General features: G+C 43.8%; 1 protein-coding gene across 2 annotated transcripts; it reads left to right on the top strand.

The window, feature by feature from the left end:
• Positions 1-27,859: 27,859 nt before the first annotated feature.
• Positions 27,860-36,844, top strand: ST8SIA3 (ST8 alpha-N-acetyl-neuraminide alpha-2,8-sialyltransferase 3). 2 transcript variants are annotated; one of them, XM_059409728.1, is made up of 4 exons: positions 27,867-29,087; positions 30,476-30,598; positions 33,020-33,577; positions 36,122-36,844. In XM_059409728.1, exons 1-4 carry the CDS (start codon positions 28,909-28,911, stop codon positions 36,402-36,404), a joined length of 1,143 nt encoding a protein of 380 aa, XP_059265711.1. In that variant the 5' UTR covers positions 27,867-28,908; the 3' UTR covers positions 36,405-36,844. The 2 variants fall into 2 exon arrangements, with proteins under 2 accessions (XP_059265712.1, XP_059265711.1); XM_059409729.1 differs by lacking the exon at positions 33,020-33,577 and having other exon boundaries at positions 27,860-29,087.
• Positions 36,845-60,948: the final 24,104 nt, after the last annotated feature.

Genomic DNA, 60,948 nt, shown 5'->3' on the forward strand with positions numbered 1-60,948 from the left:
CTAGGCAGCAGCCTGTCTTGGCCAGACGTCTTCTCCCAGCAGTTTGCCTGGCACCAGGAAACATGCCATTATTGATAAGCCCTCACTGGAAAGCAGTGTGGTAAAAGGGAAGAAGTCAAAATGATTACGCTGACCCCGATTCTACAAACTTTTGACTGTGGGACCTTAGGCAAGCAACTTAGCTACTCTCTGTTTTCTCCTCTGAAGGTGAGGATGATAGAAGTTGCTCTATGGGGCTCCTGGGTGGCTCAGTCAGTTAAGCACCTGCCCTGTGCTCAGGTCATGATCCTGGGGTCCTGAGATCAAGTCCCACATCAGGCGTCTTGCTCAGCAGGGAGCCTGCTTCTCCCTCTCCCTCTGCCTGCCGCTACACTTGCTTGTGCTCACTCTCTCTCTCTGTCAGATAAATAAATAAAATCTTTTTTAAAAAAAATTTTTCTGTCCCCCCTCATATTATGGGGGTCAAATGAAATTGTTTAAGGCAGTAGCTCTCACTCAGTAGCAGGAAGAGCCATGAAGAACGTGAGGAACTTAATCTGACATCTCCATTTAGATTTTTCAAAGACACCTCAAACCCAGTATGATTAATACCAAACTCATGCCCATCCAAAATCTGCTCCTTCCCTGTGGTTCTCTGCCTCATCAAATGGCAATACTATCCATACATATGGTTGCTCAGGCTAGAAACCCAGGAGTCATTAATTGCCATTCTCATCTAACTCATCACCCAAAACAACCAATTTTCTCTTAAAAATATCTATGGACTCCATCCCCTTCTTCCCACCTCCACCTGAATCTCAGCCAACACCAGCTATTGCCAGGATCACTATCTTGTAATTGGCTTATCTTTTCCCACTCTTGGCCCTCCATTGACTTTTTCTGATATTTCTCTCTCTCTCTCTCTCTCTCTCTCTCTCTCTCTCTCACACACACACACACACACACATACATGCATAAAAACACACGTTAAAGCTCCTAAAAAGCCCTCCAAATGCTTTTGTGATGAAGACTAAAGTTCTCAACACAGCTTGGCTCCTACTTTGACTCTCCAACTTCACTTCTTACCTTCTTACCTTCTCCCTACCCTCAGCACTGCTCAACTGGATGGGGCTCCTTTTAGTTCTTTGAAACAAATGTGCTACAGGACCTTTGCACATGCCTTTGCATATGCCTTCTCTTTTTCCTCCTTCACTCCCTTCCCCTGACTAACTCCTACTCTTCCTGCAGATTTCAGCCCTAGCACTGAGTCACCACATTCTTAGGGATCGGTGTCCTGACCTTTCCGACCAGACCAGTTCTCCCTGTTATCCCTCCCGTGACCCCACCACCTCTCTTCCACAGCATCCGTCGCACTGGTAGTTTTATATGTTCATGTGAAAGAAGACATTCCATCTGATTTCTTGCTGACAATTATATTCACAACACAAAGCACAGTGCCTGGCACACAGTAGGAATTTTATACACATTTGTTGAGTGAATAAATGAGTATGGCTCACAAAGGCATATTGGAAACCAGCTCTTAAAAACAGCAACAACAAAACCCTCAGGATCCTTTTAAGCTGTTCAGGAATGTTTGAACCTCTTCGGTGCTCAGAAGAGCTTTTGGCCTGATGGAACATCTTTATGCTAGACTGTCTGAGATGCCCTCCCATTCCTCTGAGCACTTAGGCAAGCACGCCTGGTACAAACAGAGGTTCTCAAGCAATCTGCCTTCCCAGCACTGAATCCTGTTTTCCTTGGGCACTTCTCAGCTGCTGACAAACTTGCCGAACACTCTTCCCTCTGCTTTAGAAGCTCCTTTTTCCTGGTGGTGGGTATTATGGAGGGCACGAATTGCATGAAGCACTGGGTGGGTGTGGTGCATAAACAATGAATTCTGGAACACTGAAAAGAAATAAAATTTTAAAATAAAAATTAAAAAAGAAAAAGGAAGTTCCTTTTTCTCTCCTGGGCTTTATGAAGCCAGGTTCAAGCCAGGAACAGCACTCCACGTAGGCTTGCCCTACAGAGGGACTCATTGTAGAAGGTTCTCTCCTGATAATGATCTGGCTGACGTCTACTCTTCCTTCTCTGAACTCCGTAAGCAGCAACACAGCAGGAACCAGGTTCTGACCCATGAAGCAGGAGGTGAGGAGCGGATCCTTACACCCTGGGAGGTGGGGCCCCTGAAGGAAACTGAGGTCTTCCCCCCTGTGTCCGACCCTAGAGAGGGGTTCTCAGATATAGCCACTGTGAGGGCTCTAATAGATAGATTGATTGATTAATTCTGACCAACTGAGATTTAACCCAACATGAAAGATGGAACGTGCTGTATTTTTTTTTCTTTCCTCTGAAGTCCTTGATGTTACTACCATACTGTGCTGTGTATTTTCTAAGGGTTTTTTTTTTTGTTTGTTTGTTTGTTTTGTTTTTGTATGAAAGGAAACGAGAGGACGAGACAGATTCGGGAACAAAGGGGAGGAAAGAGTGGACGAAGTCGGGAAGCAAGCGGTAGGATAGGAAGGGAGGGAGCAGCGAGAAGACACAAAGAGAAAGAGCCAATTGGGAGGAAAGAAGCTCCTTCAGGAGAATTTTTTCAGTAAATCCCAGCCCACGGAAGCTGTGCACATGGGCTCCCCCACTTTCTCCTCCTGAAGCCCGAAGGCAAAGCGAGATGCTGTGTCAGTTACAGGAAAAATCAATGAAGATACTGCTCAGGAGTCCTTTTCGCCATTCAGTGCGGATGGTATCCTTCACTTTCTACCACTGATTCATTTACTTCCAGCCTCTCTCGGGGCTGCTGACATATCGCTATCTCTGAAGAATAGGAAGCAAAATCACCTTTGTTTCTCACGGCAACTGTTCCTCTGTACGGTTTGTTACGGGAACCACCACGTGACCTCCCCAGGCCTATAGGGTTGAAGGGCAAGACCTCACCGGGCCAACCGTCCTTGGGTGCCTCCTACCACCAGCCCAGCATCTCCTTCAAGGAGCCCAGGCCCCATCAGGCCTCCAGCATGGAGGCTGAGAACTTCTCCTACCTTTACCCTCGGTTTCCTTCAGGGCATCTGTCCTCTAATGCATTAAAACCTGCTCTCGTGCCAGTACGCTCACAGCTCAATAGTAGTGCAGAAGGGGCCTTCCTAGAGAAGGGTTCTCCACAGCAGTAACAGGTAAGGGAAGTGCAGGTATGAAACTCAGGACGAGCAGGAGGCCGCCTGCGTGGCTGAAACCCCTCCTTTACAGAGTCCTTTATTTCAGCTAAGTAGTGCCCTTCCCCTGGGTGCCCATTCTGGACTTGCCACATTTCTAGGGCGTCCAACCTTCAGTCCCCATACTGGTTTCCTATTGCTGTTGTAACAAAGTATCAAAACCTTTTGGGTTAAAACAACATAAACTTATTTTCTCATAGTTCTGGAGGTCAGAAGTCCGAGCTAAGTCAGGGGGGCTGCATTCTTTCTCGAGGCTCAAGGAAAGGATTTGTTTCCTTGTTTTTCCTACTTTCTAGAGACTGCCTATGTTCCTTGACTCATGGCCATCTTCCTTCATTCTGAAAGACACCGTAAAGCCACTTCCAATCTCTGTCTCTCTCTCTTCTGACTGTGCTTCCCTTGTCACATCTCCTATTCTGTCTTTGACCCTCCAACTTCCTTCTTAGCAAAAACCCTTTGATTCCATTGGCCCCCCCAATAATCCAGGATAATCTTCAAAACTCGTGAAGTAATCCTACCTGCTAAGGTCTTTTTTACCATGTAAGGGAACAGATTCACAGGGTCTAAGGACTAGGACAAGGACATTGTCCCCTAGGACAAGGGGGTCGGCATTATTCTGCCTAACACATTTCCTCATGGTTAGAATGAGTGAATGATGCAACCATATTTCTCTCCATTCAGGTGGGATGAATGGAGAGACTCGAGAGCTGGGTAAGAGGGGGATGTTGGGTACTACCGAAGGGTAAGAGGGCAGAAGTGAGAGAGAGAAGTGACATAGTATTGCTTTCAGTGACTTAACACCCTGGTTTTATGTGACTAAACTCAAGGAAAAAAGCAGTCAACAGAACAAAGCCCAATCCTCCCAGATTACACAAAATTTGGTGTTTTGCTATAATGGAATATTACTCTGCCCCCAAAAGTAATGAGCTACTGGTATATACAACAATATGATTGAATCATAAAAATAAATTTTGAGTGAAAGAAACAGGCACAAAAACTGTATTCTGTACAACTGCATTTATAAGAAGTTCAAGAACAGGAAAACTAATATAGGATCGAAACAACCAGAACACTAATCCATGAGAAGTGGGACTTGACAGGAAGGAGGTATATGGGAACATTCCTGGTGATGGGAACGTTCAAAATCTTCGTTGGGGTTGTAGATACACCAGTGCATATATTTCCCAAATTGTATGCCTCAGGTCTAGGCATTTCTCTCTATATAAAATTTACCCCAATTAAGATTTTTTTTAAAAAGTTAAGAAGCATAAAATATAGATCAGAAGACTCACATATCCATGTAATCAGACTTGTCTGCAGAGAATGGAGAAACTGAGGTCAAGCAATAATCAGAGAGGAGCTGGCTAGGCATTGAGGTGAGATGATGAGCTCTCAGATGGAAAGTGTCCAGGTGCCAAGCAGAATAAACAGAGATAAATCCCCACTTATTCACAGCCTGGTGAAACTGCAGGATATTAAAGATAAAATCGTCAAAGCTATCAAAGAGAGAGAGAGAAAGAGAGATCACCTACAAAACTGTGTTCTTTAAACACACTCATTAAACTGACCTTTCTCAGGGTGCCTGGGTGGCTCAGTGGGTTAAAGCCTCTGCCTACGTACGGCTCAGGTCGTGATCCCGAAGTTCTCGGATGGAGCCCTGCCTCGGGCTCTCTGCTCAGCGGGGAGCCTGCTTCCCCCTCTCTCTCTGCCTGCCTCTCTGCCTGCTTATGATCTCTCTCTGTCAAATAAATAAATAAAATCTTAAAAAATAAATAAATAAACTGACCTTTCTCTTTTCCGCAGCAACAGTGGATGCCAGAAGACAACAGAACAACATCTCCAAAGTGTTAAAGGAAATGTAATAAAAACTATATACTCTGCTAAATGATCATTAACAAGTAAGCACGAAATAAATATATTTGAAATATACAAAAACTAACAGATTTTTTTTTAACTATCCCCATGCCCTCTTTGTATAAACTAACAGTTGTTCTTCTGCAAAAAAGAAAAGTTGAACTAGAGGTAAGGCTTGAGCCACACAAGGAGCGCAGAGATTGTGAAACATACTGGCAGCTTTCATTAACTAGTAACTACAGGAGGTCAAAAAGACGTTTCACTTTTATTTTGAAAGGTAAAATAATATAAAAGAAACATAATGAGTGTTCATCATAGGAAACTTGGAAAGTACAGAAAGTTATAAAGAAAATATAAAGACCACCTATAGTTCAGCACCCAGAGGTCGCACTGCTGTTTCCACTGCCCCTGGAATCACCCCTGAAGCTCTGTATATATTTTTTTGCAAGAAGATTTTTAATGACATACCTTTTTACTTTGGATGGCTTTCCACAATGGATACAACCAAAATAACATATATGTATATATTATGAGACACTATTTTGCTAGGATAAATCTCCAGCAAACATTGTTCTAGGAGAGTCTTTAAAAAAAAAAAAAAAAAGATTGTATTTATTTATATGGCGGAGAGAGAGACAGCAAGAGAGGGAACACAGCAGGGGGGGTGGGAGAGGGAGAAGCAGGCTTCCCGCTGAGCAGGGAACCTGATGTGGGGCTCGATCCCAGGACTCTGGGATTATGACCAGGGCCAAAGGCAGATGCTCAACAACTGAGCTACAACTGAAATGCCTCTGTTCTAGAAGATACTGAACAATGTGGCAAGGCCTGGTCTTGTTGCAGCAGAGAGACCTTTCAGTCCCCCTCAAACAAAAGACATACAAGTAGTATGTCTGGATTGAGTAGTAATCCTGGATTGAGAAGCCAAAATGTTACTTCAACACTGGTGCCAAGAATATACAATGGAAAAGGATAATCTTTTCAACAAATGGAGTTGAGAAAATTGGACATCCACATGCAAAAGAATGAAATTTGGTCTTTTTCTGAACACACAAAAATGAACTAAATAGGGATTAAATACTAGAACCTAAGAACTGAAACTATAGAACCCCCAGAAGAAAACACAGGGGAAAAGCTTCATGACATAGGTCTTGAAAATGAGTTCATGGGTGTGACATCAAAAGCACAGGGACCTAAAGCAAAAATAGACTAGTGGGAGCAACTCAAACCAAAGAACTTCTGCACAGTGACGGAAACACTCAACAAGAGTGAAAAGGCAACCTACAGAATGAGGCAAAATATTTGGAAAGGGGTTAATTTCCCAAATATATAAAGAATGGCAACTCTATAACAGTATGAATAACTCAACTAAAAAATGGGTACAGACTTGAATGGACATTTTTCCAAAGAACACATACAAATGGTCAACAGATATATGAACAAGTGTTCAACATCACTAATTTAATCATAACCACTCTGAGATATCATTTTATGTCTTTTAGGATGTGATTATTAAAAAAACAAAAAACAAACAAACAAAAAGAAAACCAAGAGTTGTTGAAGATGTAGAGAAAGTGGAACCCTCACAGGCTGTTGATGGGAATGCAAAATGGTGCAGCAGTGAAAAGCAGGATGGAGTTTCCTCAAAAAACTGAACATCAAATTACCAGATGATCCAGTAATCCCACTTCTAGGTGTACGTCCACAAGATCTGAAATCAGGATCTCAAAGAGATGTCTGGACTCTAGTGTTCATGGCAGCACTATTCACAACAGTCAAGAGGTGGAAACAACCTAAATGTCCCTCAGCAGGTGAACAGACCAGGATGAGGTGGTATATACCTACAGGGGAATATTATCCAGCCTTTACAGAGAAGGAATTCCTACAATATGCAACAACACGGATGAACCTTGAGGACATCATGCTAAGTGAAATAAACCAGTCACAGAATAGTCACGATTCCACTTATATAAGGCATCTAAAATAGTCAAAGCCATAGAAATAAAGAATCGAATGGTGGTTGTCAGAGGCTGCAGGGAGGGAGACATAGGGAGTACTAGTCAATGAGTATAAAATTGCAGTTATACAAGATGAGTAAGATCTAGACATCAGTGTATAATATTGTGCCTGGAGATAACAATACCACTTTTATACACTTAAAAATTTGTTTAGAGGGTAGACCCCAGGACCCTGGGTGGCTTAGTCAGTTAGACGTCTGACTTCAGCTTGGGTCTTGACCCCGGGGTCCTGGGATCGAGTCCCACATCGGGCTCCCTACTCAGCAGGCAGTCGGCTTGCCCCTCCGCCTGCTGCTCCCCATGCTTGTGCGCGCTCTCTCTGACAAATAAATAAATTCTTTATTTTTTTTTGAAGACTTTATTTATTTGGCAGAGAGAGAGAGAGAGAGAGCCCAGGAAAGAGGGAACACAAGCAGAGAGAGGGGATGGTGAAAGTAAATAAAATCTTAAAAAAAAAAAAAAAAAAAAAGAAGGTAACTCTCATATGAAGTGTTTTATCATAATAATATTTAAAACATTATTAATCTTTTAAAAAAAAAAGATGTTATTTTTAATCTACCTCTGTCATTACACAGCCAGTTGTCTCTCTGGGCTCCCAGATTCTCATAAGTAACACTCCAAAAATAACTCTCCCTTCCCCCAGAAAAGGCCCTGGCTCTAGCACAGTGGAAACTTCTGTCTAGTTCCAGCTCCTGGGCAAGTGAACTGAGAAGCAAGAGCCGCCTGCAGAGAGAGCTGGGGCGGAACCCGCACCCCAGGCTGGGATCAGATTTCCCGGGCTGTGCAGGTGGCTCCATCAGCTTCTTTCTCGCTCCCTCCCGGGGGCCCAAGGTGGCTCGTCTCCGCTGCCGTCTCCTCCACCTCCACCCTTCGCGCTGAACAGACCCACAGGCGAAGGTTCTGCCGCAACACTTCCCACAAGCAGATGACAGGGAGGGCCAGTCCTCCGGGATCCGGGAAGAGGCATAAAGTGATCCCCAGCAAAAATCTGTTTTCACTTTAAAAATGCATGTGCCTTTTGTATTTCATTCCATACTCTCTCTGTATTTATTTTACTGGAGAAATCTTTCCCCCGTCCTCCAAGTAAAACTGATACACAGCAAGGAGATGCACCACATTCCTCTACTGGGCTTTAAGTCCCTCCCAGCCCATGTGCAAACCCCCCCCCCCCCCCCCCCCATTGGGTACACTAGCTGGTGCGAGAAGCAGGGGGTCTCTCAGGGCTCTTCCTTCCACCCCTCACCCCCACCCCACACTGGTGCTCTTTCAGCCCCTGCTTCCAGCCCTCTGTTTGGAGGCCCCTTCCGGTTGTCACTGTCGGATTCATACTTGACCCTCAGGGTCAGAGGCCTCGGCAGATGCTTCAACCCAGACACTCCCTTTGGTTTACAGGAGGAGGCCCTACCGCAGTCCTTAGATCCACAGAACCCCATTTCCCAGCACCCTAAGGAGAGGGGGGTACTTCTGAGAGCACTTTCAAAAGTTCAGTGTCCTGGGCGACAGTATCAGCTCAGGCCACCTTAGCCAGACCCTCCCACCAACATCCATAGCTGGGTAAATCTAGTGCAGGAGAATACCTAAGGCAGCTGAAAAGAAGAAAAGTGGGCCTGGAGGTAGGGGAGAAGGTTGAGCAGAGCAAACAGAGGGCAGCCCGCAAACTGAAGTGCAGGCAACCAGCCCCAATGCCCGTGCAGGTCACCACTACAGGGACCAAGGTATTGGGTCCTGGTGGGTAAAGGTTGCCACCTCACACCTGATGTGTCACCCAAACAAGAGCAGACCCCTGCCCCCCCAGAGAGCAACAAACCCAGCTCTTTGGGCCCTTGGGATAGACCAACTATTGGCACATTTTGCAAAAACACTTGCTCAAATCATTGGTGCCTCAGAATAATGGTTTCCTTTCTCCTCTGCTCCTCTACTGGCAGCCTGGAATTTTCCGTGAGAAACAACTGATGGTGCCAGCCAGGAATTTCTAGAAATCAATGGTCTCCAATGCTTTTTTGATCACTCATGTCTATTAGTAAAAAACTTAAGATGTGTTCCCAATATATGGACATTTAAAAATTTATCAATTACATACAACTGTACCTGTAGGTTAGTACATTACACAGAAATAGGCATTTTTGAAGGATGAGTTGAAAATTAAAAGCAAACAGACCTAATGTTCCTTGCTCCACTCCATCCAGCCCATCATCAGGTACAACCTGCTTTGGAAGCCACGGCTGTGCCTCATTGTCTGTTACTCTTTTGTTTCTTAAACTGTGTTGAGGTGCCATGTCTCTGCCCAGCCATTCATCTCAGATGTGCCAACTTGCTAAAGAATGTAAATGTCTTCATCACCGCGATGAATGTGTCTGAGGGTGGGAAGAAGAGCGGGGAGGATTAACCCTGCCCTCAAACTCAAAGGATCGACCTACACATTCTGCAACAATTCAAACGCCCAAGTGACCGCTGTGTGCCTGGCACTGTGTTGCGTACTGAGCAGAACACAGGGAAACCCACGGATGAGTTGGTCATAGAGCCTGCTCTCTGGGGCACCCCATCTTTGCTATCGGGGGTGCACACATCACTCAGATTCAAGGCAGCTAGGCAGAAGGAGGAAATAATGGGCTGTGGGAATGTAAGAGGAGAGCTAAAAGGTAGGTGGCGGAGGGGTGCCTGGGTGGCTCAGTGATTTAAAGCCTCTGCCTTAGGTTCAGGTAATGATCCCAGGGTCCTGGTATCAAGTCCTGCATTGGGCTCACTGCTCAGAGGGGAGCCTGCTTCCTCCCTCTCTCTCTCTCTCTCTGCCTGCCTCTCTGCCTACTTGTGATCTCTGTCTATCAAATAAATAAATAAATTCTTTTTTTAAAAAATGTTTAAAAGGTAGGCAGTGGAAGCTGGTCCCTGAGGATGGGCAGGACATTGCCACAGAGGTTGGGAGGGCAGGAAGGAAGACTCCCCACAGAGGGCCTAAATGTCTCCAAAATTAAGGTAATAAAATATGCCAGAGGGGATGCCCTAATGAATATCCTGTGTCAAAGTCTACTGGATGCAGGAAAACACCGGAAGAACATGCTCTCACATGGAACCAGGTGTGGTTCCCTGGGCTCCAATGTTGGCTCTTCCACTAGCTAGCCATGGGACCCGAAGCGAGCCATTCCACCTCCCTGAGCCACAGCTCCTTCTCCTGTTAAGATTCAGATACTCCAGTTCTCAGGGTTGTTGCAAAGGGTAAATAACACAACTGTTTCCTTCAAGAGCACAGAATCAGAAAGCAAACTTTCTTGGTCCAAATTCTGCTCTCCCATGGGCCAGCTGCATGTTGCTCGCCAGCCCCTGTTATCTCAGTCTCTTTGAAAAAGAGCATAGGTACCTTCATCAGAGAGTCTCTTCTGGCGTGTGCAACAACGCTGGGGAACAGACAGACAGAAAGCCCAGCTCTAGAGGAGAATGTGTTACAGAATAAACCTAGAACATCTTGTCACGGGAGAAAACCAGGCAGCTATCCAAGGTCACAGTAAAAGATCTGAGGATCCAGCCCGAAGGGACGCCTACTTTGAGGGAAAGCGTCAAATAAGACTAACAATAACAATGGATTGAAATATATCACATTTATAAAAATCCTTATGTTCATACTGATATTTTTCAAATGATCCCATTCTGAAAGTGCCGGATGTATTATCCTGAAAACTGAACAAAATAAGATTAAAATCAAGCATTGAAGTCACCCTGAACAAGCTGTATCTCAAGATAATTCAATAGTTGATGGGGGGATATTTCATTCTGTACAAGTGGGTTCTATATTTTGGACCATAAAGTGGGTTCTATATTTTGGACCATAAAGGGGAAAGAAAGGATAGAATAGCATCATCTTGCAAACCCTCTAATGAATTAAAGGGTCTGGGTATGATCTTCAGTGCCTGCCCCCACCACTACAAGAGACAACCAGACATTCTGTGACTCGACACAGCAGCATCTCTGAAGAACCCTTGGCAAACAACAAAAGCCAAACCTGGATTTTAAGAAGCCTCTAGATCAACCTGTCTGCAGGAAATACAGGGGACAGGAGAATGTGCTAAATGCTCTCATGGAAATGCAATCAGCAAGATCCAAAACAAACAACCCAGTTTCTTCAACAAGAACCTCAAAGTCAGGGGGAAAAAAAAGAGGGAGGGAAAATCTAGGAAAGTAAATGCAGTATGAATCAAACGTGATCGACGGACCTTGCACATCCTGATACAAACAAACTCACGGCTGAAAAATCATTTATGTGTACAGAATGGGTACAGAGTTTCAGTTTGAGATGATGGAGAAGTTCTGGAAATGGACGGTCGTGATGGTTACACAACAGGATGCGAATGTCACTGACATATACATCTAAAAATTACTGAAATGGTCGATTTCATGTGTTATAATTTTTTAACCACAATAAAAAATCATTTGTAAAACTACCGAATATTGACTGGATATTAATTAAGGGATTGCTATGGTTATATATGGTTATATATATTTTAAGTGCCCTTCTTGTTTTTTTTTAATTTTTGTTTATTTATTTGACAGAGATCACAAGCAGAGAGAGGCAGGCAGAGAGAGGAGGGGGAAGCAGGCTCCCTGCTAGGCAGAGAGCCCGATGCGAGGCTCGATCCCAGGACCCTGAGATCATGACATGAATCAATGGCAGAGGCTTAACCCACTGAGCCACCCAGGTGACCTACCCTTCTTTATTTATTTATTTATTTATTTATTTATTTATTTGACAGAGACACACACACACACACACACACACACACACACACACACAAAGAGAGAGGACAAGCAGGGGGAGAGGCAGGCAGAGGGAGAGGGAGAAGCAGGCTCCCTACCTGCTTCTAGCCTGATGGATCATGACCTAAACCAGAGGCAGACGCTTAATCAACTGAGCCACCCAGGTACCCTTTAAGTGTCCCGTCTTTTAGAGATACATACTGAAGTATTTATGGATGAAATAGCATGATGGCTATTATTTACCTCAAATTAATCCAGTGGCTTGGAGGTCAGAAGGTGTGAATGATACAAAATTCACCAGAAGTTGGTAATTATTATAGCTGGATGATGAACGTAAGGAGTTGGTTGTATATTTGAAATGTTCCATCATATAAAGTTTTTTAAAATCCCTGCCCTCAGAGTTTACCATTTGACTATGGTAAAATAAACAAATAAGCAAAATAAATAACATGTCAGGTGATACTGAGCATTACAAAGAACAGAATAAGCCAGGAATATCAGAGGAAATAGACATTTGCAAATTTTCGTGCTAATACACGAATATCATGTATTAATGATAATCATGTAATAATACATGACTTTCTTTAGATATGGAATCTAATAAACAAAGCAAACTAACACAATAAAACAAAACTCACAGTGAACAGACTCTTGCCTGCCAGAGGAGAGGGAGTTTGTGGGGGTAGGTGGAGTGGGTGAAGGCATTCAAAAGGTACAAACTTACAATTATAAGATCTTTAAGTCATGGCTGAATGTGCGGCATGGGACATGTTTGAAAGGTGCCAGGAGAGTTTATCTTCAAAGTTCTTATCACAAGAAAAAAAAAATTCTGTAACCATGTATGGTAACATGTAATAACTAGACTTACTGTAGCGATTACTTCCCAGTGTATACAGATATCAAATCATTATGTTGTATACCTGAAAATAATATAATGTTATGTGACAATTATACTTCAATAATAAATAAATTCACTAATGAAATATGAAAAAAAATTCAGAAATTTTCAGCCATATTTAAAGCCAGGAGACTAGTTGAGTTTATCTACGGAATGAATACAGATTAAAAAAAAAGAAAAATAGTAGCCTGGGTTCTGAGTCTGGGATTCCTTCATGGGTGACAGTGTAGGGAAATGAGAATCCAGGAAAAAAAAAAAAAGATGAGAAGGGACCATCAGTGAGGGAAAAGGAAAACTCAGAGGAGCGTGACGTCCCCGCATCCAGAGGGAAATGATCACCTCTGTTAAATGATGCTGATAGTCTAGTAAGCTTAGGACTGAAAGACATATCAGCATTAGATTTAGCAACAGGAAAGTCATTAGTGATCCTGGCAGGAGTGTGATCTCTGGAGAGGCATAGCCAAAACTCGGTTAGCGCGGGTTCTAGGGAGAACTGGGGACATCAAGACTAGGCAACTTGGGGCGCCTGGGTGGCTCAGTGGATTAAGCCGCTGCCTTCGGCTCAGGTCATGGTCTCAGAGTCCTGGGATCGAGTCCCGCATCGGGCTCTCTGCTCAGCAGGGAGCCTGCTTCCTCCTCTCTCTCTGCCTGCCTCTCTGCCTAACTTGTGATCTCTCTCTCTGTCAAATAAATAAATAAATCTTTAAAAAAAAAAAAAAGAAGAAAGACTAGGCAACTTGTTCAAACACATGATCCCTTGTTGTTAACTGCACAGGATTGTCTGAAACATTTGTACCACACAGAGACACACACACAGACACACACACACACACGCACACAAATGGGGGTATTAGCTATCTTAACTATGTCAGTTGAGGGATGGGTTCATTATCTTCATCTTGGTAATCATTCCACAATGCGTAGGAACATCCTTTCCTCACATTTTACACTTTAAATATATACAATTATATTTGTCCACTGTTCCTCAATAAAGCTAAAAAAGAACAGGCCACTCTTTTGAGGGGTTTTGCTCTAAAAGGAAGCAGAAACCTGGGGAGGTAGCGGGAGGAGTGTGTGGAGTCAAGAGAAGAAATTGTTTTAGGGAGGGGAGAAATGAAAGTGTGTAGGTAGGCAGGGGGAGCGAAATGGCAGGCAGCAACCACTCGATGATGCAGGAGAAAAGGACGCCCTTGGGGAGGCGAGGGCAGACAGGGTCTAGTGCACAAGCACAAGGGCAGCAGTTCATCCATGGTAACGCAAGGGAGGGACAGTATCACGATGACACAGACTCTGCAGATGGTAAGACATGCAGCTGTGGCAGTTCTGTTCTGGCGGCTTCCATTTTCTCAGGGAAGTCATCATCTACGAGCAAGAATGGGGAAGGGGCTATAGAGAGAGGAGGTGGGGCGGCAGGTCTCCACGTGAGGGGAGTAGAAGACTGAAATACACATGAACGGTTAGGGTAATGCCTGCAACGCCATCATAAAGTTTTAAGAAAGCACTTAGAGGACACATTTAAAGGGCTTAGAATAGTGCCTGCCGTACAAACACGTAACACAGATACATTTTTTTTTATTAGGCCCCTCTTCCTAAATCCCCTCCATCTTCAAGAACTGGCACTACTTTGGATGTACACAGTTGACTGAAGACCCAAGTGTCTCCATATGACAGCTCTTGGGCTGAACCCCTGGAAAACAGCTCCTGATCTCAAAGCCACTGGAGCGGTCCCCGCCACAGACATCTCCCCGCCCGTGAGGAGTCAGCTTTGGAAGACAGCCTTCCCGGCAGCAGGCACAGCAACAGAACACTGTGTCCTGTTGGGAGGAGAGATCATTCGGACCAGGGAGCTCCTGGTCGGTAATTACGGTCCCAGCCTTGGCATTTCCCCAGGACGTGGTGGGGCTCCTGGGCTCCCAGGGGCTTCCGAGCGGTGAAATGGAAATCATACTTAGCTGCAGGGTGTGCAGGCTCGGGGGGCTCTGAGCTGGGATCCTCCATGGTGAGCTGCCAGCATGAGGGTGTGTTAACTTATGAAGGTGGAGATGAGTCACCCTTCCCCAGACAGGAGCGGGGGCTGGGGAGACACTGAGTGTGATGGTGGGAATTACTGAACGAGTCTAAAGGCTTGGGGTGAGATCTTGGCACTTGCACATGAACGATGTTACCTTGAACTGAATTATTCAGGTTCCTTTTCTATAAGGAGAAGTGGTGATGATGATGATGATGATAGCTTTACTCAGACTCCCACAGGGCACAGCTTCAGCAACTCTCAAGTGTATGCTCCAAAAGTTCAAGGGAGATGGGAAGAGGCAAGACACCTATGCCAGCTGTCCTCTGTTTGCACCTGCAGAGCCACTCCCCACTCTGATCCAGATCCTGCCCTGGGATGCAGACCTGGATCTGAACTGTACCAACTGGTCTCCCTGCCCTCCCGTGTTAGGTTCAGTTAACCCCAGACTCCAGCTGGAGACCAGCGACTGGAAGGAGTGTGAGGTCATGCATCTATTTGCCATGGCTTGGCTACATCCATCTACTAATGATCACAGCTCTTGGAGGCTGTCCTCTTCTTCACCTACCCTGCCCAAGTCCTGGTGGCCTCTTGTTTTCCTGCCCTTCAGGAGGGGAGGAAGAGCTCCTCACTGTCCTTAGCCCCATGATGCTTCACCACTCCTTACTATTCCCTAAGTCCTGCCTACATCTTTCTTAAGCTCTCTAATGCCCAGTTTGGTGGTATCTACTATTTTTTCACAAGATCTGCCCTGGGTTCTCTTTCCTACTAAGTAACAGACTCTTGTTTCATCTCTCAACTGAGTACAGAAATCATCAACAAACACTTGAGTAATATTTATTGAGCAGTTAATGTATACCAGGTTTCAGTTAGGTTACAAAAAAGCAAAAAAGCATCACTTTACTACAAAGGACCTAAAGTCTCACTTGAAAAGTCAAGGCATATGTACATCAAAAACCAAGAGAAGTGCCTTGCATGTGCTTAATGATTCTTTCTCTCCTTACTAGATGGAGAAAACTGCTTTTCAGTTGCTGAATCCCTGGGTCACTTGTCCAACCTGGCCCCCTATAGACCAGGTCCCCATAGCACCAGGAAGCATAGTAAGCAAACTATAGGATACAAGTTGTAAGATTTCCCCTCGTAGCACATACTGTATCAGAATTTCCAGTTTATTCACCATATCCCTACCAGGACAATGAGCTTTGTGAGGACAGAGCTCCTATTCATCTTGTCAACCATTCTCTTCTCACCTGGACCACTCTGGGGCTCCTAGCCATCCTCAACCTTTACCCATCCACCCTCCATTAACATTCTTTCCATGGTATTGGGAGCGGCTTCCAAAACTATAAATCTAACCCTACTGCTCTACCATTGAAGACCTTCCAAAGTCTTCCCACTGCAACCGTGATCAAGTCCAACTCCATCAGCTACAAGGGCCTATGGGGCTCAGGAGCCCACCTCCCTCATACCACATGCCTGTACTAACCTTTATGTACCTCTTACACACCAAGCTAAGTCCAACTTTTGGGCCTCTGACTTGCTGTTCTCTCTTCCCGGACCATCTGGCTATCTCCTTGCTCTCTATCTACTAGGCTTCAGTTCAAATGTCACATCCATAGCACCCAGAACCATGGAAAATAATTTTACTCACTTATTATCTGTCACTTGCACAGTATCATGAGAGTGGAACCTTGTCTTTGTCACTCACCACTAGATCCCCAGAGCATGCAACACTGCTTGGCCACACAGTAAGTTCTCATTAAATATTTAGTGAATGAAGGCATAGTATTCAGCTGAGCTCAAAATACTTTAGAGCAACATATTAGAAGAGAGAGGTTCTTTAAGCAATAATAAGGGAGAAATAAACAAACCTGATACCTTATGTTGTTTTAGCAAGTAACTGACAAGAGGTGGCCCATGAGAAAGAAGAGTTGAGTCCACATGCAAGGGAGGTATTGGACTAATCCCCTAGGAGCCCTTATAAGTCTGCAGACCTGTCCTTCATAGACTGAGAGGGGGTAGGGAGCCATGCAAAGCAGCCTCACTCTTTTATGCCTCCTTCCCCATTATCTTTTCTCTCCCCTCACATTTCCTTCATCTTCCTTCATGGGCACTGAAGTATTGCCTTCATCCAGCACTATCAGAAAAAATCTCTCTTAAGACCAAGGACCAGATTTTTTTTTTTTTTTAATGAAGATCAGAATTTAAACAATGTGCCATGGGCACTATGTCAGTTAGGTTGCCTTTGGCCAAATTAAACCCAAACTCAACTGGTTTAAGCAAGAAGGAAGATGTATTTGCTCACATAGCTAGAGGTCATGGCAAAAGGATGCTTTAAGGTCAGCAAGATCAATTCTTTGCAAAGTCCTCAGGACCTAGTTTCTTCTGTCTTTCTACTTCATCATCCCCAGTACTAGGTTTGTCCTCAACTATCTCCCCTCATGGTCACAGGATGGCTGCCACCATTCCAAACCTCACAGCAAACACAAAAATGTCCATGGGAAGAAGAGCAACCATTCTTCCTTAAGAATCATTTTAAAACTGAGGTAATAATCTTCCTCAGAAATCCTTCGAGACACTTCTCTTCATGTCTCATTGGCCAGAAGGAGCTCATGCTTCCCTCAAAGCAGAATGTAGCAAGAAAATGGAATGATCATTTCTGCTCAAGAGCAGAACTGATGAAGAACTGTTCTGGAGCAGAAGAGTTTGTAGAGTTTGCCAACAGTGCCAGTTATATGCACTAGTTGGGAGTCTCACTGTGTTCCAGGGTAGTTGCAAAGTTACCCAAATTTCAATATAATAATCATCGTGAAATTCAGTATATGAAAAGATTGCATAGCCCTAAATTACAAAGTAATAGGATAATATGTAACTGATGAAAGAAGAAAAATTCCCAATTCTAACTTTGTGGGGACTGGGAGATGAGCGGGAAAGGAAAAGGAAACCGGAAAGCTTTCTCAGAGGAGATGTCAATAATGAAGCCAACATACTTTCACATTTACTCTACACCTGGCACTGTGCTAAGTGCATTACATAAATCACTAAATTTTATCCCTTCAATAACCCTCTGACATAGTTATTACTCTTTCCTATTTTAAAAAAAGAAACTGAGGCACAGAGAAATTAAGTAGCTTTTTCCAGGTCACCAATTTAGTTTACTGATCCCTGGATTCAAGCCCAGGCAGCCTGATTACAGATCCATTCTTTTACTTAATCCCTAGGCCATTCCACATCCCTAATCCTGCAAAAAGTGTTTCAAAGGAGCAACTTTGAGTTTCCCCAGATGCTTTAACTAGAGGCAGAAAGTCTAGGCAGACAGAACAAGTACACCTGCTAGAAAGTCATTACCTGGTTCAGGCAGGAGGTAGTTAGGACCTGGTTAGATGGTACACAAAGAAAGAGGCACATTGAAAAGTGCATTATTTTTGAAGGAAGAAATACTAGTACTAACATCAATATAATTGTTTCTGGATAGCTGTTGCCAGAAGAGTCTCGTGTCAGCAACCTTAAGAAAAATTTAATTTCTATAAAGGATTCACAGGACCTGGAATTGAATTTAGAAAGCAATTTGGTGTCTAAGCAAGTTGACTCACGAAGTCCATCTGGGAGTTCCCCCATATCTGCCATTAACAGTTTCCATATTCTCCCTCTACATTCCAAGGGAACTGAGAGCCTTCCTCCCTGAACAGTTGGCCAAGGGATGGACGAATCCACTCCTGGTCCAGTCAGTGCCCAGAGCACAGCCTAGCACCGACTGTCCATCTGGATCCAAGGGCAGGGCAGTGTCAGCCAAATGGAGAGACCATGATGTAGGCCTTGATTAAGGAGAAAGAAGATTCAAAGCTGATTTCCAGGACTGAAATGATGAGGCTATTGGAAACAGGCATGTGGTTGGAAAACATTTTTCCAATTTTGCTGAAGGAAGGGAAAACATTTTTCCTATTTTGTAGAAGGAAGGGAGATGTGCTGTTTTGAACAGGTTGGGGTGAGAAGAAGGTAGCACATCTAAGAGATAGCATTAGAGGGGCAAGACTGGAATGCAAGTCAGGACTGTACACACAGGTATGAGATTCAGTCAAGCAGAACCATTCACCCAGTCATTGAGCATGGGTCTGTCCTGGGTTCTAGAATGGTCCTAGGTTCTCGAGCTGCACCAGCAATTGGAATAAAGCCTCTGTTCTTACGTGGCCTATGTTCTACCCAAGCCCTTGCAAATAAATGACTGATTGCACAACCTCCCACATTATTCACTGTACGCTGTGTGACCATGAAGAGAAAAGAGCAAAGTCAAAGTCATGTAAGTGGAGAAGACAAAACAAAGGTGGTGAAGCAGAAAATAAAAAAAAAAAAATAGTGGGACGACACCAGTAGAGAAGAGTAGGGAACCAAGAGAGTATCATTTCATTAAAACCAAAAAGGAGTGAATTTGAAGAAGATTTAATGTCCAATGGGCCCAGGCTGGTAGTGAAGAGAAAGCCACTGAACTTGACATGAAGATTGCCACTGCTCAGCTTCCAGCAATGGTTTTTGATCCCCACTGGGTATCAGAATCACCTGAAGAGCTTTAAAGACACACAGATGGCTAAGAGCAACCCCCAAGATCCTAATAGAGTTGGTCTGGGGTGGGGCCTGGGTTGTGGAATTATTCTTCAGTTGTTCAAATAACTTAAATAGTTGAGAAACGTTGCTTTAAAGAAAGGGATTTCAGCAGTAGAAGCTAGATTGCACAGAATAGAAAAGAGGGTATTTTTTTTTCAGTAGTGGAACTAGCAGTCTTAACATCAGACATGGATGTTTAGCCTCAGTCTCCTCCTGCCTGGCTGTGTGATTTAACCTCCGTGTGTCTTATCTGTGAAATCAGGATAGAAATACTTGCTGTGCCCAACTCACAGTTTCCTTGGGAGGTCAAGATGGGATAATAGATGTGAGAGTACTTTGAAAAAAGATTGAAGTGCTATAAAAATGTAAGATTTATATGGTTGTCAGTTTTTTTCCCCCAAAGATGGCCCTAAAGATAGTGATTATCAACTATAAAGACCCACGTGGAACCAGCATCCCTTTCCACTGAGCTCACAAAGAAAGCATCCTTTGATAAGTGCTCACAGCCACTGTCTAAAGGTCTAAGGCTGTTTGCAGCTCTCTCTTTTTCACAGTTGGCCCAGCACAGGACCTAGAATAGATGCCACTTACACAGTCTTGCAAATCCTACCTAATATTGCTAAATCACACAACCATCCAACATAAAACTCAAGAGTGAAACATGCTGCCATAAAAATTAAAAATTAAGGTTAATGTTATAAGGTTTCCATTTAGTTGTCAGTCCTACTCGTTACAGAGAATGGGGAAGGCAGAGGAGAGACTGAGAGGCGTCTGTGCTAGCGGTCAATGCTGCAGGATCAGAGCAGCCTAATTCCCCTGGCAGATGGGGAAAGATTACCCAAGATCTGAGCCAAAACTCCAAGGTGGTCAAAGCATTCACTGACCACCTTGGGGTCTACTTCAGGTAGGTCGTTGAATATACCTATCTCTGTAACATGTCATACCTGATCCCCAAGACGTGGGGAACCATCTCCCACTCTCTGACTGCCCTTGAGGTAGCACCTGGTACCAGGGGAGCAGTGGTACCTGTTTGTGACGACCAAGGTCCAACAGACCCCCAGATGACAGGCGGGAAGCGCAGTATGGTAACGTGCTCGATATTCCCTCTTGGTTGTTGTCTTCCTCCAGTAAAAATACAAGAACTACAGTTCTTTGTCAAGGAAACTAATAAGTAGCTTGAACTCAGAGCAAGAATAAAGACAGGCCACCTCCTGCCTAGGAACTGAGCCAGGTGTCAGATAACTTGTGTAGGCTTCGGAGATATCTTGGGGAAGATCGGTTACCTTGCTCTCGCCTCTGAGCCTGGTCTGGCTCCTTCTACTCCAGGTGCAATGAGGGAGAAGGTGCTAATTACATTCTCCATCTGCCTGCTACTCCTCTGATACTCTCCACCCAACCTTTTCCACCTGCAAGAACGCTGGCTTCAAAACTACCCTCCTCAAAACAGAAGTACAGACACCTGCAGCCAGAGAGTCCCTCATCTTACCCCACCTCCAGCAGGATTTAGACCTTTTGGCCAATAAAACTATACAACAACAGAACAAGACAGGATTTTGAAACAAAGAGATAAGAGGTTCTCCGTAAGTTTATATTAATCCTCTCATCCGTTGAGAAGTTACTTCCCTTGTGTTCAAACGTCCTTATATTTTATTTTTTTTAAAGATTATTTATTTATTTATTTGACAGAGAGAGATCACAAGTAGGCAGAGAGGCAGGCAGAGAGAGAGAGGAGGAAACAGGCTCCCTGCTGAGCAGAGAGCCCGATGCGGGACTCGATCCCAGGACCCTGAGATCATGACCTGAGCCGAAGGCAGCGGCTTAACCCACTGAGCCACCCAGGCGCCCTCAAACGTCCTTATAAAAAGCTAACCATGAGGAGAAAAGGGTCCAGAAACCACGGCGGGTACCATATCCTTGGCCCCTGTTTTAATAAGAAACATCCACTTCAAAGAAGAACGTTTCATGCCCCAGTGTACAAACCCGAAGCTTCTAGCATGGGAGGCAACAAGGTTTGCGGAAAAGAGCAATAACTGTGCAGTCATATGGCCCTATATTAAAATTCCATTTTTAAAAAAAGCTGCTGTGAAGTTGGCCAAGTTACTTAACCTCTCTGAGTCTCTTTTTCCCATATCTATGGAAGGGAATAAAAATGCTCTCCCATAGCATTATTGTGAACTTGACTTGATATAGAGCACGGACATCTGTCCTATACAGCATGCAGCTGTCTCTTCCCCCACGGTCCCTGCTGAGACTGGATTTTTCAATATTCAGAAGGTCCAGTGACCTCTTATCCCTGTGAATTCCCTGTAAACAGAACACAAGAAATCTCAGCCAAGGTGCATGCTTATAACTGGGAAGGGGCGTCCAGAACCCAGGGGAGGGGGATACTTAGTAATCCATCCATCGACAATCCCTACCATTTCCTCTGTGGAAGCAGTACCTATCGATAAATCAGCAAGTGGTAGTGTATTTTTAATAATTACATGGAAAGTTTACTGACTTTGGCTATAATAATATACAAACAAAAGTTTTTTTTTCTCCTTTCTCCTTTTTCCACTCAAAGATACGGTGTTGACAATTACCATTTTAGAAGCATAAGGGACAAAATCTGCCCCAAAACTCGAGATGAAAGCTAAAATTAGATTTATTTTTAGAACAACTCCTCTGACGGTCTGTAGGTAATGTTACTGCGGCAGCTCTAACCGTGGGTGATTTCCTACATCCACAGTCAATGCAATAAAAAGACATAATAGACATAAGAATAGCTTAAAAGTTAACTGTAAGATTATTGTTCAAGTAGCTTCTCCAAGTATATCTGAGCTTCTAGAAAAAAATGATCACTGCAAACATTTGAAAAGTGAAAATTCTATGCAAGGACCCAGGAGATTAACACAATTGAACATAATAGCTCCTTCCAAACCATTTCCTAGGGACTGGATCACAAAGAGCCTGAAGACGGCTTTCCAAATATATTTTATTTATTCAATGAAGAAAGGGCTATTTGAAGTTCTTGTATTCCTTTCACATAGAGACGCTCCACTGAGCCTTAAGAGAAGCATTCGTCTGTAGGCATAAATGAGTAATTCCTCAGCTTCTAGCAAACGTAATCATTGCAAACATCTGAAGTGTTAAAATTTTATGCAAAATGTCTCTTGTAAAGACACAGACAAAAACCTTGAAATAAATATCATTTTAAACTGGTCTCAGCAATTATGTTTTAAAAATTAATACTCCCATGCCTGTGAATGTGTAGAGCATCTCCGGGTGGTAGCAGTGGCTGTCTCTAAGGAGACAGGGTTGGAGGAGTCTCAGTGTTCCCGGTGCCTCTCTCCTGTGCTTTATAGTTTGTACTGTGTGCGTGCCTTATCATTGATCTAGCTTGATACAATTAAGTTCTTTAAACATGGTTTCTTCACTAGGTAAGACAACTCATCCATTCTCCTCCCGGTGTATGATCTTTCTCTACAACCTGTGCTGGAGACCAAATTTCTCCCGGGCAGAGAGGTTCCCTGCCTTCTTCCCACACTGAATATCAGCTGGGTTGAGTGTCGTGCTGACCCTAAAGAAGGCAATGAAAGGGAGATGCTGTCTCTTGGCTGACTGCAGCAGGATGGCTGGCCCTCTAGACCCAGGCACCAGCCCTGCCCAAGCTTCCTCTGGCTGCAGAGCAGACCACCGGGCTTCAGATGAATCCATCTGGTTTTTCCTTGGCTGCCCCTGGCCCTCCACTCCTACAAGTAAATAGCTTTTTCAATGCGGCTATGTACTCTCTTCATCAGTAATCCTGAGACACAGTGACCAAGAGAGGAAGTCAAAGCCCCTCTTCATCTGAGCCCTGGAACCCACCAGAGCCAAATCCTCTTCTGGAACACAATAGTTGTGTGGCCTCAGACACAACCTACTTAACCTCGCTGATCCTCAGTTCCTTCATTCTTGAAATGCTGGCCAACCCTCAGAGGGGGGGGAATAGAGGAAACAAGATCGGTTGTTAAAATGCGTAGCACAATACCCAACACATAGCAGATGCGCAATAAATGTCATAGGACATGATCTTCCTCCTCCTCTTTTTCCTCTTCCTCCTCCTCAGCTCTGTCTCAGGAACCACTGACAAGCATATGGAATAGCGGAAAGGGTAGGCTTTGGAGTCAAAAAGGCTTTACCTTGAACAAAATCATTAACATCAGTGTCTTCAGGTATGAAGTGAAAATAATTCTACCTTCCTCTCTAACAGACTGGGTAAAGATTGCAGATTATGTATAAAAGGCTCCTGGCATATAATGACTGCTCGCTACATCTTGGCTGTTTTCTTTTTATTCCAAGTGGGCCTATCTATTTGCTGGTCCCGAAATGCCTATCTCTCTTCTGCCTCCACATCTTTGTTCAGCCTGGTTGCCCCTGCCTGCCCTGCCCTCTGCTACCACTTCTGCCTCCAGAAACTTCCATGCATCTTTTTTAGTTTCAGTCCCATCTGAGGGCTTCTGTGAAGCTTTCTTTGTCTACAATGGCTTTCCCATCTCTGAGCTCATGAAGTATCTTCCATGGAAAAATAGGATGTAGAAATCCCCCAGAGTCCCAAAGTCTTTTCCTTCTGTGGCCACTGTTAGACCTATTAGAAACTAAGTCAGGCAATATGTGCTGGAAGAACTCCAGTCACGTGTGGCCAAAGAGTGGTCTCCCAGTGCACTGTCCCTGAGCTCCCCGGACTATGATCTCCATGTCATCGAGGAAGGTCACTGGCCCTTCCAAAAGTCGATTCCCTGGTGCCATACTCAGGAGTGAGGACCTCTGAACAGAAACTGGTCAGTTGGTTCATTGATAAATTAAGGTGCCCTGGTGCATCTTGCACATGAAGAGGACACGCCAGCTGATGTCCACCTGAGCAATTGCTGTTTCCATCTCCCCACAGGCCTGCCTCCAGCAGCTCCTCCATCCGCTCGGTGCAAATCAGATTGAGCCATTCCTCTCTTAAATGTTGGGCAGGTTGGGAGCAGAGCTGCCAAGGATACAGCCAGCTTCTTAGCAGCTTCCAAACTAGGACTACCAGGACCCTTCACAATCTGGTCCTCGCTCCCTTTCTAGGTGCTTTTTTTTTTTTTTTTTTGTCTGTCACCTCATTGTGTCTTGGCATTCCTCAAGTTCATTGTAATCTTCCCTGCCTCCTCCTCTCCCCTACTTAGAATGTCCTTTTTTAAAAAAAAAATTATTGATTTGACACACAGAGAGAGAAAGATCACAAGTAGCCAGAGAAGCAGGCAGAGAGAGAGAGAGAGGGAAGCAGGTTCCCCGCTGAGCAGAGAGCCTCACTCGGGGCTTGATCCCAGGACCATGGGATCATGACCTGAGCCGAAGGCAGAGGCCTAACCCACTGAGCTACCCAGGCACTCCCTAGAATGTGCTTTTTAACCTCTTTACCTAATGAATCCTACTCCTATTTTACAACCCAGTTCAGATGTTGCCCTCTGTGAAGAACTCTGCCAACCTGTCACAGTCTGTTGCCCGGTCCTCCCGGTCCTTCTATTGTTGACCTCCCGGCAGCACTGTCACTGTGCCTGCTGGCCAGGACTGCTGGGCACCTGCTTGTTGATGCTTGCGCCTCTCGCCCACAAGACCATAAGCATTAGGAGGGCGAGGATAATTTTGCTACCCTTTATCTGTCCAGCAAGGTGTCTGATAACCACACATTTTATTTAATAAACTGATGAAAGAAAATAGAAATAACTGAATGAAGCTCACTCTTTTTTTTTTTTAACAGTTTTATTTACATATTTTTAGAGAGAACACAAGCAGGAGGTGCAGAGGGAGAGGGAGAGAATCTCCCGCAGACTCTGTGCTGGGCACAGAGCCCAATGTGAGGCTCGATCTCGCGACCCTGAGATCAGGACTTCAGCTGAAACCAAGAGTCAGACGCTCAACCGACAGCACCACCCCGGTGTTCCTGCATGAAGCTCTCCCTAAGCAAAGACTTCCTTCCCAGCTTTGCCATCCAAAATGCCTGGAAGCTACTCTTGGTATGTTTTTGTGAGGAGCCGGACAGGTTTGCAAAAGGTAGGCAGTCACGGAGGTGAGAGAAGGAAGCACTTGTGCCCCAAAATAACAGCTCCCTGAGAAAAACCCAAGTCAGAGGGGTCTTTCCTCTCTGTATTTCTTGTTCACACTCTCCTATTCTCCCGTACAGGTTTCATTCTTTTTTTTTTTTAATTTAATTTTATTTTTTTAAAGATTTTTATTTATTAATTTGACAGAGAGAAATCACAAGTAGACGGAGAGGCATCCAGAGAGAGAGAGAGGGGGAAGCAGGCTCCCTGCTGAGCAGAGAGCCCGATGCGGGACTCGATCCCAGGACCCTGAGATCATGACCTGAGCCGAAGGCAGCGGCTTAACCCACTGAGCCACCCAGGCGCCCCACAGGTTTCATTCTTAATGAAATTTGTTAAGTGATATTCTGCAGAAATGTCCTAATTTTTTTTTTTTTAATTTACTAAGTAGCTATCAAGCCAGGCTTGGAAAAAAATCCTATACCCAGTACTGCAGTTGCTCTGGGAAGCACCATCCCCAGGATTCTTCCCTCTGGTAACTGCCATTTCCGCCTTTAGGCCTAGCACAGGATTCCTGTCCGCTGGGTTATTTTCTGGCTACTTTGGTTCCTTTACATCATACGACTTTCAGTGACCCATATGCAATATGGCAATCATCCTACTAGAACTTTCTTTAGAAGGTTCACAAAGGTATGCAAAACATAAGCAATCTATCAACTTTTAAATCCAGGCAGAATGAGTCTGGTTTTCTAAGTCCCAGGAAAGCCTACTACATTCTTTTAAAAAAGAGAACCAAGGAGCTTCTTGATCTCTGCCATTTTCTGTACGAAGATGGCTCACCAAGTACACCCCTTCCCATGCATTCTGTAGGGGGTCATTTATGGGGTCAGAGAAAGACACTGCCCAAGCTGTGCAGCTCATATTTACTAACAACTAAATACAGGCCCGGAGCTCTGCCAAGGCCTTCACATGCCCTGCATCATCTTTCCCAACTCCCGGAAGGTTTTTATTCTGATTCTGCCGCTAAGGAGCCTGGAACACAAAGAGGCTGATAACTTAGCCCAGGTCACAGAGCTGTGGGTGCCAGAGCCAGCTTTTGAAGTCAAGTTCATTGGCTCCAGAGTCCGAATGTGTAACCATTACTCTGAGCTTCATGCCATGTGCCCTGCTTTTGTGTTCAGGGAGAGTTTTTCCAGTACATGGGATTCCTAGACAGTTCTCAAAGAGAAGATCTTACTCCTTTTAGCATTTTGCACTGTATTCATATGACCTTCTCTTTAAAAGAAACTATAGTTATTATTCAAAAAATAGGAGTCAAGTATTCATCATATACAGATATGCAAGCCTTTTCTAACACTTTTTAAATAACAAAAGTCCCATGAGAGAAAGATGATTTGTGTCCTCTTGACCCACATTTTAATTTTTTTTTTTTTTTTAAAGAGAGCATGCAGGTGTAGTGGATGGGTGGTGGGGGCAGGGACAGAGAGAGAGGGAGAGAGGAAATCCCTAGCATGAGAGAATCCATGCCTAGCAAGGAGCCCAACGCAGGGCTCCATCTACGACCCCAAGATCACAACCTGAGCAAAATAAAAATTTGGATACTTCACCAACTGAGCCACCCAGGCATTCCGATTCACATTCTTAGAATTGAGTATAAAATGTCCTCGTGGGTACAAAATGAATGACTCCCTTCGTCATTCATTGGAAATAGACATTTGCATTCTGCATGCTGCTGTCCACCACCAGACAGATGTTTTTTACAAGGGACCTCATTCAGTTCTCAAACATTTATTAAGCATGTCCCCTACATGGGACAGTTGCTGGGCAGTACGTGCAAACAGTAAGGAAGAAGATATGGCCCTGGCCTTTTAGAAGTTTACAATCCAGCAGTTCACCCCTTTGAGGAATTTGAGGTCCACAGAAAGACCATAACCTCAGGTCTACCGAAGTCTGCAAGATAAGAAGTTCAGGAGAGAAATAAATCATAACCACCTTGGAAAGTATCAGTTTGCTTTATTGGAAAAGGTTCTCAGAGGCCAATGTCTCACCTCCAGCTTCTTTCATTAGTGCTTAAGGACCAGTATTGGGAGAACAAGGCCAAGAAAAGACTAGGGTAGAAAAAGCCACAAGATAATTGCAAACAACAGAACTCAAGAAACATGCAGGTTGCCACTAAGAATCCAGCAGCCTGCCTGAAAAGTTATTAATTTTTATTTCCAATGGGTGTTAAAACAGGCAACATATGAATATTCTGAAACAAGCTGAAGGTCAAGCAATACAAAGCATTAGGCAGTGAGCTTTCCGTCCACCCTCAGGGGCAGCCTGGTTCTCGGGCTCCTTCAAAAGAGAGTTCTGTGCATTTATAAAGTTTATAATGCCTTCAGCTTCTGGGCCACACAGGGCTAAGTAGGTGGCCCATCCCCAAGTCCGGGTCCCAGGAACAGGTCAGGAAACTGGCCAGTGTACAGTGAAATCAGGGAGAATTGCTCCAGGCCTGGTCCACTCAGGGCCACTGCCCAGCTGACAACTTGCTATGAGCTGGGACAAGGACAGGGAAGGAGAAGCCAGGCCCTCCACACTCACAGCTTACCTCCCAACTGTGCTAGGCACTACCCACCCTTAAGTGAGAAACAATGTATGTGGTGGGCATTCCAAGTGGAGGGGGGAGAGAGTCTGGAAAATTCTGGGGAGGTTTTAAGGGCTGACAAGGCAGGCTGGCCCAGGAGCTGTTAGAGCTTCTTGGCTGGGGTGCTGGCTTGCTGGGGCACGTGCTACCTTGTGGGGTCCAGGGCGGTGCCTCAGTGGTGGTGAGAGTAACTTTAAAGGTCTGTCTTCCTAAAACCACTCTCTCTGCCTTTAGGAGAAGCACGCAGCTGGTGTAGAATCTCCATGAGCAAGCCCAGTGGTTGATCACCCTATCCTGTAATGTATTTATAAAGTAATGAACGGTCCGTTGAGCCAAGTTTGGGCTTCTGTCTCCCCCCCGGGCACCTCCTCGCGCGAAGCCTCGCCCGGGGAGCCCGTGGACGTGGGCTGCAGCCTTCCAGCCTCGACTCCCCTCCCTCGGCTACCCCTCTTCCCTCCTCCATCTCTCGCCCTCCCCCCGCTTATTTGGGAGATTAGAGTTCATTAATTAAATCCTGTGCTTAGATCGAACTGTAACATTATTCCAATCACATTTATCTTACAGGCGGCGGAGGAGATGGCAGCCTCGCTGGAAACGCGCGGGGGAGCCTGAGCAGGCTGCCGGGGACGCACAGCGCGCTCGTTCCCCACGCCGCCGCGCAGACCCTCCATCTTCCTGCCCAGCCTCCTGGCCCTGCTCTGCCCTGTCTTGGGAGTCGGCTTCTCTCTAGGGCTCCTGCCCTTCCCCACCATCCCCCCTGGGCCTCCGCGGCTCCCCAGCCCGGTCCCCCTCCCCCGCCACACACGCTGACACGCGCGCGCGAACACACACACACACACACACACACACACACACACACACACTGACACGCCAGCGAGCTGCTGGCCGCTCAATGGAACGATTTCCCTGCTTCCCCTGATCTCAGCCCAGCCCGGAATGAGAAATTGCAAAATGGCCCGGGTCGCCAGTGTGCTGGGACTGGTCATGCTCAGCGTCGCCCTGCTGATTTTATCGCTCATCAGCTACGTGTCCCTGAAAAAGGAGAACATCTTCACCACTCCCAAGTACGCCAACCCAGGGGCGCCCCGAATGTACATGTTCCACGCGGGATTCCGGTGAGTGCGGGCCTCTATTTGAGCGCCCTCGGGTATCTGGCTTCTGGGGGTGGTGGGTAAGAAGGAGTGTTTGGGCTTCTCCCAGACACTTTGGGCACGATAATTGCGTGGTCCTTCCACTCCTCTCTCTGATTCTCCCTTCCCCCTCTCCTTTATTTTTTTTTTAACCCCAAGTCCCTAAAAGCCGTTGTCCTAATTGATGTGATTGCATTTCTCGTATTCTTCCTCGTCATCCCTTCCCCCATTTCAAAAATGGGGGAGGGCTTAAGGAGAATGATGGTGGAGGGAGAGGCGACGTGGGGGGCGGGTGGGAGGGGGCGCTGAACCCGGAGATGGACGTGCGTGAGGTGAGCGCCTACCCCGTGCAGCGTCCGCGGACTCCACCGCCGGACTCCGGGCGGTCCAGGGCCGATTTAATGGCGCAGGCGCTGGATTCCCCTTGCGCTGTCCTCACTCCTCTCCCCCACGCCCCACCCCATCAAATGATGCGCGGGTCTATTCTCCTGAAGCCCCTGGGGTATTTTACCTCGATCCTTTCCCACTGCTGCCACCACCGCTTCCCGCCCCGCCCCCCGCCCTTTCCGGGATTTCTGAATTTCCTCCGCCCTCTGCGGGAAGCGAGCCTCCTAAGGGCCGCCTACCCTCGCCCCTAGTCCAGTTCACCTCCGGGCGAGGGGCTGGACTGGGAAAGCGCACGGCTCAGCTTGGCGCAACTCATCGAGAACCGCTGCCTCTACCAGTGACCCTTAGGAGCTCTCCCAGGAGGACCTCCTGAGGGGCAGGTGTACTATCTGCAACCTGTGGTCCAAGCGGGCCAGAGGTGCGGAACCTAGAGAAGCCCCACCTTGGCTGAAGAGTGGAGCTGGCCAGCGGCCTCCAGGGGTCCCCAGCCAGGGGACAGGGAGTGAAGTCAGACTGGGCTTGGGAAGTAAGAGGTTAAGGCAGGAGCCCTCCCCAGTCTTCCCTTGAGTCTCCGGGTTCCTCTGCCCTTTCTCCAAAAATCAATTCGCCAGGACAGCCGGGGCGTCGCGGGTCGGACAGCGGAGGCGCGGCCGCTGTCCGCGGTGCTGACTCCCTAGTCCTCAGGGCGCATCATTCTCCAGCAGTGTGCCGGGCTCCCGCCCCTGCTCTCCGCGAGACGGCCATTTTATGGTCTCTCCCGGACCCGGAGGGATGGACAATGGAGGCGGATTTCCCTAGTTTTCTTTTCCCCCCTGGGTGTGTGTGGGAGCGGAGAGTGGACCAAATGAGAGAGCCTCAGGCGGGATGGAACCAGTGCGAGTACCAGGTGTCCCCCTCCAGCCCCCAGACGCCTGGGCTTTAATGGCTACGTTGCTTCCCCCAGCTAAGGCCAGCACGTTTGTCTGTGTACTCATGCTCCTCTCCAGGTCACAATTTGCGCTGAAGTTTCTAGATCCGTCATTTGTGCCCATTACGAATTCTCTGACCCACGAACTCCAAGAGAAACCTTCTAAGTGGACATTTAATCGGACAGCGTTTTTACATCAAAGGTAGGATAGGGGAAACGATCCGAAAGGTGTTTTTGAATTCTGGAGTTCAAAAAAACAAAACAAAATGATCCAAAACAACAAAAATCTATCCCCCACCCCGAGGTGTTATTTGCATTGTCTTCTTGGCCTGACTGCACAAAGGCAGGTTGGGAACCCTTTATTATGTATGTAGTGTCCCCTCAAAAAGAAAACATCAAGAAGACCAAATGAATGTAAGAGAAAAAGATATTTCCAATATCCCCCCTAACCTGGCCTTAATTGAACACAATAATTTATAGTTAACATGCACGGGTAATACTGCCAAAGCCATCTACTAAAAAAAGTGAATTAGTTAAAAATAAATTAAAAAGTTAATTGCCTCAAGACCATTCAACAATACATTTCAGTCTCCTTCCGAGGAAAAAAAATTAAAAATGAAATAAAATAGAATTGCTTCACCCTGAAATACACAGCAAATACTATAATCCATCCCTATCAATTACTAGTGAAAAATCTTGGCCCAAATATATGCAGGTATCGAAGTTCAGTTTTGTTTTGGTTTCCTTATTTGTTTTCATTAAACCTTTACAGGCTTTAACATATTGTAAAAGCTACCTAACATCATTTTTATAGGTTGTCTTGTAACAGCCTCATTTATACATGAGGGAGTTCACGTGTATGTATGTTGTGGGGTGTGTGGGGGGAAGGATGAGATTTATTCAAATTTATTATCCTGAGTGATTTCTGGTTTCCTCTTCGCAACCCCAGATAAGTCACTACGCCTTCCTTCTTGGTGGGATTATTATGCTGCTAAATGGAATGTGAGCCATCTAGTGTATTCATTAGGGGTGTGAATACTTATTTTACAGATACTCATTTTTCCACTCATTTATAGGGTTGTGTTTGTTCTTAGCATTTGTAGTTACCACACTTGTTTTTATTTTAAGCTAATGACAGAATTAAAACAAAGTCACTAAATATCTAAGGTGTCATGAAAATATGGTTTACTTGAAAAGCTGATATAGCCATGTGATTAGTATTAAAATTTTTGGAATTGTTTAATCAAAAATTACTCCATGGCAATGACCAATATGAAAACCAAAGAAGTGGCTTTCTTTTAAAATATGGGGGTTTAGTCCAATATTAATTTTACAGACAACCCTGAAAACTTTAATGATAGTACACATTTTACTTACCCTAAAACATCTTCCTAACTGAATAAAAATTTTCTTCCTACACTAGGCCATGTGACCCAAATGACCAGTCAGAATGATATTTCCTTCTCAAAACCTCCTTCCTTTCAAGCCAGTTATTAGAAAGTCTTTACTTTTCCCAGTATCCTTTTAGATTTACTTTACGTTTATAGTAGGCAAAGAATAGTTTGTAAAGACAACATAGGTAACTTTGGAAGTTCTAGATTAAAGCTTTCAGCTTATGTGGCTTTATACTTTGACAAACATGTAATTTTTTAAAATAAAATTCCAGGTTAAGTGATGATACACACCTTTAGTTTCAATCCTGCTGGTTTTTAGGGGGAAAAAAAACCCACTGGAAATTCACAATGTGATTTCTTAGAAGTAGTAGCAAAGTAACATGTTACTGGTCTCTCTTAAATATTTTAAATAGCTGAAACTTTAAGAGGAAATGCTTAATTTTACCTAAAGCTCAACATGAAAGCAACCTGAAACTGGTGCTAAGTATCACCCTTGCTTGTTTATCCTCTATGCATATCCTCTATGCATACACTTTCAGGGTTTATCATGGCCTTTTTTTCTAAGGATTAACTTACTCCAACTAAATTGTGTTTCTATATAATCAAGTAGGAAACTGTTCTTGTTTCATTATTCAAAGGACCTTAATGAGATTATCATCTCACTTCTATTAAATATTCAGCTACACTCACTGATACTACCACTTCCATATTGTAATAATAGATAGTACTATAGTGACTCATATCTATTTGGCTCTTATTTGGACACCAGCGATATCTGATATTCCTTGAACACTGCAGTCCAATAGCAAACAAGTAGTCCCTAGTTACAAACTCTAAGTCACTAATGTTTGTACGTTAATGTGAGCTCTTTGGAGCCTGTGTAAATTGTCTCCCTGTATTTTCTGACACAGTTCTGCCAAGGCCCCCCCAACCCCGATCAAATACACTTTTCATGTAGGACAGAAAACCGCAGAATGGCAGCTAAAACTGTGAGTTAGAACAGTTACAAGGATTGAAGGATTATAACCAGAACTTGCCTGAGAGATTAGCACGTCTGTCCATTCTGAAGCAGTCCTTCCCCTAACCACCACAATTACTATGAATGTATAATCTTTCTTGGATACAATGTACTTACAATTCTTGTCTGAATGAAATGGCAGCGTAAGACATAAGATGCAAAATCAATTCTTTTGAATGGGATGCATTTAATGAATTTCTTTTCATTTTAGGCAAGAAATTCTTCAGCATGTCGATGTAATAAAAAATTTCTCTTTGACCAAGAATAGTGTTCGGATTGGACAACTGATGCACTATGATTATTCCAGCCATAAATACGTTTTCTCTATTAGCAATAACTTCCGATCACTGCTTCCAGACGTGTCACCCATTGTGAATAAGCATTTTAATATTTGTGCTGTGGTTGGAAATAGTGGGATCCTGACAGGGAGCCGATGTGGACAAGAAATAGATAAGTCAGATTTTGTTTTCCGTTGCAATTTTGCCCCTACGGAGGCTTTCCAAAGAGATGTTGGAAGGAAAACCAACCTTACCACCTTCAACCCCAGCATTCTGGAAAAATATTACAACAATCTTTTGACCATTCAGGACCGTAACAACTTTTTCCTCAGTTTAAAAAAGCTCGATGGGGCCATTCTTTGGATCCCTGCGTTTTTCTTCCATACTTCAGCAACTGTTACCAGGACATTAGTTGACTTTTTTGTTGAACACAGAGGTCAGTTAAAGGTCCAATTGGCTTGGCCTGGAAATATAATGCAACATGTCAACAGGTGTGTATATTTTATTGCCTTTAAGTCTTACCCCACCAGATGGCAAATGAATATTGTAATCTCTTGGGGGTGGGAGGTATCCGGTTAGTTACCTGTGGTTAGCTTAGCACTTTAGGGCAAACTCTTACGTTTTTGTAAAGAAAGAATGAATCATTCTAGGTAAGAAGTGTAATCTTCTACCCCCAGCTGGTAACCGAGTGCCAAATGGGGGGATTGGTGTTTAATCAGCCTCCCCTCTCTATTCCCTGTCTCCCTCCCTTGGTGGCAAGCCTAACAGGTAGTCCTAGAAATCCCCCCAAATCAAGAATTTTCTTCAAATGGATGGCTAGGTCCCCATAATGTCGACGGCGAAATTAGGCAAACCAAGCAGTTTTCTAAAAAAAAGATGCAATTGACTTAAAATGCCTCTTTTTAATTGATATTTGGGAGTTTTGTCGATGTCCAAGATCAGAAAAACACCTAGGTAGATCACAAATTGTATAATCAGCCTTTATCAGTTGGGATTTCAGTGCCAAAACATGTGAAGGGTATTTTATGAGCTTGTTGGTACCCCTTATAATTTGATAGAGAGATTGACCAGAAAGACAATATTTTCATCTATTCTGATGAGTCTTAACTCTGGATGTACACTAGAATCACCTGGAGAACTTAAGAAAAAAAAAAAATACTGTTGCCTGGGCTCTAGTTCAAGGGATTCTGATGTACTTTATCTGGAGGTAGGAGGCGAAGGGTCTAGGTTCCCGCTTTTCTTAATAACTCCCCAGATGATTCTAATATATAGTCAGAATTGGGAGCCACTAATCCAGGGCATTTTATAAAGCAAAATTAATTGTAAGACTCATTTTCCTTTAAACCATCTGGGGAAACTACCTCAATCCTAATATCCCCTGTGTAAGTAGCCTCCATGTCCTAACATACTGTCCAGATCATCCTAAAAGTTAAAGTGGGTTCTGGGAGGACTGGCAACCAGGGAATTCAAAGAATTTTTGTCCCCATCCTGTAGTCCTCTAAGACCTCCCAAACGTAAGATCTGTTTAGTTGACCTCTCACAGAAGGACGAATCATCATCTAATAAAGTGGTATGTATCTAACAGGTAGGGTTAGGACCATAATGTGCAGCCCAAACTGGAATTTTGTCTTTGCAAGAAAGAAGGTGCTATTAATAATTACAGCAGGATAACAAACATAATTTGGGGCTGTCCTAACTTCCTGGAATGTATGGTCATCTTTTTGAGAGGTAATATAGCCCAACTCCTAAGTTTAAAGATGAGTTTACTGAGATACGAAGAAAAGGAGTTATTTACAACAGGTCACTGCCCCAAATGGGCAAAAACAGAATTTGAAGCCAGGCTTCCTGCTAACCTGTCCTCCTGTGGTCTTTTGACCTCCTCGTTTTGCTCCCCTCTTGCTGTAGTTAAGTTTGGCCATACCAAAAGTATCACCAGAAGTCATTCTTACTCCTTAGGTAAGAAGATTGAGACTAAACTTCTAAATTTCAACTGGAATGGGGAATGATCTGTGTGTGAAGCTTTTCAGTAGTAAAGAAGGAACTACATGTGCTTAGAAACTTCAGGAAATGGGCCTGGTGTGGCCTACTCTGCCCCCAGCTTTCCCAAAGTGCTGTGGAGTTAGCGGTAATGCTTCCCAGCCACTCAGGCTTGAACCAAACACATTGGTTCAATGAAAACTCGAAGGAAATACAGTCCATAGAAACCTGATTCATGAATAGTTTCATTTTGCTGCATAGTCAATGATATACAAACACACACACACACACAGACTCCCTGCGGTCTCAAATATGTGGTGGTATAGGCAGGAAGCTTCAAGCTACTGTCTAAATATGGAAGGAAAAAATAGCCATAATTTAGTTTTTTTTTTTTTAAATCCAGAAAGGGTTCAAATACTTTTCTTAGGCCCTGCCGTGCTAAAGGAGGGCTCAGGACCACCTAGCTAGACAACAACAGAACAGGGAACATGACTTTTTATAAGAAGGTACAGAAACATAAGTCCCCACACTCTTTCTAGACCAAAGAAGAAGGATTTAATCTCTAGATTTGGGGAAGAAAGGGACACAGGAGGTGCCCTTAGATTAAACAACCTCCTCCCCACTTCCAAGGGCCCTTTGTGTATGAGAAGCAGAGTCATTCTCAGTGCTGGCCTTCTGAGCTGTCACCACTGAGGCAGAGCCACGGCTCCTGAGGACAGCCGGGGGTAAGGGCTGGCATGGAGCAGGAACGGCCTACATGGTCACACAGAAGCTTGTGCTCAGGAGGCTCCAGGGCCTGGTTTAATGCTCAGCTACCGCCCCCTTGAAATTCTCAGTGGTTTGCCCTGGGTCTCACGAATTATGTAGCCAGTCCTGCCCCGAGTTGTTCTGTGGTCTAAAAGACAGACTCAAGGCTGGTACTATTTCTGGGGGAGGAGAAAAAGGCAAGGACTATTTGAGTTCCCTGTACAAATCCACCTCCCAGCCCAGTCACGGCGACCTTCTCGGAGTGGAACCAACACTGGCCTCTGAAACCACATGTACTTATTATTCCGCAGGTACTGGAAAAACAAACATTTGTCACCCAAACGGCTGAGCACAGGCATTCTCATGTACACCCTGGCATCAGCAATATGTGAAGAGATCCACTTGTATGGATTTTGGCCTTTTGGATTTGACCCCAACACAAGGGAAGATCTTCCATACCATTACTATGACAAAAAAGGAACCAAATTTACCACCAAGTGGCAGGAGTCCCACCAGCTGCCTGCCGAGTTCCAGCTGCTGTACCGAATGCATGGGGAGGGGCTCACCAAGCTGACTCTGTCACACTGTGCCTAAGACTCGGAACAGCAAGTGCCAAACGGCCATTTTAAAAGTGCCCCAAATCAAATGGAATAGTCTTCAGAATAGAACCCTAGAGATTTCCTTATAAAGATTGTCTGCCATTGAAAAGCAAAGATGGCGTCTCTCCCTCCTTTTGCACTGCTCTTTTAAGGGTCTTGGCAAGACAAACGAGTTGAAGCCACATGATTTAAACTTGATTGATAAAGGGAATGTTGCATCTGGAACTATGCTGCTAACGAAACGGTGTGAAGTATTTTCGTGTTTGTATTTTGATAATAAATGGCCTCCCGTTTTTTTATGAGGATGAGAGCTGTAGTTCCCGCAGCTTTGAGATATGGTCCTCATAGTTTGGGCAGGATTTCAGTTTTGCCTGGGTGGGATCGGACTCTTCAAAATGGAAACAGACAAACAAAAGAATCGTTTGCATCGCTCATCTCTCACTCTCTCTCTTTCTCACTCTTGTTCTCCATCTCTTTCCCTACAACCCTCCAACTGCCCCACCACTGCGGAGTTTAATAATTTGCTAGGAATCCTATTAAATTAGCTTTGCCTGTATGTGTTGCATCTGTACTTGTTTGATGTGTTCAAAGCTCTGGGTAACTTTGATGTTTCATGACCGACTGACGAAATCATGCTGGATCCCCTTAGGATGACTTTGATAAGATATGCCTCTTATGAAGTTCTCAGTGGCCTGCACAGTCATTCCACTGCAGAGCGGTCCCTCCGTGGTGAGTGGCATAGAAATCAGTGCATCCTTCCCTATCATAAAGAAAATTCATGTCGTGGGTGGCATTGCGTCTCTTGACGTTAGTGCCGTTACGGCAAATCATTCTATCGCCACATCTGCAAGCACATTCCAGCCTGAGTCTGGTGCCTCCCACAGTCTCAGCCCAAGCGCTGGGCCGGGAATTCTCTCTGAGCATAGAGGCAATGAGTCAGCTTAAGAGTCTGGAACACATAGAGGAAAAGGAAGAACGCTGAGAAGTTGTTATGGAATCCCGTGTACCCTAAAGCCTTGTAAGCCTGGTGCCCTTTCAGAGTCTTTGAAATGCAGGTGGGTTAGAACAGAAGAGAAGATTTGAAGTTGACCAGGACAGGCCCCATGTGAACAGGCTGAGGTGAGGTCACGCTCAGCATCCTTGTGTCCACCAGCACCTCTCAGAACTTTTTGTTCCCTGCAAGACACTTGTAGACTGTGGCTACTCCCTTTTCCCACTGGAATCTGCATGTCTAAATCTATATATCTAAAAATTAAGCATTTCATAGGAAAAAACAATGGGTAATAGGAGGATTTGATACAAAATAACCCTTGGAATTTGAGCTGTCTAGCCCTGGCATGAAGGAAATTAGTTGGCCATTTTCTTCTTTTATTATATCCGCCTCAGAGGTAGAAATCACATCACTCCCATCTCTGGCTTTTCACTGAGCAGCACTTGATTGTTCCAGTTCAGCCCAAAGTCTGGCCAAGTTGATGTTAAATTTTAATAAGAGTTTCTTTCTTCTTTCCAAATGCCAGTCAAGCACATTTGTAATACATCTGGGTGGGGTAGCTTGTTCTTTTCCAGAAATCTCATTCTAGATTGCTTGTAATGTTACAAACCTGTTTGAAATAATTGCTTTAGTTCTGTCATCAGCTCACTGTCCCTCTTTGGGAAGGTATCACCATCCCCAAAGTTAAACCGCATACAGTAAGAAAAGGCATCATTCTTAGGCTCATCTGCCTTCTGGTCCGAAAGGGCAGCTGTCTTGTTCTCATGTTTTTCAGAAAGCTCATCAGAGCAGCTTCCATTGGTCCAGATGGTAACTAGTGAAAGAAAAACTGTACAGGTTTGAATGTGTTACCAATCGGGACACACCTTAAAAGGCTGTATGAATGGTAATCCAAATAGACAGGGAAAAGAGGAATGCATGTTTCAAAATGGGAAACATTAACACAGCTCAATACCTGAAAAAATTGGAAGAGGAGACAGTAAAAAACATTTTTAAATTCACTGGTATCATTGGATGGGCATCAAACCCCCCCGCCCCCATGCTTGTTCTCGGTCACAGTGAAGAGGACAGTACTCCAGAGCCTGTGCTGTGCTCTGTTAGGATCACTGCAAGATTGATAACTGACAGAAGTGTTTAGTTGGCTCTTCTAAGCACTTAGTTCATTTGGTTACAGCTAAGTGATATAAATGCCAGTGTTACACGGGCCAGATCCTGACTCTAGAGTTTTAATCCCAATGTGCCCATTAGATTTCCCTAAATATAAATATATAGACACCTTGAACCAGGCAGACTGAAGGAGCAAAAAGACCAAAATCCCTAAAAACAGCTTATTGTACTTTTAAAGTAGACCTCATCATAATGCCATTTTTGGTTTGCAGTTTTTTGGGGTTTTTGTTTTGTTTTGTTTTGGTTTTTTGTTTGGTTTGTGGGTTTTTTGTTTTTTGTTTTGTTTGGGCTTTTTTTGTCTTTTCAAGTTCAGGAAGATGTTTAACATCTCACGCTGCTCTTGGCTCCGTCTTAACATCAGAGTGAGAGGACTTTTCCATCTTCCAACATCATTTCATCTGTCGCTTTCACAAGAACTCAGAATACTGAGGGAACAGGCTGGTTTCCCAGAACCAGAGGGCTTAGAGATCAGGCTTATCCTGTTTCCAGGTATGACTTTCTGGAACTGATCCAAAAGACCACCCTTCCCTTTTCTTCAGAGATCTCTGAAGAAAGCCTCCGGCCATGCCATAGTGGTTAACCACAATTTTCATACCTTATAAATTCTTTCTGCACAGCCTATATCCCTCCTGTTGCAAAAATTAGACCCTGAGTGTTAATAAAGCATCTATCCCAGTTTTCAGCATGTAGTAAGCACTCAATATATGGCAGCTTTTGCTGTTGTTTCTTTTGTTCGTTGTACCCTTGACCTATAATTCCAGCACAGAGAAACTCAGCCTCTAGCTGATCATACGCTCTCTCTTCTTGTTTTTAAAAACTGTTTCAAAGATCAAACCTATATAACCACTGTCGCCACCAAAAGAGTTGGCAGGTCCCATGAGTCCTGATTCAAAAGGCGGTGGTATAAGTAACCAGAACTCCGGGGCTGTGTGGTTAAGAGCAGTGAAATGGGCAGACAGGACTATTAAGTCCCCCCACCCAATTCAACCCAGATACAGATCCCTGGCTTGTGTATTGCCCTTGCTTTATTTGTTCTAGGCTAAGTGCATCCTTTTGCCTGGGATCCTCACAGCAGAATTCACCCTCAGCTCTTGCGATAAATTTCACCACAGAACCCTCAAGACCATGTATGTATGATAACAATACAAATGACCAGATCAGTTGTGGAGAGAAAAAAGCCCACATTTCATGACCAGCTTAATGCCAGTCCCTCAACCATATTTCATTGGTTGTTCTGAGAGTCATGTGTAGACATTTAAACCAGGGGATAGAGAGCTAAAATGAGACACCAAGTCTTCCTCCCACACCCAGATATCTTCCCCACATTCGCTGATTAAAAGTTACAGTTCCTCTGCCTTTGCTTCCACGTCTCAAGTGTCCTTGACCATTGAAAAGTGCTGTGTTTAGTAGTATTGTGTGCCTAGCAGGGCTGACTGTGACTGCTGTACCATTTGCCTGTGACCTTGATGTCAGGCATGTGACCATGGGGCTGCCAGCCAGGACGTGCAAGGGAAGAGGTTCCTCGGCCTCCTTGTGCCCAGGCCTCTAGTTATCCACGAATGTGAGTGCCATGACTAACCTAATTTGCTGGGGAAGTTAAAGAAGGGAAGAGCTTTTTTTCTGACTTTGGGCTAAGCAGTAGTTATTAGGAACTCTCAGACGCAAAGAAAGCTTAACCTGGGGCTGGAGGAAGCAGAGATGGAATTGTAGAACCATAGGATACGGGAAGTCAAGGAGCCTTTCAGCCTCTCTAGTCCTAATCTTTGATGCTACAAATGAGATATGGAGAAATAGGGAGTCTAAGTGATTTTCCCAAGATTGCACAGACTATCAGAAGAAAAAGTGTGACTCCTCATCTCCTCCATATTAGTATTAAGTGAAGGTGGGCCCAAAAAGAATGTATTATAGTCTGGGGTACTCATGGTACAGAAAATAAATCAGACTGTAAAGGAGGAAAATGTATTCTCTTCTTCCCACCCTAGAAAAAAAGTATTTATTTGTCATTGTAAAGCAGTATTTATTTGTTGCCTAGGCATACAACAGCCCACTGGTAATCACCTACGTTCTCGCCTGAAATGAGAGAAAACTCCCTTGGTCAATCATGATTCTGGTAAATCACAATTTAGTTATTAACAGTTCATATTTGACGGCTGGAATGTCATCCAGTAATTCAGTGTTCACCGTATCAAACCTTGTCTTAGCAATATGGATGTATAATTTGAAGCTGAATACTAAGAATAGTCATGTACTTCTTTTTAAAATTTTTATTCAGCTTATTTAAGCTGGAAAACACCCCCAAACAGTTCACTTGTTGCATTGTTCCATGTGTATTATTTTCAGTGGGGGTCCGTTAAGATCAGGAATACATTCTGTCAATGCTTTCCACATTGTAATTTCAACAGCAGATTTTGCATTATTGCATTAGTTCAATATACTAAGAAGATGTGCAAATAATAGTGAATGACATTGAGCTGAGTCTTCATGTGCAAAATAACAGACCAAGCAATTTTCTGTATAAACCTGGATCCTTAAGTCCTTTTCCTCTGATTGTTTAAATGTGCCAGGCAAAAGTATCAGCCTCTACTTCTTCCTGAATATGCAGAACTGTCCTTTTGCTTACGAAGATTGTTGGGACTGTGTGTATGTGGCTGAAAACCCAGATGGAGCATCACAGGTGCCAGAGACTTAAAGCCCCTGGGCCACCTGCCTGACCTATCTGGGCTCTGTGGCCCAATTAATCAAGGCCACGGGTGAATTGACACCAAGGACCAAAATGACTAAATATGCCTCTCTCGCTCTGATTGCTTTGCCACATAGACATAACATGGGAAATGGGAAACATTTTAGAATGTTATTATTGTATTGCACAGTATTTCCTAAAATTTGTCTTTATTGTGTTGACTTATTATTGAAGATATGTATTTTAATAGATGTTTTTATCCTCAATGCAGCCCATTCTCATGTTGTTAATTACAGTGGAATCACAGTGAAGAGCCTGTCGCAGAAAAGCTGACTCCAATCTGAGATTACAATGGGTTTATGGGGTTAGGACCTGGATTATGCGGCTGATCCACCAGCAAACAAAGCTGTAGGACACGAGGAGCTCTTTAAGACACAACTCTGGCACCCCACCCCAGACCTTTGACTCAGAATGTCCTGGGATAAGCTAAGCTTACAAAGATTCCCAGGTGATTCTGATGTCGCCAGCATTTGGAAACAAATAATATATAGCGAAATCATATAGACCAAGTTTTGACCAGAGTAGCTGAATGCTTATCACTCCTCAGGCAATTAAGTATCACATCTGTTGCTTGAAGTTATCATAATACACAGCTATACAGATACAGTCTTAGTGACTCAACTATTCAACTGTTTTGGCTGAATTGACCTGTCACTAATTTGTAAGCAAACAGTAACTGGTTAATTCAGTCAGAATGGATACACGCCTCAAGACAGCTGGAGTGAGGGACATAGCTTTAATATACTTTGCCCCAAGGCCAGCAGTTTATAGTTCACTTTTGATATTTCAGATGAAGAGGCAGATCTCAGGTCATTCAACTCTACAAACAGATAGACTAAGAAACAGGGATGTTAAATGATTCATTCAGATTCTACTTTGGATGTCATTCCCAGAGCCTAAACTATTCCTGAAGGGGTCTGATTTCTCAACAGACAGGTAATGCCCCAAATGCAAAGATCCTCAGGTTACAACAAAACCAATCAAAAAAAGGAAATGCAAGAAAGTTAAAATTCTAAGACCAATGAGTATAAAATTCCAGGAGCAGCTGAGCTAGCGGTCTCTGGCTGCCCTGGGCCAGCCTCTGCTGGATAAGGTGCCACCGTGCTAATGAAGCTTTGGTCAGGCTCCTTTTGCCAGCTGTGCACATGCAAAGCCTTCAAATTATACATCATCAGAGACACTAAAGGGCTCCTTTGATTTTCTTTCTGGGGAACTCAGACGATTGTAGCTCTTTGGCGTGCTGCTAACCACGTAACAGCTGGCTCTGGAGAAGGGGGAGCCCTGACCTACAGCACTGCTGATCCCCATGGTATCAATACTCTCGGCATTGACCGTTTCAAGCTACGAACTTACTGTTAACCAGGTGAATATGTAACAACACGCTTTCAGGAGCCACTAGGAGTTGGCGCAAGCCCGGGACTGCCTGAGTATCTTCTGAGTCAGAAAGAACCAAACAGGAGAGGCTAGCAGCGGCTTTGGAGAAACTCCCAAGTGCCCCCTCCCCGCAAGGAGGCATTTCTACTCCGGTTAAATCTACTACTTTTTAGTATACTATTGGGTCCTTGAGGCTAAGGACTCTAAGGTGTGCAAAATATTTCCTAGCCATGTGACTCTTAAGAACCTCTCAACAAACCACTCCGTCCTTTGGGTGAGCTTCCAGGTAAATGTTCTTTAATTTAACTGCCAGTTCCAACCATGTTTGGCTGATCTTTCCTTATATCTTATAGCCCATTGCCTGTTTCCCCAAATCTCTCATGTTCCTGGTTCACTTGCTCCTCATTCTCTGACACAGCACCCAGAAATCAGTGCCTGCACGGGAACAGGGGAAGAACAGACATCCATCCAGTAGTTTCAGCTGGCCCCACCACACCTGCAGAGGCTCCATGGTTCAAAGGTCTCTGTCCCACCAAGGGACATCTGCTAAGCCTCAGGCCCAAGGTTTGAGTATGCTCTCGGCTGGGGTTTTTTGCCCACAGAAAGTTTCTAATGGACAATAAAGACCACAAATAAGACAATAAGACCACCAATGGGTAAACTTTGTAGAGGGAGCCATCAGGTGACCCTCGCCCTTAGCTATGCTAGTGGAAGGTTGGACCCCGGGAAAAACTACCAACAAACATTTGGCCACTGACGTTCTCTGAACATTGAGCAGTAGTACGACAAATTTTCTTCTTCTTCCCGCTGGCTCTAAGTGAATGCCCTACTTAACAGAGTGTTTAGAAATCAGACACTCTGGTGAGCCACAGGACAAGCTTTGTTTGCAAATTAAAGGTTTTTCTGATGGAAATCATTCTTAGGTAGATTTGATTCAATCCTTTGGAAGACAACACTGGAAAAAGAATGGATATAATTCTTTAAACATCATAAGTGGACATGGGCTTTTATTCTGTAGGTAGTAAATCAAAATTAGATCGTAACAGAGAAAATCTACTTTCCTTATTGTAGTAAAATATCCTTCAGGGTCTGTAAGGCATTTCTAGATGTTTGAAACTCAACTTGAACACGGTCTATCTTATGTTTAAAAGGCCAGGGTACCCCTCTGTTTTCTGCACTCTTTAACAGTCTTTGAAACAAGCTTGCTTCTTTGTACTGAATAAGCTACCTTTTGTTTTAAATAAATCAGGTACCTGCTCAGAGGTTTTTCTGTATTCAACAAATTGCATGTAGCCTTGGCACAAAATATACCTTCATTCCCTGTTTTTTGTTTTTTGTTTTTTGTGGACACCAGAGAGATAAGTCCATAGCTACAAGCAGAAAGGACTTGACAGTAGGCCCCATTTTATTATGAACAAATTCACAGCAAAACCAGCCTTGAGGAACCAGTCACTCCCACAATATTTTTAGCTAAGGAAGTAGGTTAGAAAAATTGTAGATGAGATGAGAAGAGAGGTTAGATCAACGTGCAGACGTGGGATGAAGTCACTGAAGTACTTTCAAAAAGGAAAGGGGAAGTTTCCCTCTGAAATCTGGAACCTAGGTTATTTTGCAAGGCTTAGAATAATTGGTCTCCAGGTCAAAACACCCTTTAACCACATTTCAAAATCCAAATCTAAGCCCTTATTATGCAAAAAGCAGCCTTACAGCCAAGAGCCCTGGGAGGGGTTTATTGATGATTTGAGATCCAACCACCAAGCATCAGCAATTAGTGCTGACATCCTCCCAGGACCCAGAACAAAAATACTGAACCATCACCACGCAGCCTCGTATGCTCACAGAGGAGAGTCAACTACGCGCAGAGCAGAACGTCCCAGCTCTAGACATTTTCTCAGGTCTAGATTCCAGATCGACATCTTCAACACGGTGATGAGTCGGCTGAGGTCGGGAAGGTAGCAAATGATTTACCCGCCCAGCTAGTTAACGGCAGTTAGAGTCCCGGGTCCCCCAACCGCGGACTCTACTTGAGCACACCTTGCTGCCTCCGGGAAGCTAACAATCCATTGCAAAGCATAAATCAGAGATCAAGACAAAAGAATGTTTGTGATACCTTCTCTCAATTGACCTCCTTGGTTTCACCACTTCATTTCAGCATCCTTTTAAAGAATGTTATACCAAGGTAGAAGGAGGAACAAAGCTCTTTTCAGAGTGATGATGAAACCAAAAGGTGGGAGAAGAGTGAATGTAAGTTACTGAAGAAATGAGCAAGAAGCATGCGTTAGGGAGAAGAAAGGCTTCCTATACCGTCACAACCCTAACCCTCCCCTCACACACTTGATGCATTTATTTTGGAAAATGCCGTTTTACGCTGAGAGACTGGCATTGAGGAGTTCGCTCCTTCTCAACTACATCAGAAGCATCCTTGCTCTTGGGGAGAAGCTGCAGCCCTTTGGATCAGACCCCCTCCCCTGGGACGGGCAGCCTCAGCGGTCCTGAGAAACAAGGTGCCAGACGGACGGGGCCACGGAGACCTGAAAGGAGCCAGCGCTGCTGGACTGAGGAACATGTAAATAGCTTCTGCCTTCTTGGCAAACAAGGATAAGCGTCTTTCTTTTGTAGAGGTGATCGTGTGTACCTTGTGACCGTAGTGTGTGAAGAAAAACGCAGTGATCTGCTTCGACGGCTCCCCAGATGTACCTGTTCCGTGTGAATATGCCTGCCTCGTTGCCTCATGGGCCAAACACAGTACTGAATGCGTTGTTTTTGAATAAACTCTTCTAGTGTGCATTGGGAAACACGGCTGGGTGTCTCTGTCCCATCTGGGAGACCCTCCCACCCCCGCCCCCACACGAACACGCTCCATCCGATGCAGAGGTTAAGCGTCCCTCCTTTTGTTCAGTCCCCGTGTTTTGAGAAGTTCTCCTCGGAGAGGTGGACCATGCCAGGAAGCTGGGCGTGGCTGCCTTCAGCCATGAAGGAGCAGCAAACAGTAAAAGCGCCCCCACGCACCATCCTTCCATAGGTCCCTGATGCAAATCATGCAACAGGCCTTCAACATTATTAATGATAATACGTTTGTCTTGAGTGTACAGTCACACACGCTACTTAAGTTCACCAAGAGTCAGGTGGGAGGGCCACTGAGGGAGTTGGTCCCTGTCGCACAGACAGTGGTGGAGTTAAAATGAGACTGCAGTCCGATGCCAGTTCTCTCCTGCCTCTTCACCCCTTCTAGTCTCTCTTCAGGCCACCTTCCCACAGAGCCTTCCCTCAGTGTCCCCATCAGCCTCCATCCCTTTACATGGTTGTATTTTTCTTCATAGGATTTTCTTTCCTTGGGTTTTTTCCTAAGATTTTGTTTATTTTAGAGAGAGAGAGAGTGTGCGTGAGCAGGGGGAGGAGCCAAGGGAGAGAGGGAGGGAGAGACTCTCTGAGCACGATGGGCAAAGAGCCTGACTCAGGGCTGAATCCCATGACCCTGAGATCGTGACCTGAACCAAAACCAAGAGTCAGATGCTCAACCAACTGAGCCACCTAGGAGCCCCAGCATTTTCTTTCCTTGTTTGAAATGACAGTATTTAATTACTCCATTGTCTGCATCTCCCTCTTATTATAAGCTCTGCCTTCTGCAAAGTATGCAACTTTGCTTGTCTTAATCATACCCTGCTCCCAGTGCCGATAGCAGTACTGGAAGCTGAGTAGGCTATCGCTTCATCTCTGTTGGATGGATGCATGGATGGATGGATGGATGGATGGATGGATACACCAGAATCTATATGTCACTTCTCTTTTTCATCTCCCTTCCCATCTTGATGCCTACACCACAGACACCAAAAGTCCTCACTCTGTTCTGACTGAGCTGCCTCAAGGCCATGAATATTATGTGTTGACTGAATGAATGAATCATCCTAGGAACTGTTTTTCTCAACATTCCTGCTCCAACATCAAGAATGTTCCAGCATATTCATGCATCAAAGTGCATCCTGTTCCTTTACTTCGTTGATTATAATTTCAAGCAAAACAAGAAATCGTATAAGGTAAAAATATCACATTAGGAAGACCCTGCCTTTAGGAAATAGGGTCCCATCTGGAAGAGCCAGCTGTAACCCTCTTTAATTCACACTGAAAGCTCTTCTTGGTCACTATGTACAACATGGACAGGACAGGAACAGGATACAACATCACAATGCTTATCCCGAAAGAACTTACAGTTCAACACATTATAAGAGAGTATCTTTCATCCTGGGCAGTGCCAGGGAATGTTGGGATGCAGGTAAGGGACATAGAAAGGGGCAGACAGAAAAAAGAATGGCCCCATTAGGGGCGCCTGGGTGTCTCAGTGGGTTAAAGCCTCTGCCTTCAGCTCAGGTCATGATCCCAGGGTCCTGGAATCAAGCCCCATGTCCGGCTCTCTGCTCAGCAGGGAGCTTGCTTCCCCGCTCCCCTCTCTGCCTGCCTCCCTGGCTACTTGTGATCTCTGTCAAATAAATGAACAAAAATCTTTAAAAAAAAAAAGAAAGAAAGAAAGAAAGTAAAGAAAGAAAAAAAAAGAATGGCCCCATTAGGGGCATCTGGGTGGCTTAGTCGTTAAGTGTCTACCTTCAGTTCAGGTCATGATCCCAGAATCCTGGGATTGAGCCCCACATCGGAACTCCCCCTCAACAGGAAGCCTGCTTCTCCTTCTCCCACTCCTCCTGCTTGTGTTCCTCTCTCACTGTATCTTTCTCTGTCAAATAAATAAATAAAAATCTTAAAAAAAAAAAAAAGAAAAGAATGGCCCCATTAAAGTGAACACATTAAAAATTATAAAGGCCAAATGTAAATACTTAAGGCTTCTATTTTCTGAAAACTACTATTTTCTGAAAACTACTTGCCAGTTTGATGATTACCTGCCCCAACAGAGAAATGGTAAGTTCTTCTAAAACAAAGCACTTCACAAACTTTGGCAAAACATGAAATTGACACCAAGTTTATTGCAGGCTCTCTTTGCCTGGGGCTGCTTAGTACAAATTAAATTTTAAAAGTAGATTTTTTTTTTTCCCTAAGAAAATGCATTGCCACAGCTTGATCAAGACAAAGAGGATTAAGGAAACCCCACTCATAAAAGGACGAATCTGACCCAACATTCCCAAGCCAGTCAAGGAAGTAGGCTTTCTGCATCAGTGGAAGCAAGGGCTCAGGCACCCAGCAGGCCTTGTGCAGGGTCTAAGGGCTGGGGGTGGCTGACACCCGCCTCAACAACTGACCTATCTTCCATTTTGAGTGTGCGTTTCTTAGTGAGCGAGTCAGCCTGACAAAGGCTGATCTGAACAGTGTGTCACGTCACTTAGTCATAGGTGACCGGATTCAGTGAATTCAAAGCTCTCATTTCCAGATGAAGAAACCAAGACTCAGGGGAGAAAGTCACTTGTCCAAAGGTACTCTACTAGCAAGCAATGATTTAAATACTTTCAGCTCTTCTGGGAAGTAAAAGAAGAAAACTACTTTTCTATCAACCAACATTCTTAACTCTCAATGAAGTATTGGATGGGACAGTCTGCTCATCTGAAGCTAACTCTTTTTTCTTCTTATCATAAAAATATTCTTTGAAAAACCATTAGGAAATAAAGATAAGCAAAAGTATTTTAAAAAAACACCTAAAACGTTGACCTGATTCACCTGTGTGCTTCTTCTATACCATGCATCTGATGTGTTTTCTGCCTTTTCCCCACTTCAAAATATACCAAGAGCATCTTTCTCTGTCATTAAATATTCTTTGGTAAGCTCACAGCATGAAAGCATTTATTTAACCCATTTTCTATTGTTGTTTCAAATTTAAGTTTAGGTTCTTTGTCATTATTCATCACTGTAAACTGTGCTTTGATGAACATCTTTGTAACAATGTTTGAACCTCCACGATAATTTCCCCTGAATAATCCCTTGAAGTAGATTTTCAAGAGACATGAAAAAATTTTGCAAGAAGAGTCTTTTTGAAAGGCAGTCAGAAGTGTTCAATGGAAGGTCAATGACCAACTTTCTAAACCTTTATTTCCCTAGAAAACTTTAAAAGGCTTAGAAAAGGCAAAAAGGTTAGGAGAAAAGCATACGTCATCACCAAGGATGACTTCCTTCACACAGCGGTAATGCCTTTTTATGTACTATATTAGCATAAATAAATAAGCTATGGGTGTGTGCTACTTCAATTCAGTTACTGCCTCTCCTGTTCAGGAGAAAGGAGACCTTCACACATTTAGAGAGAAAGCCCATCCAATTGCTCTTCATTGCTAATCAAATAAAAAGCACCCAGGACTATCTAGGAAAGACAAACCTTCAATACAATGATAGATAGCTCTCTCCCTTATTCCAAGAGGATGTTTATTGCTTACTCAATCCTACCAACCTAATAATGCTTCCAATTCACATTAAGTCCAAGAACCCAAAATGAGGAGATGAACTAACAATCTACCTTGAGGCTACACAAATCCTATAGATCAGTTGTTTTTGTTGAACTTTCTTTTAATCAATATCTCCACTTCTATAGGAGAGATATGACTCTAAGTAAATGGAAATATGAACACATAGACTTTCAAAGCAGATGTGTTAAGCGTGGCTGAAGAGAGGAAATCACTATAAAATTCCCTATTCCCCATCGCTGTCCCTCTATTAAGTAAATCTGTATTTGCACACAAAAAAATATTAGTACATGTATTAATCACTGTCGGTCTTACAGTCTCTGTCGCAACCACTCAACTCTGACATCACAACATAAAAGCACCAGAAATGATACATAAATGAATGAGTATGTCTGTGTGCCAATAAAACTTCATTTACAAACTAGGCAGCAGCCAGATCTGGCCCGTGGCATTATGGTTTGCCAACCCTTGCTTTAAGTAACACGTTCCTTGTGTTAAATATTTCATTTGACAACCTCCATTGTATTCATTTCCTAGGGTTGTCATAATAAATTACCACAGTATCCTTGGTTTAAAGCAACAGAAACGTATTCTTGAAAGTTCTTAAGACCAGAAATCTGAAATCAAGATATCAGCAAGGTTGATTCCCTCTTGAAGTTCTGAGGGAGAGTCACCTGGTCTCTCTCCTTGCTGCTGGCGCCTGCCAGTAACCCTGGTGTTCCTTGGCTTATAGGAACATAACTCAGTCTGCCTCCATCTTCACATGGCCTTCTCTGTGTGTCTATATCTGTTTTCCCTTCTCTTCTCTTCTGAGGGCTTGCCATTGGGTTTGGGGCCCACCATAATTCAGAGTGATCTCATCTCAAGATCTTTACCTCAATGACATCTGCAAAGACCTGTTTAACAAATAAGGTCACATTCCAGGTGGACAGAACTTTTGGAGCCACTCACTCAACCCACTACATCTGTTTACATTATAACCGTGCCCACCAAGTCATCCGGGGACCCGTAGAGAAGGGACCATGGAACACAATTCTCTGATGCAGACTCAGATGTGCTGTGGGGGTCATTTTCCCCTTTGAAGGTAACAAACCCATACAGTAAAAGTCCAAAAGCATTATTGGGTGGTGGAAGCTATGTTCTCAAATTACATTTATAAAGCTCTCTAGTCTATAGACAGTAAATGGATGTGTTTCCAACAATGGATTTGGAGACAAATCAAACATCACCTCCAAAATCAACAAATCCTCAAGATGTTACTCATATACAAGAACTCATTCCAACACCCTAGAGATGCTCAGTGCCAGGGAATCTGATCCAGTGCTAAGTGAATTTTCTGGCTGGGGGACATGCAACCATATCGAAAGTTAAAAAAAAAAAAAAAAAAGTATGTAGTGAAAATACAAAAGTTGACCAACCTATGACATGAAGTGATAAGTTCAGAAGAAATGTCTAAAATGGTTCAGGAGACACAGCTGTTCAACACTTAAAGATCAATTTAACTCATTCTCGTCTAGCAACAGATATCACAGATACATAGATATAGATCTAAACAACTTTACTCACAAACACTAATATGTCTGATTTTGCTTCTAGAAACCTTTGTGACCTGATCAGCAAACAAAGCCTGGTGGCAACTAAGGTGTAAATTTAGTTGGAGACATTTTTCTCAGAAATGGAAACGATCATGCACAAAATGGAGAGGATCTAAAGGCAGGTGATCGAGCGACTTAAAGGAGAGAAAAGTCAGAGTTACATAGAAAGTCAGAAACTGAACACATAGATTTGTTTTGTCCTTTTGGAAGTATTACATCCTCCAAAATAGGACATTTACAGCACAAGAAAGTTTTCTGCTTTAAGTATGTCAGGACCAGAATGACTACTTGGAGCCTGCATTCTTGGGAGACAAAATTACACTATTGTGAAGGCTTCTTACAAGAAATGGCCCAAATGGTGTTTCCTGTAGGGAGCTGAGTGTTCCCAGTTAGGAGACTTTCTCCCCTTTCCCAAGCCCTGAACTTGGATGGCCTAGATCAGAAAATGCTGGTCCAGAGAACACACAAGTCCAGTCTGTTCTCACTCTCTGATCCAGCCCTAGCTAAGGGAGGGTATTTTCCATGTAGATCAAATACTCAAGCAGGGACAACCAATGATGGAAGAGGTAAGTTCAGTAAGACCTTGGTATAAAAGGAAGAGGGTTGGGTTGACCTGGCTACTCCCTGAAGAAGAGACTCATCTAACTACCAACCGGGGACAAAGGACCAGAGAACTTTGTCGTTCTCTTTAACCTTTGTAATTCCCTATATTTCCTTTGCCACCTGCCTAGGCTATTTCTCCGCTGTGGGTAGAGTTAACTCTGGCAGCCCCTTTAAATGGTCTCCGCATGCTGCTTCAGGGAAGTTCTCCCCATCTGCTTTCCTTCTGAGCACATGACCTTCCTCACATGGCAACTCCCCATGGTCCCCCTCCTTCTCAGCTCCCAGCTTAGTGTCCTCATTCCAACTCCAAGACTTTCGCTTGGTTTCAAACCAGGGATTGCCCTTGAGATGCACGAGCCGTAATAGCCTCAGACTTGCGATGGGGCTCCCTGGGACAGGATTGGGCAAGCCCACGGTGCCCCCAAGCCCATGTAAGGAGAGAATTATGAGAATAAGCCTGGGTGCTGGGAATGAGGAGCCTGGCCCTTGTTGGCTGCCAGTTTGGAGGCACACAGGAGAAGCTGAAGGGATCACACAGGCAGCAGCACTGTGATGAAGAGAGAAAAATAAACTTAGTCTCTCTGCAGAGGGAGAAAGTGGCCACAGAAAGAGATGAAGGAAGCCGGAGAGGTCAGATAGATTCCTGACAGCCTCGTAGAAAAATGACATCTTCAGAAACCTAGTTGTGATTTTGCATTCCCAAAAGTGTTCAAGTGAGGCGAGTCAACTCTTGTTGTTAAACCACAGAGATTTGGGGGTTAATTTATTACCAAAACATAACCTAGCTCACTCAAATTAATACAGCACGTTAGACTTTACACTTCTATTTTATTTTAACGATTTTATTTATTTATTTGAGAGAGAGAAAGAGAGCATGAACTGGGGAGAAGGAGCAAAGAGAGAGGGAGGGGGACAAGCAGATGTCCCCTGAGCAGGGAGCCGGATGCCAGGCTCGATGGCCTGACCCCAAGTCAGACACTTAACTGACTGAGCCACCCAGGCACCCCTAGACTTTACACTTTTACAAATAGATGTCACCAAAAGATGGTGTGCAAACAGAAAGTGTCCCAATTGAACATTCCCGTATCCAGCTACAGACCCTAGCTCCTCTGATAAGGCTTGCGTTCCCCACTGATTTCTTTTCTTCTTAAATAAACAGCTCTGAGGAGTCAGCACATACTACTTAATTTCAGAATGAAGCTCACTGGCTGGTAGAGAGAGTTTCAGGAGTAGATACATTCAGAAACCCCTTCAGATATTCCATGATGGCTTTTCTCTCACATCTGTACCTAGAAGGCTAGATACCAGCATCTTACTTAACAGTGGTTATCACTGCATGGTGCTATTCTGGTACCTTTTCATAACTGTCTACATTTTCTCCAATAAACATTTCTTTTTGTGACTTGAAAAAAAAATGTTTGATTGTTTTGTTTCTTCTTCCCACCAAAAAAATGCCATGATTCCATTCAGAATACAATTAAAAACATCCCTCATGGGATATGGAAGCCTTAGGTGTGGCTCAGCCCCACCCCTTAGCAACAGCCATGACTAGATGAGGCACTTGGAACCAGAGTGAGGTGTCTTTATTCATCAGATAAAATGTCCAACCAACCATCAGAAGCTAAACAGTTAAAACCCCTAGGCCCACTCATTTTCACAGCCATACAGAGGAATATCAATCTCCACAGAGAGCTGTCCCAAATAACCCACTTGGGCTGAATACCAGTGGTTCTCCATGAATACTCCATGGCATTCCTTATACTCCCTATAGGGGAGCCTATAGACCAGGAGCTAGAAGCTCCATGAACCACGACCAATAGCACTTTGAGACCTGGCTCAAAGTGGGGAGTGAGAAGGGACATGCGCCCTTGTATATTTCCTTTCCTCCATTTAGAAAGAGGATGCTGAGGGATGACACTTCCCAGATGAATGGACACTAAAGGTATGGCTTCTCAGATTGACAACCGGAAGATACTGACATTGGAAGGAATTTCAGGGGCTCAGAGGAGTGATCTGACTTCTACTGAGTCACACAGCCAGTGAATGACAGGTGCAAGCCAGGAGCCTAAGTCCCATGAATCTTACTTAGCACTGGGCCCCTTTGCATGACTGTGCTAAAAAAAAAAAAAAAAAAAAGGCATGGGGACATCAGAAACAAAGGGTCTCCCTGCATCCCTGTGGGCCTCCACCTCCTCTACCCCTCGCTACTGTGGCCCTATTCAGCTTTTCCATGTGCACAGCTGTGCTGGATGTGGCTTTCCGACTTCTCTAATCAAAAGGCACACGTTTAGAGATTTGAAACAACCACTGTTATGCTGTAATTAGTAATGAACTTGCCAGCTTCCAACAGCAACAGTAAAAACACAATGGAGTCCACTGAAAATTAAAATCAAGAAAGTGTTTAAAAAATTAAAACAGAGTAGATTTAAAGGAACTATATCACTTGGTAAATCAGGTCACTGAAGCTAATTCTAATTCCTCCTGATAGATGAAAAGGTAATAGTGGGGTAATAGGATGCCTTGGAGAAAGAAATTTTCATCTTATCACGGAGCTTTCAGAACAGGGATGCTTAAGCTGGGTTCACTAAGAAACCAACTATCCAGGTTTGCATGGAACTGTCCCAATTTTAGCATTAGAACTCCTAAGTCATGGTAAACGGTCACTCATTCTACAAAGAATTCAAGAGGTCCCTGAATCTGGATGGGAAACAAATTACCTCTCAATTTGATTAACCCCCAACTAAAATTAACAAATTGCATTCAATAATGAAAGTAAGCAACAAATCACAGTGATATTAGCAATATCACTGCCCTGATCAACAATAGAAAGTCCAGATATTTTCATATCAACTTTCAGCAGACATCTTAAAATATCATATGTTCATCACTACTTTGAAATGAATGGGTATTAGAGATACCACTAAATCTTATTTAATGTGTTAATGTAAGAAATACATATTTTAATTCAAAAATGTTTTTGCTACTTTGATAGTCATATACCATACAACTGCATTTCTTTTTTTTTTTTTTGGCTTACAGATTTCCAGTTTTTTCTGTACATTTTTCTATTTATAGTTGCATTTCTAAAATACTGAAACAAGGTCACCAGGCTTCACTCTACTGTCAGAGAGATCCAGCAGCACACAAAGGGTTAAGAACTGTAGAGGCACCACACAGAATCCAAGAGTAGCTTTCTAGTAGTGGAATTTATGGAATGATGTACCAGTCAGTACACTAAAGGACTTTAAAACATTATCTCCTTTACCTCTCTATCATCCTTTAAGGTGTTTACTAACTGCTAAAGCCATGCTAATGAAGTCCATGCACTTAGCTGTCCGGTAATCTGCCCTTCCCAGGGCACACCTGGCCCTGGAATCTCCCCTTCTGATTCTCAACAAAGGACACATCCACCAGGGCGCGGGTGCAGACAAAGAGTTCCTATTAAGCACCATACAGATTGGAAGCTGCCTGCTGCTCTCACTATCTTGGAGACTGGATTCACTTATAAATAAACTGACTTATTTATAAGTGTCTCAGTCCCACCTAACTGAGCACAGTACTTTGTTTTGTCTAAATCCCACTCCCTTCCTGTGATCTTAGGGAGGTTCACTAACTTCTGGAGCATTTTCCAGTCACCTCCTAGATATCTTATCTCTGGATTAAAGTCTGTACTACTCACTAGATTCCTTCTAGGAGTGGATTCTGGTCAGATGTCTCTTAGTAAAGTGAATTCCACCAACGTTACATTATTATATTTCAGAGTGGCTAGAACCCTAGTCACTTAGAAACTTCTTAGTCCCCTCAAAGCTTTGGCAGCACAGAGATGACGCTAATACCTTAAAATCTCTATGAGTTTTATAAATAGATGTCAATAAGGATGCCTGGGTGGCTCAGTCGGTTGAGCATCTGACCCTTGATTTCAGCTCAGGTCATGATCTCAAGATCCTGGGATTGAGCCCTGCACACTCAGCCGGGAGTCTGCTTATGACTGTCTCTCTCCTTCTGCCCCTCCCCCTGCCCACTCTCTGTCTTTCTCAAAAAATAAATAAATCTTTAAAAAATAATAAATTGGAATACCTGGGTGGCTCAGTCAGTTGAGCGGCTGCCTTCAGCTCAGGTCATGACCCTAGGGTCCTGGGATCCAGTCCCACACTGGGCTCCTTGCTTGACGGGGAGCCTGCTTCTCCCTCTGCCTCTACCTGCCACTCTGCCTGCTTGTGCATGCTCTCTCTCTCTCTGGCAAATAAATTAAAAAAAAAAAAAAAAAAAAAAAAACCTTTAAATAAATAAATAAATAGAAGTTAATCAACTGCCTTTGAAGATTGAAAAAAAGGGGGGTAATCTGTAAAGGAGACCCATTATTCTCATATCATCAGAGCAGCAGAAAGCAGGACCCATTTCTCATCCTATTGAGAAATTAGCTTCATTTCAACAATAGTTTTTAGCCTAGAAATGTCAATGTCTTACTATTAGATAGTAAATATTTATCCACAGACATGGAAGATAGCAGTCCTTGACCAGAAGCGCTGGAAGCCTTTCTGAAATCCCTTTCCTGCCCTACAAGTAGCTGGGCTGACAGGTTCTGACACGTCCTCAGATCAAACAGAACCCACAAGGGCTCATGAGATCCAGCTCCTAGATTTCTGCTTCTGCTGATACCCAGGCTGCCACCTCCCATGGTCTGAGACATTTTAGAGACCCTTATAGAGAAGATGATGGTTCATCCCCATAGCCCAGGATAGAAGTGGTTTTATTATTCTTCTCCTGGCATCATTATTAAGAGAGCTGCATCTCCCCCTCAAGAATGTCGGGATATGGACAATATGTAAGATCACCCTACTTACTGATCGTCTGGTCTAGCTACTTCTTTTCTTAGAGGAGGATTCTCAAACCTGGGTAAGTGAAGGGACTGATGCAAGTTCACAAAGTAAAGGATTGATACCAACTTGCCTCTCCCAAACTATTCACCTAGGCTTGTACCAGGATCACCGTTCATCTGTATCCTCACGGTCACCACGCACGCTTCGCTAACATTACTGTGCTCTTCCATATCTATCAGCTAGTTTTCTTTTTTTCTTATGGAAGTATAATTTATATATAACAAAGTACATAAATTGTAGGTGTTCGGTCCCATGACTTTTTTTTTTTTAAGATTTTATTTATTTATTTGACAGATGTCACAAGTAGGCAGAGAGGCAGGCAGAGAGAGAGAGGGAAGCAGGCTTCCCGCTGAGCAGAGAGCCCGATGCGGGGCTTGATCCCAGGACCCTGGGATCATGACCCGAACTGAAGACAGAGGCTTTAACCCACTGAGCCATCTATAACAAAGGTCCACCTTCTAAGGAACAGATTTTGGCAGAGCACTGTACCAGTTGAAGGAATGGAATTCCTCCCATTCCAGCCCCCTACAGCCTTCCTGTATCACGTAAAAGGGGGAAATACAATAAACAGGAGTCAGAGCTGCACAAAAAAAAAAAAAAAAAAAAAAAAAGATTGGGAGTGCTGTATCCAGGTAGAGGAGTAAAGGGTCAGAGAAAAAAAGAATATCGCTGGAAAACCAGGTGTAAAGGTCACAGCCCTGAGACACAGGTCCACTAAAAGACTGAGGTTTAGACTAGAGAATGTTCCTCCTTCCCCTACCTTACCCATACCAGGAGAATGCCCTGTAATGCCAGTGAATGAAAGAGCTGCAAGCCACAGGTACTCACTGGAGCAGAAGATTTAGGGAAACCCAAAGTCAAGAGAACACAAAAGCAAAGACGCTAGAAGAAGCTGCAACTTCTGGCACCTAGAGCTATGGCACATATAAAAACAACCCAAATTGTAATCAGATTAAATCCTCATACTAAAGGCCCATTTATCTCGGTTCCTAGTACCCAAAATAATATGTGTGGCTTTCAAGAAAAAATTAAAAAACAAACCAAAATGAAAACAGAAACAAAGTCTGAATAAACCATCGTCAGAACCAGACTGAGATGTGACAGAGATGTCAAAGTGTCAGACAGGGAATTTTAAATAACAATAGTGATCATGTTAAGGGTTCTAATGGAAAAGAAGACAACATTCAAGAATAAGTGGGAGGGGGGAGAGATGTAAGCAAAAGAAAGAATCAAAAGATATTCCATAAATCAAAAACACTGTAACAGAAATAGAGATAAAAAATGCCATGATGGGCTCATCAGTAAACTGGACACAGCCAAGGGAAGAATCAATGAGCCTGAAGATATGTCAGTGGAAACTTCCCAAACTAAACATGAAGAGAAAAAAAGAGTGTGGGGGGGAACCACAACCTCCAAAAACCGTGGGACAATATCAAAAGGCACAACATATATGTAATTAAAATACCAGGAGAAGAAGACTACCAAGAGAATTAGAATATTAGGATAAGAAAGAGAGAAAAAATATTTGAAGTAGTAATGTCTAAGAACTTTCCAAAATTAATTACACCAAGCCAGAGATCTAGAAGCTCCGGATCACTAATTTTGGGAGGGTGTAAAAATCACCAACTATGAGTGTAGCTTTGTCTATTTTTCCCTTTAGAAAGATCAATTTTGTATCATAATATTGAACTTCTCTTCTTAGATGTATGCATCTAAGATGTATTCCTAGATAGGAATATTAAATCTTGGGCACCTGGGTGGCTCAGTTGGTTAATCATCTGACTTTGGCTCAGGTCATGATCCTGGAGTCCCAGGATGGAGAACCGACTGGGCTCCCTGCTCAGCGGGGAGACTGCTTCTCCCTCTCCCTGTGCCCCTCCCCCTGCTCGTGCTTTCTCTCTCTCTTTCAAATAAATAAATAAAATCTTTATAAATACATAAATAAATAAAATAGACATAATGTAAAATATAACACTTGACTCATTTTTAAATGCACATTTCCATGGCATTAAGTACATTCATGCTGTGGCACCAGCACCTCCAACCATCTCCAGAACTTTCCCATCTCCCCAAACTGAAACTCTGTACCCATTAAACAACGGCTCCTCATTTTCTTTCTCCCCAGCCTCTGACAACAACCAATCTACTTTCTGACTCCATGACTTTGAGTACTCTGGACATCTCATGCAAACAGAGCCAAGGATCTATGTCCTTCTGGAACTAGCTTATTTCACTTAGCATATTGTCCTCAAAGTCCATCCAGGTTGTCATGTGTCAGAATTTCCTTTCTTTTTAAGGCTGAATATTTCATTGTATGAGATACCACATTTTGTTTATCTGTTCACCCCTCCATGGATACTTGGGTTGCTATAATGTCTGATGAGTTTTTAAAGTGATGATTTTGTGGCTTATCTGGCTTATTCTCCTTTGCAGGGTAGAAACAATGGTGTCTTGTAATTTTCTATCCCCTCACCAGACTTAGACGTCTTCTAGAAATAGAGCTGTAATTTCATTTTTAATGTGACACAAAACCCTAGAATTAAGGAGAGGATATTTACATTCTACCAAAGGATTATAAGTCATTTTTAAAACAGTAAGTATTGAAGTTGCATATATGTAAATGTGTTTATATTTTCAACATCTGAGACAAGAAAACAACATTGACAGGTACATAGTTACGACTGGGCAGAGACTAGAATCCACGTGCCTTGATTCTTAGTCTGGTTGTTTCCCTGCTGCTATGTTGCCTCTATACTGGGAGACAGGACATCAAATGGAGAGATGAAACATCATAAATTGGTCGATTTTCCCACAAATTAATAAATAGATTTAACACAGTTCCTATAAAAATTCCAACCAAATTTTGGGAATGGGAGGCAGAGAGCAAGCAAAAGAACAACTTAACTTGACAATATGTCTATTAAGTTTAGCCTAAAAATAGCGATGCAAAAATAACCCCCCAAAATTATTGAAGAACGATTAATAATGAATGACAAGCCTTGGCAGATGTTAAAATATATAAAAGAGTTTCTATAATTGAAAGTGTATTGGGGGCCGCCAGGGTGGCTCAGTGGGTTAAAGCCTCTGCTTTCAGCTCAGGTCCCCATATGTGAAGGGAGGTGACGGTGATGGTGGTTGTTTTTAACAAAATTTTTCAAGTTCTCCTTCCATTATATTTATTTTTTTTTAAGATTTTATTTATTTTATTTGACAGAGAGAGAGATCACAAGTAGGCAGAGAGGCAGGCAGAGACAGAGGGGGAAGCAGGCTCCCTGCTGAGCAGAGAGCCCGATGCGGGACTCGATCCCAGGACCCTGAGATCATGACCTGAGCCGAAGGCAGCGGCTTAACCCACTGAGCCACCCAGGCGCCCCCATTATATTTATTTTTTGTTTCACTCACCACACCACTCAAATGTCTGGATTAACTAACCACCTTGCAAACAATCCCTTATCCAAAGCAAGCATCATTTTTTACGGGCAAATTTTAAAGAACTGGGATTTCTTTTCTATTACTGCAGGGGAGAAGCCTGGGCTCGAAGGCTGGAGTTTTCCAGACAGCTCTAAGGCTGGGCTATTATTTACAAGTGTTCAGTGACTATGATTTCAATCCTTCCTGTGGACCAAGCATCGTGCTAGGTACTGGGGATACAAAACACGTAAGGTTGAATCCCACCTTCAGAGGGCTGTTTAACCTATCAGTGAGGAAACAGACTGAAATACACATTACCGCTTCGCTTACTGCTCGGTGATGATTTAGATATAACAATAGAAGCATTAAAATGAGAAATACCAGGTACAAACATGAAATACCAAAAAAATCAGCCCGTGGAGCTCTTGCCTATTAGATCTCTGCTGAGAGATTAAGCAGGGTGGTTAGACTCTGATGTCCACGCCTGAGGACGCTCACTCCAGCAAATCTGCTGAAGATGGATCTTCCGGGTTTCTCCCCTTCACACCACAAAGCAGGCACAGCTGGATGCTTTATCATTGCTCTGCCCTCTCCCCGCACAAATCTGACAAGCCGATCGCGTTAGGCCGTGACATACAAAATATGGCATAATTGTAGACTGTAATCATCATGATGATAGCTGACTTGATAAGAGAGGTCAAATCCCATTTTTATATCCTGAATTTCTAAAATATTGTTTCGTCAAAAAAATCAATTTCTCATTTTTCTAGCGTTAACTTGAAAAGGGTATAATTGATCAAGCCTAAATCCCTTACATCACCCCAGACTCTGTGAAAGGCTCGTACCCAACGAGCCACTTGACTCAGGCTAGGCAAACAGCGGTTGTCCTCAGCATCTAACACCCATGGGCCTGAACAGCTTCAAAGCAAGAACACGTTTTACATCCTTCGGTTAAGACTGTGGGGAAAACACAGGCTCATGGAATATAGATGCTCAGCTGGCTCATTTGGGTTTTGTGGTCCAATTTGTGGATGAGATATTTATAAAATCCGGTGATTACAATGCCATCTCATTAACATTCGTTAAGTGAAAACCACAAAGTACAGGACAGGAACTCCAGTCTGGGGGGAGAGGGAAGAAGAAGATGAATAGGGAGATGGGTTTTCCTACCTCGGCACAGGCAAAAAGAGAGAGCCAGAGGTAGAAGATCCCTTCCTTGAAGTTAGAGTTTCTCCTTACTGAAGAAAAAAGGAAGGGAGAAAGGGAGAGTAGCTTTTCCATTTGTCCGTTATGTTTGATCCGGAAGCAAATTAAAACCGAGGCAAGCCCAGGCTGATTTCCCCATGAATGTGAATTCTCCCTTCCTTGTATGATTTGCCGAGGAGACAC

Source organism: Mustela nigripes, chromosome 8, assembly GCF_022355385.1.
Source record: "Mustela nigripes isolate SB6536 chromosome 8, MUSNIG.SB6536, whole genome shotgun sequence".
NCBI classification, from domain to species: domain Eukaryota; kingdom Metazoa; phylum Chordata; class Mammalia; order Carnivora; family Mustelidae; genus Mustela; species Mustela nigripes.

What these genes read in the sequence shown, in the direction of transcription:
- ST8SIA3 (XM_059409728.1), top strand. Translation starts at nt 28,909, where the DNA reads ATGAGAAATTGCAAAATGGCCCGGGTCGCCAGTGTGCTGGGACTGGTC. An exon ending in ATGTTCCACGCGGGATTCCG is followed by an intron (nt 29,088 to 30,475) that starts GTGAGTGCGGGC and finishes GCTCCTCTCCAG; the next exon opens with GTCACAATTTGCGCTGAAGT. An exon ending in ACAGCGTTTTTACATCAAAG is followed by an intron (nt 30,599 to 33,019) that starts GTAGGATAGGGG and finishes TTTTCATTTTAG; the next exon opens with GCAAGAAATTCTTCAGCATG.